This window comes from Thermobia domestica, chromosome 1 (genome assembly GCF_964235325.1).
Source record: "Thermobia domestica chromosome 1, izTheDome1.hap1.1, whole genome shotgun sequence".
In the NCBI taxonomy this organism is placed as follows: Eukaryota; Metazoa; Arthropoda; class Insecta; order Zygentoma; family Lepismatidae; genus Thermobia; species Thermobia domestica.
This window is the reverse complement of record NC_137454.1, coordinates 393,466,107-393,536,239: the sequence shown is the minus strand read 5'-3', so window position 1 is coordinate 393,536,239 and position 70,133 is coordinate 393,466,107. Positions and strand designations below refer to the sequence as shown.

The 70,133-nt window shown below is 36.3% G+C and overlaps 1 protein-coding gene across 1 annotated transcript; it reads left to right on the top strand.

Moving 5' to 3' along the window:
- The first annotated feature begins 10,924 nt into the window (after nt 1-10,924).
- Nucleotides 10,925-56,497, top strand: LOC145665288 (centrosomal protein 43-like). The gene is made up of 9 exons (XM_081732583.1): nt 10,925-11,124; nt 17,978-18,031; nt 22,445-22,655; nt 29,294-29,370; nt 34,001-34,332; nt 37,213-37,418; nt 39,807-39,991; nt 48,659-48,752; nt 56,384-56,497. Exons 1-8 carry the CDS (start codon nt 11,044-11,046, stop codon nt 48,731-48,733), a joined length of 1,221 nt encoding a protein of 406 aa, XP_081588709.1. The 5' UTR covers nt 10,925-11,043; the 3' UTR covers nt 48,734-48,752; nt 56,384-56,497.
- Nucleotides 56,498-70,133: the final 13,636 nt, after the last annotated feature.

Genomic DNA, 70,133 nt, shown 5'->3' with positions numbered 1-70,133 from the left:
TAGAAGGCTAAATCATCACAATAGGAAATAACCCGTACAGTGTTACTGGTTTGGCGAAGAATCGGGGCCAGAAAGAGACTGAACAAAAGAGGAGATAATACAGAACCTTCAGGAACACCTTGGGAAGTGGTGCGACCTTCAGAGAGTTGGGAACCGAGGCGAAGATACAAGATACTTTGGACTAGAAGGTTGTAAATGATGCGGAGATATTTCGAAGGGATGCCTTGTTGCCAAAGTATATCTATGAGATCATAAAGGGGAACAGAGTCATAAGCCTGAGAAAGGTCAATAAATACGGCAAAAACAAACTGGGTACGGGAAAAAGCAAGCCAAATATCAGAGATAAGAACAGACAGACAGTCAGAAACACTGGAACCAAGTCTACAACCGTATTGTTGTTTGTAAATAAAAGATGGTGTTCACAGAACCATTGGAGGCGTTGTTTCAGGAGATGTTCGAAGACCTTTAAAAGACATGAGGAGAGGGCAATAGGGCGATAATCTTCAGCGATACCTGGTTGTTTTGTGGGTTTGAGGATGGGAATAATAACATAATCTTTCCACGGAGGGGGAATGCGTTCAGAAAACCATACAGTGTTATATAACGTGAGTAGGAAGTTCTGGTACAGTGGAGGAAGATGTTGTAGGTGGCGGTAATGTATGCCGTCTTTGCCAGATGAAGAGTTGGGTAGACGGGATAAGATGGGAGAAAGTTCAGACATAGTGAAAGGAAGATGGATAGGGGTTGATGGTTCTGGAAAATATAGAGGAGAAAGCCAGAGAGGAGGGAAGAGACATGTGGATTGTGCTAACTGGGAATGGAATTGATGGAGCCAGGGAGAGGAAATAAATTCACCAGAGGGAGGACGACATGTCTTGTTACAAAGGGACCGGTAAAATTTCCAAATGGAGGATAAAGAGGAACCATAACGTAAGTTGGAACAAAATTGGAACCAGGCATTACGACGGGTTTGTTGAAGGGCTGACCTTTCGAGTGTTCGGGAAGACAAAAGCGACAGACGCAATCTTGACAGGAAATAGAAAACGGAAAGACTATGATAAATTTAGCAGATCGCATTCAATAAGAACTTCAGTCGGAAGACTATATATATATAAACAATAAAAATAAGTTATGAACAATATCTTATTCCGCATTTATTTTCCTTATCGCAACGCAAAATTTTAATTTTAGTTTTCGTAATCGACATAACAGTTATAATTGGTTTGTATTTTTTACGTTGCGATCAGCAAGTTTGGCGAGGACCGATATAGAATGTGTCCCGAGGTAAGGCATAGTTATTTTTTTTCAATATTTCCATCTAAAAAATAGCCACTTCCGTAGCACAAATTGATTGTGCTCTGCTATACTAGTGTTTTGTATCAAACGCTGATGTTGTGGGTGAAATAGTTAACTTTGTGTGTATGATTTGGGGAATTTATACTTAAATATAGGTCTATATTCGTTTTTACTTGTTTCTTTGAAGTAGTAATACAGCGTAGTTTGTCAATTTTGTGTAATATTCGTATATGTAGGTGTGTTAGTGAGGTGACATATGTAAATCTACAAATCTGGCCACGAGTCTAATTTCAACCGCATCATTTTAGTACTTCACGCTACGTTACTGGAAAGGAGTGATCTAGAGCCATCAGATTTTGTAGACGGGTAGATCTTCACCAGATCTAATTGCGTACGAAGACCTTTGTTTTCGATTTTCAGTATTTTCCAAGGTTGAAAATGTGTCTACATTTCTGGCGCTTTTCTAAGAACGCTTACTTGTAAGCAACCAGCAATAAGTTTTGATGTTGCGGGCTTACATAACAGAAGCTAAACACTCGGATAATGAAATTATTGTGGAAACATTCTTCTTTCATTCATTTTTACCGGTGTTCTGATGAAAGGACAGAGTAATAAATATCACTTGAGTAAATAGTGTGTTGATGTTTAGTTTTGTACAGTTGCTTAAGCCTAACTCAGAACTTACGAACGTAGTACTCTTATGAATGTGTAGGTACTCAGTTGTGAATAATAGTTAAGACTAATTTGTGGCACAGCTTCAGAATATGTTCCCTCTCTCATACTAAGATTGGTTTAAGCTTAGTTTAAGTTGGGGTTAAGTTTCAACACTAACCACGTCTACCAAACGGGGTTATCAGCAGAAACAACACAGTGATTTAAAGGGGACCAGTAAGGATTTTTACGTGTTATGGTTGCAAGGTAATTAAAGATAACTATTTATTCTATGGACGAAAGGCTATATGTAAACGAAACAAATAGACCATATATTATAAGAAAATAATGCGCAACAACTCTAGCTCTCTTCCATTTGTTATATAATAAATATGGATATTTTTGGTATTGTTATAAATAAGAAAGGTGATGTTCTAAATATTAATATTATTAGAGGAGCAATTAATACTATTACGTAATTTAAGCAATGTTGTTAAGAAACAAGAACGTGATAAATACAAAACAGAAAACTATTACATAAATCAAAATCTTATGATTCATCAGGGCTTTAAATCCAATTATATATCATGGATTGATTTTATAAAGAAAAGAATTGTTAATACGGCAAATGGGATTGATCGAGAGTATGCTGTAACATTAGTACAGCTTGAATCAATAAGTAGTAATATTAATAAATAATTAGAAAGTGATAGATACAAATTTTTAAGATGATTAAAATGAGTACAAAAGGATGAGATTGTCAATTTAAGTGTTGGTTTAAAATCTTTAAGGAATGAATATAGAGAAAAAATAATAAGATTAGAAATGACTGTATAGAAGAATCTAGAAGATTAATAATAATATAGTCCTATTTATCGCGAAAGCACATGTTTCAGAAATTTTAATAACTTTAAAGATAAGGTAAAGAAGCAAGACATACATTTAGTTGTACAGTTAGGAATTAAAAATATGACAGAACATATAAAATATCCAATATCTTAAATGAATTTACGTCTTTTAATAATGAGAAAGTCATTTATATCGAAACAAATCCTGAATGACATCATTTGCATATGTTTATAAATGATATAGAAATAGATGTTAATATAGAATTGTCTAATTCAATTTGAGCCAAAACAAAATGCCACATTTGACGAAGGTCAAAAATTGTTTTTCAATCTCAGTTTTGAGAAACAATAATGACGTATTAAGTTCAAAAAGCATATAGACACAAAGAAAGATACAATTAAAATAGAACAAACGAAAATGGAAGGTATATAAAGAAAGGTGTATGCGATATATGCAGTATCATTAAATACAATTTGTAAAGAAAGATCGATTATAAAAAGGTAAAGGTATGATAGAAGAAATTATCGAAGAAACATATAAAGCATCGAAAGAATTTTTGAAAGATTAGACGTTGTTACAAAAGGAACATACGATATGTGGCAAGCCGATCTTATGGTAATGGATAGTAGAGTATTAAAAAGAATTTCGAAAATAAATAAAGCATATAAATATTTACTAACGTTTATTGGTGTTTTCTAAATACGAATTTAGATAAAACATTTCCTGTTAAAGATTAAACAGGCGTTACTATTAGAAATGTGTATAAAATATATTCATAATTAGGAAACCTAATAATTTACAAACAAAGAGGCAAGATAGCTTTTACTGTACAACATTTTAACAGAACTTTTAACCAAAACATGTTAAAGAAATCTACTTCTCAAGGAAATTGCAAATGGTTAGAAATATTGGAAGAATTGATTAATGAGTATAATAATAAAGTTCATACAAGGATTGGTATGGAATCTTAGAAGTTAATAAGAAAAATGAGCTAATGACATTAGAAAGAGTGTACAAAAGGAATATAAGCGCGTTAAACTAAAGTATAAATTTGGTGATTATGTTTGTATAAGCAAATGTGAGGAATTGTTTGAGAAAGAATATACAACAAACTTGTCAATGGAAGTATTTGTTACCAATGAAGTATCCTTTGAATCCACCTACATATATAATTTAAGATTTAAACAACCAAGAAGATAAAGGAATTAGCAATAGTTACTGAGAATATTGTAGAAAAATATCAAAAAAGAAAGGTGATAAAATGTATCTTAAATGGTTAGGGATCGATGATTCGCATAATAGTTGGATAGAAAAAATAATGTTGTCTTGCAATTTAATGTGTTTGCCTTTTATGTATATGTACATAAAAAGCATTACTCAAAAAGATAAATTTCTCGGATTCGAGGAACTTCAAATGGAGTAAAACTAAATTATAAAAAATCTACAAAAAATGAAATAAAAAATAATCGTTCGAGCCAAAAACAAGAGTAGTTATGGTAATAATCACATACTGTAGTTGAATTCAAAAACGTACATAGAGAAAAGAATACGAAAGGCTATTTTCGACTAAGGAAAGTAAAGTGATTAACCTAACTAAACAAAAAGAAGACGAAATATCACCACCAATAAAATTACATCAAGAAACAACAGAAATACAGTTAAGAAAGAATATGGATAGGTATATACATAGTAGATGGATTTAAAAAGTTATGTAAAGAAAAGAAGCTTAAAGGATATTTTCGAGTAAGGAAAGTAGAACTGATCAACGTAACTAAATAACATGAAGACGAAATATTATCCCCAATAGAAGTACATCAAGAAATATATGCATCAAAACTAAAAATGCTCTTATTATTATGATTTTAGAAAAAAATATTTATATGATTTGGTTAAAAAATTAAATAATGAGTTAAGAGAAGAAAGATAAACAATAAACAAGAAAAAGAATAAATGTTAAAAAGTTTACCAGTAGATTAGTTGATAACAAATTTTGATTATAAAGAATTAACCGACTGTATAAACAACATTTTCAACACTAAGAAAATAAATTGGTCAAATTTATCTGTTTATCATAAACTACACAAAAACTTTATTAGACAGTTTAAAACCAAAGTTTATTAGACAGAAATTTCAATGAAAAAACATAATCTGAAGATTTCATAAAGGGATTTAAAGACAAAGTGAAATGGAGAGATATTTCAATAAATCAAACATTAGGAGATGATTTGATAAGAGAATTGTAAAACAAAGCGAAATGGAGAGAAATTTTATAAGATCAAAAAGTTTCAGAAAATTTCGGAAGGGAATTCAAAGACGAAATGAACTGATTACTCCGATTCATGGAATCGTTCTTAGGAACTGATATTTGAACTGTTCCGAGGAACTGGTTCAGGTGAATCGGTTCCTATGAATGCTCTGCTCAAAGTGCACTTATGCCTAATTTTTTTCAAACTTTGGCTGCTATATCATTCTACTGCACCATCGATTTTCTTGGTTACACATTATCACTACAATTTTTCCCTTCAGTAAAATTTTGTATACAATGTCCCTCTATATTGAAAAGCACTTGCTCATCTTGATTATAAATTTTAATTTTCGAAAATACATAACAAACAAACGCATCAAATAAATAATACATCAAATCACATTGTAGCAAAATTATTCTAAATTTTTATACACTTCGGCTTGTGTATACCCCGTTCCCTCCAGTTCTTGGTCACCGGAACTGGAAGTCACTACTACTACTAGTGCTACTAATACTAATACTACTACTACTGCCACAACAACAACAACAACAACTACTACTACTACTACTGGTACTAATACTACTACTGGGACTACTACTACTTCTACTACTACTGTTACTGATGCTTGTCTACGAGTTATAGGCATATCATAACAGAAAATATAAGTATAGTGAAATACGAAAATAAAAGTCTTGCCTTACAAGTTTGTGAAATGTACACAAGACAGTCTTAACAACGAGAGCTTAAATTCCTCGCGGGGAGCCATAACAAATACTTAAAAAAATAATATGATTGGTTGATTGAGTGAGATTGAGAGAGGTAGTATAGAGTTAGAAATTCTCTTTTATAGGCATTACATGTAGAAAACTAATTTATTACAATTATATATAACAAAGTGAATATAAACTAAACCGTCACCAAAAGAGCCAATAAAATGAACAATAGTAACATGATATTTTGAGGGGTTTACATTCTCGTTTTACACGTTAGGACTGTCTTGTGCGTTTTTCACTAAAGTCACTAACAGAGTACTTGAGAGCGTACTTACAGTGTTTTAACGTCCATTGTAATCAGAAACAGCACAACACTTTTCCAATGTCACTTCTCGTGGAAGCAAGAGTGGTAACTAGGAGGCGTGTGGTTGATAGATCCTTTTGCACTTTTGACTGATTTGTCTACGGTTTTTATAGTACTTTCATTTCCACCTTTCACGGAACTGAAATTGGAACTAGGATTGTTTTTGTTTTCACTTTTCTAAATCCATCCGTGTTACCCACAAAACATGTTGTCAGTTCTATTTTAAAATGTTTTCACTCTCCTATATTGTTCTAGAAACTTGGAGATGATCCGTTAACTGTATACTTCTATATTATTATTTTTAAATCTCAAAATGAGGAATGTCTTAATATATATATATATATATATATATATATATATATATATATATATATATATATATATATATATATATATATATATCTCGGGGCTATGGATAAGCGACTATTTTTCCTGGAAGAGGAAAGACTTTCCTCTACCCCCTGTGGCTTAGCAACCACAAACTGCACTGGAGGTCGCGAAGGACTCAATGATGCCATATTTCTAAACTGAATGAACTGGTTCCTCTCTGTTTTGAAGGTTTCTATTCCAGATTGTCATATGGGAACAGCAGAAGTAAAAACTTATTTTTTAGTTCAACCTAGACCCAACTTGCATTATGTTAGTATTCGAAAGTTTTCGATAAAGTGATATGTTTATTTATTGCCCATAAAAGATCTGTAGGGAAAATGAGCTAACGGAGAATCTCATTTTTTAAAACTGATTCTATTCTCTTCAGGGGACATTTTTTAAAAGTATGGTAAGGGAAAAAATTACGCACTTAAAAGGTAAATATTTATTCTCAATTTCTGCAAGAGCCTAACTTTTGGCGCTATAGTTTACAACTAAAGGCAGGTAGTATGGTGATTTTCCTTTCTTCCCTTGAGCTCCTCCGTGGCTAAGCGGTTAGCGTACGCACCTTCGGCGTGGGAGACCCAGGTTCGATTCCCGGCAGGAGCTCATGTGGTTCGGATTCCACGTTGATCAGTAGGTCCACGTCTCATATAGCCTCGCTGCTGAACGGAACGTTAAACTCAAAAATCAATCCATCCTTTCTTCCCTTTATATTTTTCCGATTTTTGCAAGCCACAATAAAATGAATCATATGTTTGTAAATTTAAGCATGATTTTTTGAAGTTTGTATAAAAAAAAGAAAGAAAAGAAAGACAATATGTCCTACGTCTTCATCCACGATTGAGTAACAACACAAAAAGAAGTTAAAAGTTTAAACTTTTTTGTATTGTTTTGAAAATTAAAGAAACGAAGAGAAGGAAATGAAAATCTTAGGTTGGAATGCTTTCTCAAAAAATTTCATTCCTTATAGAACGCTTCAATTTATTGTTTATGACCATCAATGTTTTTCAGTTGTCAGTTGGTAAGTCTTAGTTCTCTACTTTCCCTTGAGATTTTGTTCCAAGAGATTGTAGTATGCTGGTGGTGACTGACTACGTATTTTCTCGCTGATTGGAAGTGTCTAATTTCTTTCGGCGGTACCAGATGATAAGCAACCTGGTCCTTCTGGCCAGAAAAATCTAAGTAACAAATAAAAGAATCGTGTAATTGGAAGTGAAGGAAAGCAGGAGAAACAAAACATGAAAGTTTCAGGGGGCTGAAGGTGGTCGAAAGGGGCTCAAACCTTAGCTACCCTAGCTAGGGTCTGGTTTCGATATGAACATTGGTTAAGAAATCCGGGCGATAGTTATCTTTTTTAATTAATGCTAATTATTCAACACTTATCCCCATAAAGCATTTAATTTTCTTATTACTAAGTGTAAAATTGACGTACATTACTTTCAAAAGTCAAGGATATAAAATTACTTAAAAAACGAGAAAAATTTCGAAAAAGAGGATAAAGAATTATTTGAGAATCGAGACAAGACGAAACTTCTTCAAACTTAACAAGACGTCTCGTCTCGTGGACAACACTAGTCAAGGCTGAGTTAAATCGTTTTTGCGCGTCCCAAAACCAGTGATCTTACTTTAATCAAAGGAGATCACATATCGGAATAATATAAAATAATTCTAAACATTTATTTAATATCACCAGTTTATTGGCTTCAATGATGAAGTCATATACCCAGCCCGTGTCACTAACCTTAGGATACGTTTTCATGTAAGATATTTGCACTCAATTGAAATACAATTGATTTCAAAACAAAAGTAAAGTATTTACAGATATCATTCTCAACAGCTTGTTTTAATTTTATTTTAAGTTTCGGTACTGACAGATTTATCAACCGAGTGCTAATCAAATTTGCAATTTTTCCTGACATTTTGCACTAATCTTTGTTTCTAATTACCGAGGATATTTCTTTAATAAAACTAAAATTATAATATTATAGAAATTGATCCCATTTCCCCTTCTCAGGAACGGAATTAAAAAAAAATCCCAAGGTCGCCGCCTGTAATTTTTTAAAATGAGAAGTGTATGTGCTGAATTTTACGCCTTCTTAAGCGAATCCTCGCATTCGGCATTTTCTAAACAAATAATCGGAAATTTGAATATTAATACAAACGAAGATTCCTCTCTTTTTTTCCTCCTCTATAAACGAAGATTTCGCAATCGTTGAAGCGTGTTTTCGGTTAATTTTAATGAAGAATTTATCCCTTAGTTTCATCTTCTTAACTTCAAGAATTTATGATATATTCTATTTTTAGTAAAAAAAGAAGAAGAAGAAGAAGAAGAACTCTCTTTTACTCTCCTATAGGACATATTTTTAAAATTCTTTTATTAGCCCTTGCTTTTTAACAAAGGAATATTCTGTACAAATCCATGTTTCTATCTATAATAGTTTGAGTAAGGTATTGATGAGTAAGTCACTTTCGATATATATATTTTTTTAATTTTAAATATAATAGTGTATATAAGTATATCTTTTTAAAAACATAAATAATTCGTGTTCAGTTTTGTTATTTTCGCCCTATTTGAATTATATTGTTGACACTAGATCATTTAACATTTTTCTTAGATTATTTTTTATTACACAATTCACGAGTCACTACGTTTCTACTACGGTTTTCTCAATGGCTTTCTCTAGAAAAAAAAAAACATATGGTGTCCAGACATTTTCAAGAAAAAATGTGACAACCTTGTCCCTCAGCACGCGCAGAAAACACTTTTGTGGTCACTTGTGGTCATGCTTGCGGAAGGGGCTGTTTCTTACGAAGGGTATGGGTAAGGGTCGCTTATCGGTGGCCGCGACTATATATATCGGTGGCCGGAGAGAGAGAGAGAGAGAGAGAGAGAGAGAGGAAAACGAAATTCCACTAATAACCTTTTAGCGACTTTTCACCCAAAATTGGAGTCATTTCATCTCCTATTTAGCAAGTTTCTGTATCAACTTGTTGGCAACTACGTCACATATAACAAAAAGCTAGTCAAATCAAGACATGATATAAAAAATGAAAAGACAAATATATTATTAATATCGAAATTTGTAAATATGACAATATTGTAAAAAATAACACAGTAGGAAAATTTAAAAAATAGGATTTCAAGAATTAATGAGTTATTTATGAGCTAATCCGTGGTTAGCAGATAGGCTTTCATTACTGTATTTCTACGTAGATACACATGTTACAGGTAAGAACACAATATTTACGTACTTGTCTATTATTTATTTATTTATTTTGCCTGTTTTGACTTACAATATGGAGAGTATCTCCTATAAGTTCTACAATTGTCATATGTATATAAATGCAAATTGTAATTACAACTTATTACACCATTTATAGTAAAAGATTATAAACAAACGTCACATGTTAAACTTGTTACATCATTACATCATATTCATACATCGTTATCATTTATCCCTGAACTGAATAATATGCTTTAGAAAGAAACAGAGTACACATTTTTGGGGGTATTAAAATTTACTTCTTTATAATGTGGTGGTAACGTATAAAGTCTCGTACAATTTAAATATACATGTTTTTTTTGGTATTTGGAGTAATTTTGTTGTACTACGTAAATGTCGTTTAATTGCCGCGTGTTGTATGCATGAATATATCTTGTTTGTATAAACATCTGTTTGTTTTGTTTCACGAAGTGTATAGATTTATATATGTATAAGCTTGGAAGTGTTAAAATTTTTTGTGATCTAAATATTTGTTTACAGGATGTTCTTTTATTTAGTCTGAATATTATTCGTAGTATTTTCTTTTGTATCCGAAATGTTTCCTGACTGCATGCGGCTGATCCCCAAAAAATAATTCCAAAACTGAGGAGTGATTGAACTTGTGCATAGTATATTGATAATAAACTATTTCGTGAAACTGTATCACATAACCCAAAGAACACAAAACATAAAGTAGTCAATTTTTTTAAATGTTTTAACATGGGTTTGCCAAGACAAATCATCATCGATGTAAACACCAAGTGATTTTGTTGCATTAGAATACTCAATTTGTTTTCCATTAATGTTTAGCGAAGGGAAGGATGGATTATTTCCTGGAAAACGAAAGTTTATTGCGACTGTTTTATCTGTATTTAGGATAAGGTCATTTGCAAAAATTTATTCTGTGAATTTTAAAAATATGTGAATTCCTACAGTAGATCTGCACCCTCGAAATATCGAAAAGTTTTAAGGAATATTTTAAGTGACATTTTATATCAATGTTTCACAATTATTTCTGAATTTAAATATTAAATCTGTATTTTCGTGGAAATCCTGGTTCCAGTGCACCAAAATATCACTTATCCTAAGACATAAAATTATTTCGTTTCAAATCAGAACGAATGGTAAAAAAAGAAAAAGAAGTACGCGAACTTATTTCGGAGGAAGTAGAAGAAAAAGAAGAAGAATAGTGCAGCAGGAAAACAGATGATTACTTCTTGTTTATTTGACAATTTGCTTTAGTATTTTATTTGGCAGTGTAGCAATTTTAACTATTACAGTTGACGACGATGTCTGTGGAAGAAGATACGGAGTTACGTGATTTGGTAGCTCAAACCTTAGAAAATAATGGAGTTCTGGGAAAAATAAGAGTAAGTTTATTTCAGGTTAGCTCTTTCAGTACAGCTGAATTAGTTCGAAATGTATAACAAACATTTAGAATAATTTTGCTACAATGTTATTGATGTATAATTTATTTGATGCGTTTGTTTGTTATATTTTCGAAAATTAAAATTTATAATCATGATGAACAAATGCTTTTCAACATAGAGGGACATTGTACACAAAATTTTACTGAAGGCAAAAAATGAAATGATAATGTTTAACCAAGAAAATTGATGGTGCAGTAGAATAAGGCCTATGTTTAGCAGAATGGGTCCAGCTCTTTTCTCTAAAAAATGTTACAATCTTCGTAATTTCTGTTCACATTCGGTTAGTTTAGGTTAATTAAGTTTGTTATATTAGTGTAGGGGTCCCTCATAATTTTCAAAAAAAATGATAGAATTTCGCTTATTTCTACTAATATTAGGTTAGTTCAGGTTAGCTTAGGTTAGGTTAAATTTGGTTACGTTATGTTACGTCTAAGTACGTGCTTCATTCATTTCTCCTGTAATTTTTTTTTTTTTTTTTTTTTTTTTTTACGTACTTCTGGACCCCTTGTAATAAACATACTCCTAGAATAATATGGCAGCCAAAGTTTGAAAAAGAAGATAGGCAAAAGTGCACTTTGAGCAGAACATTCGTAGGAACCGATTCACCTGAACAATTCCTCGGAACAGTTCAAAGATCAGTTCCCAAGAACTATTCTATGAATCGAAGTAATCAAAAAGTAAATTCTTGACGAGTTTGGGAGAACACCTAATGAGCAATTGTAATTCAAGTTCGCCCCAGTAATTCACCCACAGAATGTAAAATTAATATACCCAGGTACATTACATCAGCGAAAATTGGGTTACGATTGCTAACCAAATGATATCCCACACTCACCAAGAATCTGTTCTTTAATTACTACGAATAATGGAAGCGTTCTTGGGAACTGATACCTAAACTATTCCGGGAAATCAATTCAGATGAAACGGTGAATATCAATTTTCAGATTTTTAAATTGAAGGATCTACTGCTATAACCCCATTCAAAAGGCAATAAAATGAGTAATCATCCAAGCCAAAAGTAAATAATGAAACAACTACAGCAAATCGGCATTAGTGCCGTATCGCCAGACCACTTCGAAAACTGAAAGGAAGCACCAAAATGTACTGAATTCGGTTATATTTTGTTGGACTACATTAAGATACGGTAGATGACGTTACTTCACAGTACAAAAACAAGCCGACCTGTACTAAGTGGCCACCAAAAAGCACGAATGCTATATAACCGAGTAAGGGAGGAGGAGAGTAAGGGGATGCGCCCTAAGGGAGAATGCGCGTCAGCGACGGTGGATATACGCGTAAGCAAGGGTATTCCCTATTACCCAACGCCATGCTTTTCGCGCTACCATATCATAAATAATGTACCTCTGCGCGAAATAGTCCTTCCGCCTCCACATACAGTGCCGCTTACAACATCAAAAACCACCAACAAAAGCAACAACTTTCTTCACTTTTACTATTTCACTTACCTCACTTTCACTCATTCCCCCTCACAAACTTAAATAAATTCTCCAATTGACCCGGTAAATTTCCTAAAATTGGTCCGGCGATACGGCACTTAACCCCTGTAAATCTAACGTATAAAAAGTAGCTGCAAGAAAATAACACTGACGGGTAATTATGAATCAACGTTATTACGCACATGTTTGAACAAACAAATAAATAAATTTTGTAGCAGAAATCTCGAAAAATCATCTGTTTAACTTCTGCACACCATCAGAGGAACAAACCGAAATCGAAACCAATAACAGCACACTTGACCAATACAACACCACCTCACCCACGTTCAACTTCTAACATACAAACATAGAGCATGATCAGTCAGGAATACACAATACCCAATGAGCGTCATCAACACAGCACACTACACAATATTAGTGTGACCTACCACTACAAAACAATATTATCAACAGCAGAAGCAAAAACAGCGATCTCTATTACCTTCAAATAACAGTGATTCTATTCCTCCAATGCCACATCCTGTAACAAAGTCACTTGTTCTGCTCGTAGTGCACTTTTATCTAAAAATCTTGGCAAGTTTTTACTTTGGTCATTTCAGTCAATGAATCATTCAGTGAATCGATTCGTAAGGAACTGCTTCCTCGGTACAGTTTGTTAAATATCACTAAGAACAAGTTCCTTAAGAATCAAATCGAATAGAAATCATGGTGGTTCAGAGTGTAATATATCTACAATTATCTTAAACATTGATAGATTTAGAACCAAGCTAAATCAACCACAGTTCTAAATCAATCAAAACCTGAACTATGCAATGAATAAAATAAAAATTGAAAAAAAGTACAGAAAGAACCATCATATTTCTTGTCTGCTATAAAGGGTACACAATAGATAATAAGCAAATTATTAAGGTCCGGAAGCCAAAGTAGAAAAACACATAGAAGAGAATGAACGAAAAATATGAACCGCATAATAGACTATATACATGAAGGGGAGGGGGGGGGGAAAGAGCAAGCCTGCCATACCCTCTAAACAACAATTAAAATTTAGTTTACAAAATTATGTACTTCAAAGGGAACAATTCCCTGAACCCTCCGACCGGAACTAACTATGTATCATAAAATAATAAATAAAAAAATACATGGAATTTTAGTGTGATAGATATAGTTCGGCAACTTGATTCATGAATATTTTTTTTTTCCAAAATATTGAAACTAGAACAAAATTTCCTGCTCCATAATAATAGTTGAGCTTCATCGATATTCCTTGTGAAATATGTGTACAGCTCAAACTCCTCGAATGGCACCAAACGTTATCAAAATTTTTTGTGTACGCTCCATTAATAGGACTGAATATAATTAAAGGAGCGGTTCACAGTTAAATATCCCACTAACCATTAAAGATGAGTAACCAGTGAAAAAGAGTGTTAACTTCATTTACACATATTACTGTTGACAGCCGATATGAAGTCAAATTTCTGATTTGTTATTTGTGAAAAGAAACATTCCCTACGTTAGAGATGTGCCGTCAGGGAAACACCTTAACGCACAGTAGACAGGAACACGCGCAAAATTCACCTGCAACAACGTAGCACAGCACATGAGATCAAATCGTAAGTAAGACTAAGCCTACATGAAGAAGAACACTAGAGCATGACGTTAAATCATATCCACACTTCCGCACTCATATAGAAAAGCAACAGTAAGTCACCGTGTGACTCGATCCGGTAACGAACCTAAAAGAACAGTTACGTTCTCAAAACCGGAACCAAAAGATTCAAATCACTGAATTGAGGAATCGAATAAAATGAATGAAATGGCCAACTTGCCAGATTCTTTTCAAATCACTCTTCTGTGTAACCATTTTTTCCCGCCTGCTAGCGTTCCTGCAGTAGGTATTGAAATCTACACTGCCTTCCTCAGTGGTTTAAATTTTAAAGGTGTATAAAATTAGGTAAACTAAACTAATCTATTCATAAGTAATTAATGTCATGTTGGAAAGCTGGCAGGGCTTAACGGAATAAATGCCTTACTAACAACTAATCTGTTTTTATATAAAATTCAAACGTGATATTTACATGTCAAACTACTGCACTTTTTCTGCAGTTAACTGTTAAGTAATAGGATACATTCTGGACTGTTGTTTTCTTGGCACATGTCAAATAATTGATCAATAATATGCCTGAAATTTTATTATTCATGCGAAAAGCACTCACAAACCTGTGCTAGGTAATCACTGCAAGTTTGAATTGCATCGATTTCCGTGTATGGTAGTTCGAAGCAACTGACCGGAGCGGGAACAGACGATGCAACGGTGGAAAATTTTCCTGTAAATTAGTAACTACTTATATTGTTTTAAATACGATTGTTCACTCGTGTACATCAACCTGTGCTAGGTGAACACTGCAAGCAAGAATTGTGTCTTTCTACTTGATTTAGTAGGATGAATGTTCAATATTTACAAGAATTCAATATTTATTGAATATTCATGTCACTTGAAATGCACTCAGAATCAACTGTGTACCTTTCGGCAGTTTAATTAGTGTGCAATACCAATTTGCATAAAATTTGTGGTTGATTTATCTATAATTGGGGTGTAATGGTTTAAGGAAAGAAAAAAAAATCAATTCTAAATGAGAAAACGCGTTTAATTAACGCTCTTAAATCTTAATCATCACATTTCAAATCTCAGTCGCAAAGTTTAAATAACATACATCTTACAAAAACTTGTGTCTTGCTTTGTTTCTCGAAAAGCACAAATCAAACTGTTGTAGACAACTTTTGATATAATTTCATTTCCAATGCACATTGCTAAGTCGTTCAAATGGCCTTCTGTAAATAATAATCTTAAATAATTGTTCACTATTTCTGAAATTGACACTTTTGAAGCAGCCATGTACAGCAATATCCGAAGAGCGATGCCAGCATTTGGCTACATGGATTAAAGTTCCTTCTCGTTCATGAGTTTTGATGGTTCGAGAGCTGTTCTCTTAATTTTTTTTTTTTTTTTTTTTCATGAAACTCCACTTTTAGTTGTTTATCCAGATAAAGTACTGTTTTTGTATTAGATTTTCTTACTTTTTTTCTTGGCGAGAGTACTTGCAATGCCCGTCTGATTTACTTTCAGGGATTTCAGATGAGCTTGGAAATGCACACCCACAAAGGATTCTTTTAAGTTTTTTGGGTAGTGTTTTAAGAGCGTCTTTGGCTGAATCTTACTGCAGTTGCATCTAATTTAATAATATTCGTAAACAGTACAAACTTTCTAAAATAATTTATATGACCTGCGCAAGTTCCGTGTCCAACTTTTCATTTATAACGAGAAATACTGTTTTCTTCTTTCTTTCTTTTCCTTTGAATGCCATTTATTAAATTTTTTTAAATGAGATATTTTCATTGCTTTTGCTTCAAATGTAACGCAATCAGATTAGTGATGCTAACCAATTCAATCAGAGATTCATAGCTTTACTAACTAACTAACTAACTCTATGGCCTATGGAACCCGGAGGTTCAATGCCGCGTTCACAAAAGCTCTCCACTGACTTCTATCCTTAACTAATTGCATCCAGTTTCTACTTTGTATTCCAATCTCTGCGAGATCCATCTTAATATTGTCCTCTCATCTGCGCCTAGGTCTTCCTACTGGTCGTTTTCCGATTGGTCTTCCAGTCAAGACTTTGAAAGCGTTTCTACTTGCTTCCATTCTGGCTACATGACCTGCCCACCTAAGCCTCGTAGACTAGACGACCGTAACAATGTTGGGTAAACCATATAAATTATGTAGTTCCTCGTTATGAAGTTTCCGCCATTCCCCATTCCCGTTCCTCTTGGGTCCGAATATTCGTCTTAGGATCTTGTTCTCAAATGCTTTCAGTCTATGTTCTTCTCTCAGAGTAAGCGACCATGTTTCGCAACAATACAGAACAACAGGCATGATTATCGTTACTACTATGAATAAGTCTTCATTAGCTGACAAGCTTTTTATCTACAGCATCCATTCTTTCCGATAAAAAAAAAAAAGCAAAACACTGCCATAAATCCTGTTTCGAACTATGTAAATTCTTCCAACAGTCTAACAGCCTTGCATAAAACCTATTTCTTTTCACGAGGGTGGAGCGTGGTGGCTCAGTAGCAGAGCAGTTACCTCTGGTGTGTGGGGTTCCTGGTTCGATCACCAGCCAATAAATTTGTGTTGGACAGCATCGTGTCCGTGGATTTTTTCGAGGTACTCCCGTTTCCTCCCACATTCTCATTCCATCAACTTTTCCATCGTCGTTCACTTGTCTTAATCATCCGTCTCCCTTAGTCTAAAGGGTATAATTGTGGGACGTTGAACGGATTTTTTTCTTTCATAAGAGTCATGTGAAATAGAAACGACAGTCTTGTGGATTGTATTCCAAGATACAACCAGAGTCCTACAAATTTGAGCCATCTTGTTTCGGAGAGAATTTTTAGGGCAGTTTCCTACGGACCACGATTTCAGTCTTTTACATCTTTCTGGAGTTATCGAAATAGTACACTTATAATTTTCTGGAAAAAAATTTCGAGAGAGAAAAAAAAAAAGAAAAAAAGAAACTGTCCCTCTTCAAAATTGATTTTTGCAGCACAGCTTTCCATAAGGTTTTTACAGTCTTTGTTGTGATCCAGTGTAGATTCTCGCCGTGTTGGAAGCATTGTCAGACAATGACTTCAAGAAACTTCATCAGTAGTGTTCAAATGTACTAACGGATTACTACCTTAGTGAATAAATATATATATATATATATATATATATATATATATATATATATATATCAAAATCTTTAACCACATAAAACTTTGTTCAATTAATTGTTAGAAACTTAAAGGGCTATAAATATTAAGAGGAATGAAACTTCCGTACCAATTATTATCGCCTTTTGTAGCTTAAGAACAACTCTCAGTGGTTCATCTCAGAGGAGACAGTTTCGAGTTGGTTCTGTTGCGTTATTTATAACTTTCAGGTAATTCAACAAGTGCGATATTTGTTATACTTTCTCTCCTATTGACTTATTTCTTACGTTTTCATTCGGGTAAGAGGTAACTATGTATTACTGGTGAACATACTGGTGAAATTTCTAGAAGTAATTGATGAGATCAGAAGATGTGAGTTAAAATTAGCAGTTGATGTTCTGAGTAATAGCACTCAGAATCGCAGGGGAGCCTGTCGAAAATGTTCCGATAAATAAGCATCACGACGTATTGTAAGGTAGGTTGTAGTTAATACTTCCGAGTTCGGCTTGTTTGTATTGATGTAAAGTTTTAGACTGGGTATTGGAGAACTATAATAAATCATTATAGGTGTTATTTTTTTTCTTCAGGCCCAATTGAGAGCGAGTGTTTTTTTGGCCTTAGAAGAACAGGAATCGATACAGGTAAGTTTAATTATTGGAAATGTGTAGCTAGCCATTCAGGGTAATTGTAGTCGTTTGTCCTCTAAGTTACTCCTAGTACTTGGGTTGGGTAACATTAATGGTACCGTAAGCTGGTTTTGAGTTTGAGCCTCTTGACAATTAAGGCTACATTTGCACCGTTTCTTATCTGTGTTTTGGAATGCTGAAAATTTATACTGCGACATAATACAGGGTGTCCCACATAAAACCGGTACGGCTCACGCACGAGAATCAAGTAACACTTTAACAGCAACAATGAATAGATAATAATAACGTTAAACAGTTACTGTTTATAAGTGGCCATGGGCATCCAGGCATCGGTGACCTCGTTTCATGACGTTACCAGCAACACGCTGTAATTCTGCAGGCGTGATGTTGTTGTTAATTTCTCTAATAATGTTTCGTTTAATATCGTCTATTGTGTGAGGATTGTCATTCATTCCTTGATGGAGCCTGTAGAATTCGACAATATCAGTTCACTGTTCTAATGCAAACTGCCCCATTCGTGTCACAAATGTTTCTTGTTACCATAAGCACTGATTCAACACGTAACACATTGCAACAACTCAACAATACCAGCTTCTCACAACAAGTGACGCATGAACACAGTGCTGCACTCAACTTTCCGATAAAATGCAGTGTAGCCAACTGTCGAGACAGTGTTGTCACCCCACAAGCGATTTAACTAGAGATGATTAACCGGTACGTGAGGCTTACCGGTTTTATGTGGGACACCCTGTGTAACTACATAACACCTCTGATTATATAAATAAAAAAGTGCATTACATGGATAACGAATATTTATTAGCAATTGAATTTGTTAAAGAAAATCATAAAACTTATAGGTTGAAACCTCAAAATAATGATTTAAAAAAATATTTAACAACTTTCTACGAAATGCCTTTGAAGGTAATTCACTTATAAACTTTCACGTTCTTACTGTTCAGACTTTTCCATACTATATTCCAAGGGATCCTGACGGGGAGATATAGCCTCGATGCTGACCCAACACCATACATTCCAAGAGGGAAAAGGGGGGGATAGCAGCCCCAAGGGATTATCTCCTGGCGAAGATGTTGTTCTAGATGGGAATAATTCTACAATCCATGATATTCTTGAGATGCTATTTTCTTCTAAATTTGCCATGATTGATGGTCAAACAAGTTAAACAGTCATTATGTTATAATCCGATCTTAGTGTGAAGTTTTCGGCATATATAATGTTCCACAGAAGACATAATTTCTCGATGTTCCTTCTTCTTAATGTAAATGCATAACTGTTAGTTAAGAGTGTGTTTCTCAGGGTGGCTCATGTACTGTTCTTTCAACGGGGAAAATCCCGAAGGGTTGAGAGTAGTTTGTTTAAATACCCAAGGTGAAGAAATGTAATTATATATATAGATATAGATAGATAGATAGATAGATAGATAAAACATATCAAAACATTGCTCTAAGTAAAATATTCAGTTCCATCAACATTGATTTTCTAGCGGAGAACTACGTTTCGTGAGAGAATTGCTGATTGTAGTTTCTCAGTCATGTAAATGTTGCTAACTAATTAAATGAAAAACCATGTACAATTCGTAAACACCATACGTATAAAAATGTTGTAGTTTTAATATATTTTAAGAGAAGATCTGTTGTTCAAAACGAAAAGACCGTATCTGCTGAGAAACTGTTTTTTTAGAAAATCATAATTTACTGTTTAGTCGAAAGCTGCAAGCTTACTGGTACAGTAAGGCTTATACTTGAGATAACGTCATCAATATTAGATACGGTTTTCTGCTTTTGTCAGTTAATACCCTGTGGTCATATGATCAGCCTGCAATTAGTATCTCCATTGCACCTTAACCTCTGCCTTTGGAGAGCAGAACTTCGTTGATTCTTCCGTTTGTTATATAATATCGAATTCAATCGTTATAGAGTGGGCCGTGGTGGCTCAGTGGCACAGCGTTCATCTCTAATATATGGGGTCCCTGGTTCGATCCTAGCCCACGCCAAGTGAACCTTGTGGTGGACAAACACCGTGTGCGTCGGTTTCCTCGGGGTTCTCTTGTCTTTTCCCATTTTCTTCATTCCACCATTTCATTCATTTCTCAGCATCTCCGTGGGACGTAAAACTCAAAGATTCCATTTTTTTGAACCATGACAATTCATAGATAAGACATTTGTATAAACAGTAGGTTTTGCAAGTACAACAAGAGTCGTAGCCTATGGCTATCTGAATGACTAACACCGAACTCAGGGATGAAATGATATGTATGGCTGCAGGTATTGCTGTGGTCCTAAAATTTTCATGGGGTGCGTTGTTTTGTGAACATTATGATTGACATAAAAATATATGACAGTAGAAATCACAAAGAAATAGATAATTAACAATGCAAAACGCACGTGTTAATAATTCTATTAAAATATAAAGGCTGCGACACTGTTCGATAGTCTAGAAGCATTTTATGTTATTTTCTCGATGATATTCCTTGAATAAATCATTCCGTTAGTAACATAAATGGGTGTGGATACTCAGAATGAACGAGTCTTACTGCGAGGAAAAACAGAAAATTGCTCCCGACGTACCAGAATGAATTAAGGAAATCATGATGAGCAGGGTGAAAATACGATTATCATAGTTACGTAAACACGATTTTCTCAGTAATATTTATTAATCAAAACAACATGAACTTGGACAGGGACATTTTGAATCTGAGTTTAGCGTCTCTTTCAGCAGCGAGGCTGTATGAAACGTGAACCTACAGCTTAACGTGGAATCCGAACCACATGAGCTCCTGCCGGGAATCGAATCCGGGTTACCTATGCCAAAAATGTGTATGCTAACTGCTTAGCCACAAGGGAGCTCTCTGAATGGGGACAGCTCACGTAATCTTTCCATTTTTCTTTCTCTTCCCCCTTTCTATTTTGTGATCCTCCCTCGTGGCTATATAGTTAAGAGTATGCGTCTTCTGCACGGGAGACACGGGTTCGATTTCCTGCGGCAGCTCGTGGCTCGGATTTCACGTTAAGTTGTAGGTTCACTTCTCATGTATCCTTAATGCTGAAGGAGACACTGAACTCTGATTCTATCTGCCTAATCTCTTTTGAGATCCTAGAGTAGCGGGGAAATCTTTTTTTTATATATATAATCATATGATCAATATACTTGAACAGCAAAGAAAGTAATAATTATTTTGATACTGGAGTCATGACGCCATTAAATAAATGTAAACGAAACAAAAGTAGAAAGTACTGTTCGCCTTGAAGTAGAAGACACAATTCAATGACTAAGATTAAAGGGAGGGTGTACGGCGTATACCACAATATATCCTCGACTTCTGCCCTGGCTGTTCAGGAAGCAGCATGGTCAGGGTAATGGTTAGCACTGGCGCAAATCCCGGGCGGATGAGGGGAACATGTTCCCCCAATCTTGGAACTGGGGACTGCCCGTCCCCAATAATCCAATTTGAAATGTGTGATGATTTGCGTCCGACTGCCACAAAGGAAAGTGAGATGAAATTGGTGTCCCTTGCTTGTTTTATTTTTAATTCAACTATTTGTTTAATTTCTGTAACGATTCCTAAATGCTATTGAGATCATCATCATTTGGCTCAAATAAAAATATTACACCATACATAATTGATTTTCTTTCTTCATAGTTTTGGGGAAGTCATTATTTATATTGTTATGAAACGAGTGTCCTAAAATTTTAATGTGGATCATTGTGCTTGCCTAAGTAGAAACATAACAATTATAAATATGCATTTATTTAGATTTCAGAATGTGTTCGCGACACTGATTTGTAATACCGATATATACCACTACGTCATCTTCATCGCCTGATATATAATATACAACAGATTCACCTCAGAAATCAGATTTATCTACCGTAATATGAGTGTCATCCCCCTCCTCCCCAAGAATAAGCCTCAAATCTACCCTCCTCCCAATGTTTAAGATAACTCTGCTACCCTGATCCTCCACAGCATTGTTTTTCAACTTCATAAATATTTTGAATATCGCTTTAAAATATATATATATATATATATATATATATATATATATATATATGGAATCGGTCTTACCCGTCCCCTTCTCCGCAATTTTGAAGATAGATTTGCGCTACTGGTGGTTAACATACTGGCATGGCAAGCAGGAGACGGGTTCGATTCTCGGCCTCGACACGCCTTTTCCACTCTATGAGTTTTCATGTACTTGATTTCTTTGTATTTGTGTTGGCATATTTTACTCAAAGGAAGTGCGGAAACGTAAGTAGGTAAATGATGTTCTCTAATTTGAACACTGCGAAAGGACAACGAAAATTGCTAGATTATGTAATAGCTTTAAAAATATTATTTCATGATGTATAGCATTGAGTATACTGATATTTTTGTGTTGTATTTTGCAGAACAAGACTCCGTTTCTAAACAAGCCTTTGAAGGAATTCTTGAAGACTCCAGAAGGACCTCTAGTGATGTGTTTAGTGAGAGAATTTTTAGAATACTTTAGTTTAGACTTTTCGCTGTCAGTATTTGATTCAGAGACTTACAAGGGAAGTGATTATAATTACGACACAAGAGAAAAGCTAATCAAGGATTTAAAAATCCCTTCTCTTAATGGTAGGTACCCAAGAGTTACTTATTTTCATGTATTGTAGTTGGAGTTATTTGGCTGCGTTTGTATTTGTGTAGAAAGCACGGTAGATTAGAGATAGTAGAGTGTGTATCCTGCTAGAGTCTTTCTATTTGATCTGTGCCCCTTCTAGCGCTGCAGTCAATGTGTGCTTTCCCGTACCTCCCGAAAAAGATGAGAAGAAGTTGTTGCGGCCGAGATCTTTCAATTGTTAGATGCGGAAGCGTTGCCAAAATGAATTATTTCACAGACTTCGCTGTCCTCTGTCTTGTTAGCCATTGTAAGTAGCCTACGGTCTTCACTCAAGACCAAACGATTCAATGACAAACTGGCGACACAGCTGAGGTCATTCACTTCTTTTCCGTAAGCAAAGGGAAAATTTCCTCTCAGAGGGTGCTGCTGATGAGAGTATAGTTCGCATACTTTCCGAGGGCATAGATGAGATAGACAGGCTCTACATGGGGATCCTGGTCCAGCTTTCAAGGCCATTTGAGTTTGTGATAGAAGCATTATGTATTCTAGTTACATCACTTCGGAATAGCATTGTGGTTCAGTAATAGTGCGTTCACGTCTCACGTGAAGAATCGTAGGATTTGTGAAATTGTGGTGACTACTGTGTTCGTGAGTTTTTTCTGGATTTTTCTGTTTCCTTGCACGAATTCCCTACAAAATGAAGACGGAATTTCAGTAGGAGGTAGAATGTTTAGATGTATACGGTTTGCAGATGATGTGGTGCTTGTTAATCTGAAGAGAAAACCAGTAAGATGTTAGAAAACGTGAGGAAGGACTATAAAGAATATGGGATAAAAATAAATGTTAGAAAGATAAAAGCCATAGTAATGGGAATGAAGTGCATGATGTCAAATATAGAAGTAAAAGAAGAAAAATAGAACACGTGACTAGTTTTCGATATCTGGGTAGTAATGATATGAAATGTGAAAGTGAAATAAAAGCAAGGATAGGAATGGTGAAAGAAACCTTTAGGAGGAAGAAAATACTATTTTGTGGGACCTTGAATAGAGAGTTGAGAAAAAGACTCATAAAATGCTTTCTGAGGCATACTGTACTGTATGGGTTACAAACATGGACATTACACAAAAATGGTGAAAAACAACTGGAAACTTCCGAAATGTGGGTGTGGAGAAGAATGGAGAGAATTAGCTGGGTCGAGTGGAAAACGAATGAGTGTGTGTTAGAAATGGTGGGGGAGAAAAGAACAATTTTAGATATTATTAAGAAGAAGAAGAGAAACTGGTTGCAACATAGGATAAGAAAGAAGTGTATCATAAGGAAAGTGCTAGAGGGTATGGTGGCAGGAAAGAGGGAGAGGGGATGAAGGAGGCTAATGGACGGGGACGGAGGTAACAGAACAGAGAAATCATACGAGAAAACGAAGGAGTAAGCGGAAGACCTTGGACCATGGAAGCTTCTCAATTGCTGCAAGTGACCTACCAATAATGGCAGAGTACGTATGACAGTGATACATGAATTCTATAATCAATGTCCCGTTTTGCCTTAAATACACAAGGCATACACAATCTAGGGACATTAAATTAGAAATTTGTTTTAGCTTCGGTTCAACTCAAAATTAGTACGAGATATAGTTTCTAAACTGTCCTCTTGGGTACATAGTTCAGAACTCATACCCCTAACTTGTCTTACCTTGTAGCCCAAACTTCCGTTCGTGTTTAAATCATTATTTTCACCATATTTCGATCATCTGTGGAATCATTCTCAAGCACAGACGCGATTACACGTGGGTTCAACAGGGAGATTGCTTAGATACAGGAACAAAGCAGTTGTAACCGACCGTTTAACGGCTATTTACATTCTGTTTAGGTTGGCTCCCGTATTGTAATGTTTACCGGTTGTTATGTTGCGTTAAAGTTGGTTCTTGTATTGTAATACTTCACCCTAGTGTTTTTAAAGATTTGTTCTAATGTTAATTTATTTCCGTTGCCAATAAAATAAATGGCACAAATGTGATTAATTTTATATGAGATACGCAAACACACCAATAATTTACCCCGAAAATTTCGAACTGTTTCTTTCTATAATTGTTTCGCGTTACTGTAATAATTCCACTCATGTTATAGCTTAATATAGTGAAATTTAATTTACACTTTTACTCTACCTCAATTTACTTTACCTCATAGAAATATCGATCCAGAACTACATTTGTAAGAAAATTTAACTTCTCATGCTATTTCGCTCTGTTGCTTTACGTCGTTCTTTTGTTAAGAACATAGCGATCATTTCGGTTACGACCGCAAGAGGGCATTTGAATCGCTATACGTGAAACTAACATCGTCAAAATGGCGATTCTCTCACATAGCGGGAACGATGGTTACTATAGCGATAGTAAATAATTGCAAGAACTAACTAGGTGAGTTTTAAAAACTTCATTACATGATTACTTCCAATACTCAGGAGATGTTATTTAATAGGTAAAACGACTGCTTACTTATCTAGGGTTTTGTATAATAACAGAAGGAATATAAATTTGTTTTTGTTCGTAGTCGACTATGCAATATTAAAACCGCTATTATTAAGGTCTGGTGACGCGAGTATGATGGCGCAGTGCAACGCCGTTTTACATTGTAAAAAGACGATGGCTTAGGTCGGCTCCTCAAAACTTAGAAATTTCGTAATCAAAAGTGTAGAATTTTGGAAGTTAACCTAGTATAAATTGTTAATTGGAATAACCTGACTTATTTTGGAAGAAAGGAAACACTGAGGAGTCTGACCGAATTAAAAATTCATCAAAACAAGTCTTGGCCAAAAGCCATCGAGTGTTACTTCCGCCATTACGAGTGATATGAAGTAATGGGCAGGAAGTATAGTTGTTGAAGTTCATCTCGTCGGTTAATAGAACCAAGGCCCCATATTTAATAGGACGTGGGACTAATACCCGAGGAGATCAGTTTCGACGTGTAAATAAATAGGTTTGCTAACCTATTCTGTCCTGTGAAGCCAAAGATCCAGGTGACAAGGACCGAGAGGACTATTTGTAGGAACCTCCATTAATTTGGTAATCTCCATCCATTTTATTTTATTTTCTTCTTGTTTCGATTATAAACAGAATCACGAATTCACCAAATGGAGTGCTTCGAAATAAATATGTATAGTTAAAACGAAAGGCGTTACGCGTTTAAACAGCTCATCTCGTTTCCACTCAATAAAAAGATATCATAAGCATATGTGATCAACATTGAAAATTGTTGGTGAACTTTACTTTGAGCGCACCATTTGATATTAATGTGCCTCTAATATTTTCCATGTGAGAATTGATACATTTTTTTTATTATTGTTAGATTAAGTAATATTTTCACTCTAAGATGTCATTTTGAACGTGTGTCCCATTAAATAATTTGTTTAGGTTGTTTAGGTTAGGTAAGATTTAAATTGAACGTGTCCCATAATATACATCTACCTCGATTGTTAGGTTAGAAAATCTGATTGTGTGCTTACGGTTAAATAATGTACTTTATTTTTGTCTCGTGATATATTTTGGAAAATGTATATTTCAATTGCTTGCTTAGGTTAGGTAAATTGAATTTGTGTACTTACGGTTAAATAATGTCCTTTATTTTGTTTCGCGATATATTTTGTGAAAATATGTATTTCAATTGCGTAGGTTAGGGCTTTATATAGGTTAGGAAATTCAATTCTGAATGTGATTTCGTCTATGTAACTTGTATTTTTTTTTTAATGTTAAAGGATAGTAAATGTGCCGCTTTCCATTGATGTGGTCTCATGCTATGCGAGTGCATACTCGGTCTGCCGCTTTCCATTGATGTGGTCTCATGCTATGCGAGTGCATACTCGGTCTGTGCAGATTTCAGCTAACCTTAAGTTGTAGTTTTTTTTTTTAAATATATTATTCGAATATGCTTTCGTGCAAGACTCTGTTTTGGGCACATATTTAGTTTAAGGGTGCCATTAACGCGTTATGAGTACATATTTGCCTCATCGGGAGTTAATATAGCTGATCGATGTTCAACTTTATTTATAAACATATACGTACTTACGGTTATTCAATTTGTCGTTCTTAAACACAATCTGAAATTTATCATGTGTCCATTGCTCTTGAAAATTAATGACATTATATTGTGAAGTTAAAAGTGATAATAATGTTGATAATGACGTTCTAATCTCTCATAAGATATGTAAACCCTGGCGTAGAGAAGTAGAAGTAGAGCATTTTTTTTCATTTGTAAATATCTCATCTCATTAATAGTAGAGTTTTTTTTTTTTTTTTTTTTTTCGTAGATGTATTATGTACGGTTGATATATGCTACTTACTTGTCCTAAAGTACAATGAGAATGTAGTAGCAGTCATGTACGGCTTATGTTGTCGCTTCATTCAAACGAATGACAGGGTTATAAATAGTGAACGTCTATTTAGTAATAATCTTAGTAATAATAATGTCATTTTGTTAAATGAGTAACTAGAGCGTATGGACCATTAGTTCTTGAGTGATCACGAACTGAATATGTATCATAAAGATATCAAAATTTGAGAATTGATACAATGTTTATATTAAGTTAATGTAATAACATAATATCGTAAGTGATTTGAACATACTGCGATGTAGGCAAATATTTGACAAACATTATTCTGTTACTCCTGATAATTTTTACAATGTAACTGTTGACTGATTGGCACAAATAAACAATCACGACAAAATTTCAATTCTATAATTTCGAATACTGCTCATAGAGTTAAGCATATGTAAGTTTGATATTTTTTTTTCTTTTCATTCAATTTAAGTTAACGACGTTGAGTCTTCTTTCATTTCGACCAGCCACTAAACAAGAATTTGAGATCTTTTTGATAAATTCGTTCCGCATGCTTGAACTGATTTTTTTTTCTTTCTTCAACTACCGTAATATTCGGGCTGTTATAATTGGCGAAAGCTAACATAACCTAAACATTAAGTTTAAATAATTGTGAAATAAAACGGTTTGTTTTACAGTAAGCGAGCAAGTGTGAGTATTGTACACAAGTAATTACAAACATAAAAGATAACCGCTCAGCGCTCTGAGTGCACAAAGGGTATATGACATTTGTGCCGTTCTTTTGGAACCCCATAAACAGGTGTAAGGAATAACAGCGGTGAACACTTAAGCGATAGAAGTTAAAGCAACGGCGTGTTTGCACAAAAACTCAGAAGTGGGGAACAGAATTTACAGAAAAGTACCGCGGAACACGTAACTTCGATGCAGGTTTCGAATGATACAATAAGATAATTAAAAAATAGCTTCCGACTAGCATTACATTTGTGCTTGAGAATGATTCCAGTGAGGATCGAACTATTATAAGGGTTATGGCTCAAACGTGAATGAAAATTAGAGGTAAAAGATAAGATTTTGAGTTTATTACAAGATATTTACGGAAGTTATGCAATTTTATCGTTTCCTGAATATAATAAAGGAGGGTGAGATATGATGAATGACGATAATCGCTAGCGATGTGCCTTCTAGAGTCTTTCTGTTTCAAGTATGTTCTTTCTGTCGATGTGTGCTTTCTCGTACTTCCTTCGAAAGAGAAGGGAAATTGTGTTACCGAGTTTCTTCAATAGTTGGATGCGAACAGGGCTGCCGCTTTGAATTATTTCACGGGCTTCGCTGTACATTGTCTTGTTAGCCATTCTGAAGAGCGTACGATGTTGACTCGCCAAAACGAAACAACTAAATGATAAATTAGCAACAGTCAAGGTCATTCACTTCTTTCCCCAAAGCAAAAGGAAGGTGTTCTGTGTAAAACGTTGGCGGAGGTGGGGCTGAAATATGTTTCACATATTTTCCGAGGACACACTTGAAATAGAAAGGGTCTACTGTGAGTCGACTGTTTTCACCGGTACGAGTCTGTTTTATGTGATACACCCTGTATTATACTGATAAATCCGAAAGATGTATTGTATATCATTGCTCTTTGTGTTCTGGACAACTTGACCGTTCCATGTGTTCGTATGGTTTAGCCTACATTTTCAGAGAAATATAGGTTAAGAAAATGAATGCTCAGCTTGATGCATCATATTCCTAGCTTAGACCCGAAGAAATAACAGAATTTCCTCCTAAACTTTGGCTACGTTACCTTAATTTTCTAGATTATTGCCTTTAGGGCTATTTGAAAACTTTAGACTACAGTACTACACCAGAAGCGACCGACGAACTGGAACACGGGATTCGGCGGTCATTAAAAAGCTGGAGACATGACCTATTGGCCGATATTATATCACATATATAATTATGACGAATAACCTGTTTCGTTAAAAACGTTCTCTTTTGTTGACTGTGAATATATTTTGTTTATAAGTCTCCAGTGTCTCATGTTGAAAATCTTCTACTTGTGAGAATATTGGTTTTAGCTTAAAAGTAAATAAATTAAAATACATATATTACATTTCAGATTCTTTATAAAATAAGTACAGTATATTAATAACATAACCAAACGTAACTAGTATTTAATAGAAATAAATATTACACAATAACATAAATGATGAATGCAACGTTATAAATAACAATAGATCATTAATTAAATATTGAGAGCTGTTGTGTACTTGTTTATGATTAAAAAAACGAAACTAATTAATATATGTATATTTTTTATATTTTTAAGGAAAGAAAGGGCCTTTATTGACTGAAGTCTTTCATCTTGCTCAAACACATACGAATTGCGTCCGAGTAGCTCAAAAGGTAAGTATCTAACCAACAGTGGTATTATTATTTCACCTTCTCTCCCCAAGAACTCGTGTCGAACTTATTCCGTCCCCCGTATTAATCTTGGTCGGACCATTTGTAAGGGACTTTTGCCCATTCGTTCTTTGTTAAGATGCAGTAGATCCAGAAACTAATATAAGTAACGGAGAATTAACACGATCGTTTGATAAAGGATGTTGTCATTATAGGTATATTCTACAGTCAGCAACAAAAGTTCTTTCAATCTAGCGATTTTTTTTTTTTTTTTTTTTTAAAGAAATAACGGTGGTATGTCTGGAACGTACAGAAAATTATTCTTTTTAATTTACTGAAAACTATACTCAAATTATCCTTCCATTCTGAAGTTAAGAAACTAATTTCATTAAAAAAAAAAAAAATCGCTGACTGTACATAGTCGTTATGAAAAAATAAAGTGTGATATTGATGAGTATAATTTATTAATTATTATATTGTTATTCTTTTTGGTCTGTCACATCATTTCGAAAGCACAACTCTAGTGTTTTCAGCTATCGTAGTAATGAGAACGCAATCATCAAAATAAAATATTCCTTAACTGTTATTTTAGATTATGGATTAATATCGAGAGTTCTTGGAATACTGAACAGCACAGAAAACCTCATATATTATTATTATTACGAGGGGTGAGTCCGAAAATAAGCTTCTGCAGGCGACTGTGGACAGAGATGGACATACAAGACCCAAAATAGCAAGTGACATTCAAGATCAGACGTACCTTTATTTTTCCACATAAGTGTACTACGTACATTTAGAAATTTTTTCATACCAGTCTGTAAGCTTCAAAAACGCTTTCAGGAAAAATTTAGGGCTCTTGCATACGAAAGAATCATCGAACAGCTTCTGTTACTTCAGCATTGCTTCCAAAGCGCCTGCCGCCGAGAGTCTTTTCAAAGTCGGGAACAGATGGAAATCACTGGGTACGGGATCAGGACTGTATGGCGTATGGGCAAGGCGCTCCCACCCAAAAGTTGCAATAAAGGGGAAACTTATTTTCGGACTCCCCCTCGTATTATTATTATTATTATTATTATTATTATTATTATTATTATTATTATTATTATTATTATTATTATTATTATTTGTTTTTTTTATTAAAGTTAGGCGTCCCTTTTCAGCACCGAGGTTATATGAGACGTGAACTTCCAATTTATTCTCAAATATGGACGCCCGTAATGTGTTTAATGCTCTCCCATCGGTAATGAAACCAGGAACCCATACGTCAAAGGTCCGCGTGCTAGCCACTGGACCAACGGGGAGTTTTATGTGTATCCACCTCTTGCTAATTATATCACGTGGAACAACACTCACAAACAAGATTCATTCACGTAAAAATGCTTCTATAAAATGTCATTATGCTTAACTCAGTCCACTTGAAAGCATAAATGAGAGTCTCTGCTTCATTTATTTCTGTTGGAATTCACCCTAAGTTAAATTTAAATCCACTACTCACAAAACATAAACCAAAGTTATTGCATGAATTTTTTTTTCTGCATATTTTGCTCTTTCTCTCCATATCTATAGAAAGCATAGAAAACCTCTATAGATCTATATACCTATATACAGGGTGTTTCAAAAAGAATGACCTGATTTTAAAAGTCCATTGATAAAAACATACTACAAAAATGGGATAAATTGCAAAATACTCACAAAATCTTCAAGGTTTAGCAATGCTATTACAAATATTCCGTGTCCATCACCAGCAGCACGAACAGCAAACGTTTGCCGAATTGTTTCCTCCATTTCATCGGAAGTCCGAGGCCAACCTGGACTCTTACCTTTACACAAGCATCCTGTCTCTTCAAATTGGCGATACCAACGACGAATGTTTTTTGGATGCAGGCAGATCAATGCCAAAACGCCCACGAAAAGCACGCTGGGCCGAAATCACGGACTTAATCTTTGCAAACTGCAGCACACAAAACGCCTTCTGTTGAGCGGACACCACCTTACTTCTGACTGACTGCAAATTGAGAAAACGCATTGACTGACATCTAACGGCGATTTTCTGAAGCTCTAGGTCACGCTCATTCAAACAACACTCATTTCCTTGCCGGCACGTTCCATGTTCCGTAATTATTCCCGTCCAAAATCAGGTTATTGTTTTTGAAACGGTGTATATAAACTTATTGTGCACTAATGTGTATTCACAACACAGTTATTTTACACAAATTTACCATTAAAAGTCAACCACCTTTGTTTATGTAAAAAAAAGTTATTGCTTAATCTTCATTGCCCCAAATTCTGTATCTATAAACAATATGCTCCTTCACGCAGCCTCTAAGTGATTAACTATTGAGATTGGTGATGTTGAGACTCATATTCCTGAATGAAACTGTTTATTCCAATTCTTGTCTAGGTTTAATGTTGGATATATAGTTCTAATATAGACGATTCGAAAAATATTATTTCGATATGTGATGATGATTTTCGAAAAATTTAGATTTCTGTAATGCTGTGTTTAGATGTAGATTTCATTTCTTTAAACTGAAAGATTTCATTTTACTTTGAATTTTCACTCATATTGACAGGGACATGGCCGAAGGGGTTGCTCTTTGTTATTTATTTACAAGGTAACCAAAAAGGTTCTTGCCGTTCTAGAGCAGTGATGAACAGAGCAGCACAAGAGCCTCGTCATCCAACACATGTGGTTGTCTACTGTGAGGTTCATCCGAAAGACTCACATCTCCCGAACGGAATTTCTGGAACCAATGATTGGCGGTGCGTTCGTTCACGGCATTTTCCCCAAATGCCTGGCATATGCGGCGATTTGATGCAGTAGCTGACAGGCCCACTTTAACTCTTTCGCTGCCACCTTGATTTCAGTACGCCATCCCAATGTGCCACCCACATTTTTGTAGCATTTAGCCCAGTGGTCGAAGTGAGACGGTATGTGGTGCTATACCATACCGTCTCTTGATTTTTCAGTAATGCAGACATACCGTCTATATTTTTTCAATGACTAAAACTGGAAAGTAGGTGCTAAATATCTGTAATAAATCCATTTTTATACATCGAAATTGACGAATGGCTTTGCACATATAAAAAGATTTTATTTCTTATGTAGAAATTATTTCGAAGTTGACAACATCGACATTTTTCTTATCTTTTTCTTTTCTTTTGTTTTTAAAAAGAGATATTTTGATGTGCCATATTGAATTGTTTCTTTGTTATGTATGTGTATGTCTGTCTTCTTGCTTTAATGCATATAAATGTCGTGTTTTGAGGGTTGTCTGCTGTAGGGGCGAACCTTCCGGGTGTTTGGAATACCCCATAGTCGAGTGGGGGACCGGGAGTTTTCACGCATTAAATTGTTAATATCCTCATTCGGTTTTTCAGCATTTTCGTGTATAATTCTCTATAAAACAAAATCAGGGGATACTTAATTTGTTTTACAAAGTTGTTGGCTGGGGATCAAAGTATCTCGTCGTCTTCCCCCTCCTCCCCCCCCCCCCCCAAAGTTATAGAGAAGTTCTAAAATGCGATCTTTTAGGCAGCATACCCTCATTGCATTTCAACATTTAGATAACCGTTATGTCGAGTCAAAATCGTAATAACATATACCGCCTCTGCTTTTTTTTTCCACTTCGAACACTGATTTAGCCTTTTGCAACAAACTAGCTACATCTAGCAGAAACCAAACACACTACAGAAAATGACCAGGTCAACACTGTGTGCCACCAGAGTATAAAAGCTCTATACCTGCGTGCCACTTTACAGAGAATATCTACAATGAGAACTACCTCTTGACGCCAAATGGCGTCAATGGCACACAGCAATATGTATGAATGATGTCATATGGCATTAAGTGGCAGCGTACGAGTTAAAGGCATACAACAAACACACAAGAACAAACTGCTTCGATACCTCCATTTCTCTTCGACACTGGACAAGCTATGACTGCTGTATGTGTACAATCTGCCTGTATTACTGAAATTCCATGGCTAGACTAACTTCCGATCGCTTGACAGGCAGGTGTATCATTTCGTTTCCATTGGGGCCGCGGTGGCTCAGTGGTAGAGCGTTCACCTCTGGTGCTTGAGGTCCCTTCGATCCCAGCCCTCGCTAAGTGAACTTTGTGGTGGACAAACACTGTGTGCGTGGGTTTTCTCGGGGTTCTCCCGTTTCCTTTCACTTTCTTCATTCCACAATTTCACTCATCATCACCGTCTTCTTTAGCCTAACCGGCATAATCGTGGAATGTAAAACTCAAAGATTTCATTTCATTTTTTCATTTCGTTTCCTGTCTGTGAGCAAATGAATAACGAGACGTCAAAAATGGCAAGAACTGTTTTTGGTTACCTTGTATTTTATTTCACTTATTTCTTTGCTTCCACATATTTTGCATAAACCGTATTCTTCCCCTGCAAAGAACGAGCATTTCACCTAATATATATATGCTACATTATTTTGTGAATTGGCGGCACATGTAAGTTGATTTCATTGTCTAAATACAACTCAAAATATATGGTAATCCTATGTCTAAAATTCTCATATGTTTAGTGTCGATTAGTGAAGTACCTTTTGAAAAGCATTTGATATGATTTCGTAATAATTACGTTTATTTATTTATTTATTTTCTCTTTCCCAGCAACAACCTCGCGAAGTGTATGGTTATGGTGAACCATTGCATCACCCAATAGAAAGTGATCACAATGGGTTGGTGGGTGAAGTAGTGAAACGACGTTCGAATGACAACAGTGGTAGTCGTGATACAATGTATCAATGTGATTGGACTTCTGCTACAGTCAGTGAACACAAAGCGGGAGGGGGGAGTGTGAGTAAAGGGTGGTCGGACACCAAAAAACTGAAAGAGAAGACAGAGGAGAAGGAAGGACTTAGTGAGAGTAATTTAGTGAGTGACTCCACGAAACAACCCATTGGCAGCAATAGCGGTATAAAACACCCGCCCTCATCATCAGGGTGAGTACTTGTATTCAGGGTAATTACATTGTTTTTTTTTTTTTTTTTTTCTCCCATTATTACCTAGTCTTACCATAATTATTATCCCAGCTTTTGAGGATGGCTGTACTTCCGCCCGTACAAGCGGGCGACGTCAAAAGCGGTATCGTGAAGCGTGAGTTATTGCTGATGAGCTGAAGAAGTGTAAAGGTGTCAGTTGTAAGTGCTCAAAATGGAATGGAGCGAGTATGACTGGAACTGTAAAAGGTCGCCCGCGGCAAAGAAGATCACGCACAGTATAAACACCGGAACTTGTTAAAGCAGTGGCGGCGCGCGTCCAACGAAATTCAGTTAGGAAAAAGTCAGTTATGGCTCGTGAACTAAAGATATCGAAAATGTTTATGTCTCGCACGTTAAGCAATGACCTGGGACTCCATGCTTAAAAATAACGCAAAGAACATCTCCTGACAAATGAACTAGAGCGCCAGAGATTTCTAAAAGCAAAGCGCTTATTCAAGCGTTACGCTGCAAATAGGCACTATCGAATCGTTTTCACTGCTGAAAAGATTTTCAATGTTGAGGAGACATATGCCACATTCTCTAGAGAAACTGGTGAAAAGGCTCCAAGGATCCAGAGGGGTCAGCATCCTCTGGTGGGTAGGGTGTGAGCTACGAAGGCACAACGGAGCTCCGTTTCTGTGAAAAGGGGGACAAAGCGTCAGCTAAAGTCTACCAGGAGACAGTGCTTGAGATACTACACAAACACCCTCTTCCATGGACAGAACTGGAGCTTCCAGCAGGACTCAGCCTCAGCACACAAGGCATGGATAACCCAGCAATGACTGGAGGAAAATGTTTCGGAACTCATTTCAACTTCAGATTGCCTTCTGCAAGTCCAGACGTAAATCCTTTGGACTACAAATCGTGGTCCATGCTTCAGGAGATGGCTTGCAAGAAGAGACATCCCAATATTGGAAGTTTAAAGCAGTCTCTCTGTAAATCAGCTGCAGATTTTTCCAGTTGATTTGTTGTGTAATGCAATTGATGAATAGCCACAAAGACTTAAGGATTGTGTGCATGCTGATTGTGGCTATTTTGAATAATTATTTGTGATTTTGGTTCATAATGGATCCATGTAACTCATGCTATTAGGATATTAAAATATCTCTAACCATTTTCTGTCAATGTACTTAAAACTTTGAGATAGTATTTATGGTAAGACTAGGTGGATGCAAACTCAGAAGTTTCCATAAACTATTCCTCTAAAAATTTCGTTATCACGAAGACTTTTTCTATTAACCTACTCAAAGTTTTTTTTTTTTTTTCTAATGTACTACCCTCATATTAGAATATTCGAATCTAAAGCCTCAGCGAACTTCAACATCGTGAAAACAGAATATACACAGGAAACATTTTATGTTATACAACAAGTGCATCGTAAACGATGATAAGCAGTGAATTTGTCTTGATTTACAACCGAAAACTTATTTCTTTTAATTAATTATGTCCTTTTTTTGCTGATGTTATCGTTGTTTGACAATGCATAAGTATTGCAGAGCAACATCAGCTTTCTGGCATATAACAGTTTTTGTATTTTTGTAGTCGAACTAATGCACGCTCTAATTTTGGAGACAAAATTTATTCGGAAAGGGTTCTCATTACGTTCGGGCAAATGTAATACTGACCTAAGCGGAATCAGTTATACTTGAAAGTACTGTAATATTATTACGAGCTATTGTCGTCTGTTTTCGAAGCAGGTGGATGTTTAATGCATCTGTGCTGTGTTTAGAGAAATCGCAACACAGGGACGCCCGGAAGAGGAATGCCCTAAAGACGGTTTCCTCCACGCCAGTTTCTGTCGAGTAATTTTCATGATGCGAATAAGTTTCGAGGAACGAATTGATTTCGAGATTGCCACTATACATGTAAAAGGTTTTAATTTGTAAGTGCGTAAGCATGAACTACAGTGGGACCTCGATAACTCGCAGATGAAGGGAATAGATAAAAATTTTCCAATAATCAAGGTTCGAGTTACCAACGTGGCTACAACAAAAATTTGAGAAACCGCTTTTCCGCGGTCCTTATGAAAAGTGACTATATAACCTCTATAACTAGAAGGTTTATTCATTCAGTCACTCTAACTCGAAGTTGTGAAAGTTCCTTAGGGGCCGCGGTGGCTCAGTGGTAGAGAGTTCACCTCTGGTGCTTGGAGTCCCGGGTTCGATCCCAGCACCCGCCATGTGAACTTTGTGGTGGACAAACACCGTGTGCGTGGGGTTTCCTCGGGGTTCTCCCGTTTCCTCCCACTTTCTTCATTCCACCATTTCATTCATTACTCATCATCACTGTCTCTTTTAGCCACGTAAAACTCAAAAGATTTCATTAAGTTAAATAAGATAATTAGTAAAATTAAAATAATAGACATGAGTAAATCACAATTACAGTACACACTAGCAATAATGACAATTACATAAAAGCATAGAGCTATAGCTTCGAGTTATCGAAGTCACATCAAGAGAAATTCGACTTGTAGTTGTTCACAGAGACGGAAGTTCAAGCTACCGAGGTTTTTAAATATTATGAAACCCTTAAAATTCAAATTATCGAAGTTATGATTTTCAAACATTCAATTTACAGAGGTAAGTGTTATGGAAAGTTCAAGGGAATGGGAAAAAAATCGAGTTATCGAGGTGAAACTGTATAACCAAATAAAAAGTGTACTGAAATTTTATCTTTCGATTTTGGTTGCAAGACTTTTCGATTATTCTGCATTTAAATCAGAAAATTAATTGGGAATACTCAAATTTCAGTAACTAATTTTCCAAAACGCCTTGAGAAAACTCGATAAACATTTTAAAGTTTGTGGAGAATTTCTGTTGTTACTCTTGTAATTTCTTTCAGGTCGAAGGAGACCGATTTGGGAGGGAAATTGCTTTTCGAAGAAAAGGATAAACCGTCGAAAGTGGGCGGCAGTCTCTTATCCTCGCTTGGGGGTCTACCTCCATTGACTGGAACGTCCAGTAAAAAAGGTTTCGGGTCAAACAGTCAAAAAGCAGGAGCTGATATGAACCAACTGAAGGCGATTATTGATTTGGGATTAGGGACAGGTAAGTGCACGAGAAGCATCATCTAAAAAAATACATGAAACCGTTAAGCTTACAAAAAAAAAAAAAAAAAAAAAAAAAAAAAAAAAAAAAAAAAAAGTGATAATGTATTTTAGTTGATAAAATTCTTGAATTGATAAAGAGTGCTTTCATATTGTGCACTAGCTGGCGAGAACTAAAAGATAGTGTGTTTCTATGTAAACATTTTAGCATTGATGTAGCAATTAATTATCAAGGAATGAATTCTTACTAGTGTGTTGATTATACAGGGTGATTCAAAAAACGGGAAATTTTGAACATTAAATAATTTCATGAAAATAGATTTATTTTTAAAAAAATATTTATCTCACTTAATAGTAAAAACAATGTCATTTTAGAATACATACAGTACAATCCATTTTCAACAAACTTAAAAAGCTCGTTACTGAATTCTCTATGTCTGTGTGTGACTCCGTTATTTGCGAGTTTTTTATTCGATAGAACATCAAAAGCTATCTGAGAAAGTTAACGGAATTTTTCGCGTCACTCTTACCGTTCCCGAGATATTGGCCAAAAAATTTCCGATTTCGGAAGATTTAAGAAGCCATATCTCGGGAATCGTAAGTCATAGAGAGATGATATTGGTGTAGATCAATACCTAAGAGGATGACAAATATTTTGGTACCAATCGTAACCGGTAACCACTGGCCAAACCATGGAAAAATACCACCATCAAACTCCACCAGATGATTCCTTCTATCAAATGAAAGAAAAAGTTCTAATAAACATGGGACAAAAAACGCCTTCTTTCAGTTACAAACCGACGAAAATGCGAAGTATCTCTTTTTAAAACACCCTGTTTTACAATCCTCCGGTACCGGAGTTTGTGGTGGTGCTTTTCCACAAACTCTGAAATATTTTATGTACACTGCTCATCATTAAAATTGCGACACGCAAAAGGAGATGAGGTAGAAATGCGCAACTTGGCAAACAGAAAGGTAATAATCAGAGAAGAAAATGATTACACTTACAGGTCGGTGATGTGACATGTGACATGCGTAGAAGTGTTGCAGAACCTCCAGGAGCTAGTAGCGTGTAGAGCCTCCACTTATGACCAGAACTGCTGGAACACGACGGGGCATGGGGAGAATGAGTCCATCTATGTCTGCTTGTAGTATGGCGTCCAGAACAGCTTCCACTCAGCGCCAAAACTCCTCAACATTAGGTGGAGAAAACCTGTGTTCAGCCAGCCGGTGATCCATCATGTACCAGACATGCTCAATCGGCGAGAGATCATTCAAACGTGCAGCCCATGTAAGCAGAGGCGTGTGGTTAGCTTCCAGGAATCCGAGGACATTTTTTCCAACATGGGGTCGCGCGTTATCCTGTTGGAAAGTGACGTTGTGCAGCCCATGAATTAATGGGAGCAACAGGGGTGAGCACCTCTGTGATGTACCGTTGGTTGTTCAGTGTCCCTGGAATGCGTACGAGACGCGAACGAACACCTAAGGGGACGATACTCCATACCATAATGTTCAGTGAAAGGCCTGTGTGACGATGCATGATGCAGGTGTCATGAAGCTTAGTGCCACGGTGCCGCCAGAGACGGAAGCGGATACATTGGAGAAGAGTCCAGCTTTCCATTGCTCAATCCATGCACAATGGTATTCGCAGCACGCACACGCCTTTGTTGTACCTGCAGTTGAATCCGCAGCAGTAGGCGGCGAGAGAAAAATTGTGCTCCGCCAAACGAAGAAGCACGGTTCGTGGAAACACTAGACGTCGTAAAATCGCCTCTAGTTCCTGCACCAGCAGTCTTGACGTGGTCATATGGTCTGTTAGGTCCATGCGTACCGGGCCTCTGTCCTCGCAGCCGTCCTCCGATGCGGACGTAAGGAACCTCTACGTCGCTCTCCTGTGCCTTCCTGTACCCTTTGGTCCCACACACGTGCCGCGGTAGATGCAGTCCGCCCTACCCTGGCACTGATCTCTCGGTACATAAACCACAATCATGCTATACAACAATTCGGCCCCGATCGAACTGCAAACCTGCTGGAAGCATTGTCGTATCCAATGACGACGCATTGCTGACCCCTTTTGACACACTACACTCACGATTACACATATTCACCGCTTTTCTGCGCCTCTGTGACCTGCTCGAGGTACCTCTTCCCAGATGGCGTGGCAGGCGTACGTGATGCATGACGGTCTTGGACACCTAATCATTTACTTGTACAATCATCTCCTACACTGTGCCCTTTTGGGTGTTGCAGTTTTAATGGCGAGCAGTTTATATATATTACCTATTGAATTATTTGTTATTTCGTTTTACATTGTTATACATTGAGAAACATCTAAAAATTAATTGTAGAAAATTTCGTTCTAGTGCTGAATGTATTTTATTGTTTGTAGATTCGTGTGAGAATTACGAGGAGGACTTTCATTCGTCAGCCAGCGGAGGAGGGAAAACTCCGAGGGAAGATAAAGAGGAGGAGGATGATGATGGGAGAGAAAGTTCACAGCAAAGCGTATCGGAAGAAATCGAGGAAGAACTTGCGTCCGAAGTGGAAGATCTGTTAAATAGCAATGCATCTGGTGTAAGTAGGAAGTTTTTTCTTCTACTCTTCTTTACATTCGGAGACACGGTGACTTAATGGTAGAGCGTTCACCTCTGGTTTATGGGGTCCTTGGTTCGATCCTAGCTCGTGCCGTGTGCATTGTGGTGGACAAACATCGTGTGCGTGAGTTTTCTCGGGGTTCTCCTGTTTTCTCCCACTTTCTTCATTGCACCATTTCATTAATTTCACATCATCACCGTCTCCTTTAGCCTAACCGGCGTAAGTGTGGGACGTAAAACTTAAGTATTTCATTTAATTTTTCTTCTTTACATTATCTCTTCCTGTAATGTACATCGTCCACTTCATTAATGTACCATTGTTCTGGATTTTGTTTATGTGAAATTTATCTCCAGTTTCACTGTCTCTTGAATAAGAAATTGCTGTTAGGTACTATTGCGTTCAGAGTAACTATGCATGGAATGACTAAGATTCTTAAGTACAGCTTAGAAAGAATCGTGATTACTTACAATGGAACCAAATGATGAAGTTTGTTCCTTTACTTATACTTTATTTACTCCTCTAATACACTTCACAGTTCTTCATTAATGAACACAAATTATTATTATTATTTTTTTTCTTTCTTCCTTCGTGACAGCCCTGTTTTGTCTCAACTCCACACAGGATGTTATAATTACCAAATCTCTAACTTTGAATAAATTATCTGATTTTAACTACAAAACAAATTATCTGATTTTAACTACAAAACAAACATTTTTTCTCGTTTACACACGCACACACCTTCACAACTCGTAAAGAACTGAGTATGTGCCCAAGTAATAGACTATTTTCTGCCCCGTGAATTACTTTCACTAAACCTATATGATGAATTTCTACTACATCTGGTAACACTGGGGTTGAATGGGAGACAAACGTACGCACTGGGCCTGTGGTTACACACAAGTCCATCCTTTTCGAGGAAAAGTGGTCGGTAACAGCAAGATTTAGTGCCAAGGAATATATGAATAATGTGACAAATTTGTTTGAAGACGGAGCTGCTTAAGAGGTAACGAACTTCGGTTTAGAAAGCCAGGAATAATAGCATGGAAGACGATCCGTGTACGCTATCTGGTCGACCATAGCTCTACCTGCTATAGCATCAATGAGTTTAGGAAAGCTTCTGTTTCCTCTTACCACAAGATGTTAATGGGTATATATGTAGGTAGGGCCGACGTGTACACGATACATTTTGGAAAATTGTTTTACTCTTGAATTTGTTTCTCCAATTTGTACTTAACCATGATCAGTCCGCATTATAAAAGCAAGAGGCATCAGTCTGTCAGTAACGCAAATTGTAATACTTGTCGCCAGCTGCGTTGCCTCCTATCTGACGCCAAGAGACTCACATGTCAGGCAGTTCGCAAATGAGCCAAAGGCTCTAGTAATAATAACTCCTCCTCCTCCTATTATTATTATTAAAAAAAAACGCAAAACATCTCCTAAAAAAACTATGAAAACCAATAATACTAGACACCTGTTATATGGTCAGGAAGTTCTTTGAAGAACCAGAACTCTTTAACTCTTTTAAATTCTGGCCTTCTTTGGCGTTTTTCTTGAGTCTCAGATAAGCAGCGACAGTATCATCCCTATTTACCCTAGGACAGTGGTTCATAGCTCGTTTTTTTTTTTTTTTTTTTTTTTTTTCAAAATGGAACAGACTTTCAAACAGTACCACTTACATGTCCCTTTGATGTACCGGAGGGGAGATATTTGAGGGAAAATCGGTATTTTTGGGATTTTTTTTAAAAAAAAAGATGTTTGGGCCCCTCATGGGTCTACGCACAACTCATTTTTTTTTAAAAAAAATACTACTTAGTGTACTAAACAACTATACCAAATTTTGTTCTCATAGGTTGAATAGTAAGGGAGTTTTTTTTTTTTTTTTTTTTTTTTACCTCTGTGGGAAAGCATCAAAAATGCACCTAAAATAGGCCTAAAAACACAAAATGTAACTTTAAAATTTCTTAACACGCACTTGTTTACCCTAGGATCATGGTTTATAGCTCGTTTTCTCCAGAATAGAGCTGCCTTTTCGAAAGTACTATTCAAATGTCCCTATGATGCACCTGAGGGAAAAAAATGCAGAAATCCCTGTTTTTCTTTAAGAAATCCCACTTTTCAAATTTTGGGGCCCTCTGGAGCCGCCCCTGTATTAACGTAGACATCAGAAAAAAATCACGAAATAACAACTGGTGTACTGAGTCCATGTACAAAATTCCAGGCTCCTTATCTTGAAAAATAAGGGAGGGATTTTTTTTTTTAATTCCCCACAATGCCCCATTTCACCTTAAATGACCCGCATTTCTGAGACGTCCCTAATTAACCTAAGACCATGGCTTATAGCTCGTTCTCTTCAGAATAGATCTGCCTTTCTAAAAGTACTACTCAAATGTTCCTATGATGAACCTGAGGAAAAAAATTGCAGAAATCCCTGTTTTTCTTTAAGAAATCCCTCTTTTTAAATTTTGGGGTCCTCTGGAGCCGCCCCTATGTTAACGTAGACATCAGAAAAAAATCAGGAGACATTGCATTGAGACTTTTGTTTTAGCAACGGGTACAAAATTTCAGACTCCTATCTTGAAAAGTAAGGAAGGGAAATTTTTTTTTAAAATTTTCCAAGACGTGCCCAATTAACCTAGGATCATGGTTCATAGCTCGTTCTTTTCAGAATAGAACAACCTTTCAGATGGTACTACTCGCATCTCTCCATCGTGTATATACAGCGAGAAAATCAGGAAGAAAGGGAATTTTTAACAAGAAAAATCCTTTTCCCCCCGTTTTCTCCCTCTGGAGCTGCCCCTGTGTTAACGCAGACAGCAGAAAAAATTCAGGAAATATCAACTGGTATTCTGACTGCGTGTACAAAATTCCAGGCTCCTATCTTAAGAAATAAGGGCGGGAAAAAATATTTACTGATGTCCTATGCATATTCCCAGAATGTAATGCAAGAACGTAATCTACTTCGCAAATATATTGATATCATAAGCTATATTATGGTTACAATTGTTATGTAAAATGTGTTGTGCGAATTAAAGGGGGATGAGGTGGAAATCCCCTTTGGAAATACTGGATGTATGCTATAGCCACAGGGGATGTCTCTCTCATTCCCCTTGTAATTCGCACTCTGTCCACAGATATACACACGAAGCGTCAAGAACGTTTTTTACATAACTACTGTGGTAACAATATTACAACTTGTAATATCAATATATTTACGAAGTAGGTTACATTCTGTTGCTAGTTGACATGAAACATTGCAAGGTTTTACAACTGATTTGAACATTTCTATTGTTTTATGCATTATAAACATAAGATGAATTTATATTTTACTTGTATTTACAAATGGCTATTTTATTGATAAAAAAAAAAAAAAAAAAAAAAAACCGGAAATACGAGAACCCGGGACCCTTTTCACGTGAGGTGTAGGTGCTCCTCACTCTGCCACGCTGTATCATATATGCAACGAGTTGGAAACTGTTAAGATGAAATGCAATAAATAGATGGTTCATCAAAATGTTTCGTAAGTAAATGTATTATCTATGCTGGTGAAGATTAGAAGAAAAAGTGTAACAACACGCTGTGGTAATATCTATGGCTACAATGAGAAGATCTTATTTGTGAAGTAATTGTCATAATTTATATATGTACTCGTTTATATTTCTATATGTTTTTTACTTATAAAATATAATTATAATGTAACAAGAATACGTAAGTTTTTATGTATATTATGCTGCGACTTTACATTATATTTTATAAGTAAAAAACATAGAAATATAAACGAGTACATATATAAATTATGACAATTACTTCACAAATAAGATCTTCTCATTGTAGCCATAGATATTACCACAGCGTGTTGTTACACTTTTTCTTCTAATCTTCACCAGCATAGATAATACATTTACTTACGAAACATTTTGATGAACCATCTATTTATTGCATTTCATCTTAACAGAAACTTTAAGACGATTTTTGTCTGCTATTACTGGCTATTGCACTCTCCCAGTTTGTAATATTAACACTTTCAATGTGTACTAATACCTCGCGAAAGGTGGCCTCGAAGTTCATTTACTAAAGTCTGCTTTCCCCTTGTTAGTGATGATGTATTCGATGAGTTTGGTGATATTTCCACTATAAACTTCGTCCGTTTCTCTTACTTGTTTCTCTTTTATTCCGTTTTATTTACAGTTTTCATTTCCTGTTTTGAGTCTTACGAAAAGAGAGCTTTATTTCTCTGACAGCAATACGTGCACACCATGGCTTATTTACTAGATTTTTTTTCTGGTTAGCGAAACGTATGCTTAGCTTACAGCACTGATTTATGATAAAATTTAAAATTAAATAATTTTACAATTCACTTAAAACAAAATGTGCGGAAAATATTAATCCGTGACTGATTTACCATGTTTTATTTCTTACGCATTTTAATAGCACTACTACAACTATACTGTAACATGATTTAAAAAATAAAAGTCAAGGGAAACAATTATTAATTTGGTATATTTTAAGACAATTTGTAAAATATTCATATTTTAAATATGAAAATAAATTACGATCATTCATTGGCGCTCCAGGTTAGTCTCATAACATTTTAATAAATGAAGAAGCTCAAGCATATACATATGACATTCTTTTAACTAGGGAATAAAGACTCCATACGTAAGATTTTTGCCGAGTTGCAGAATAAAGCTGTCTTCCTGTAAATAACGGAACTAGGAAACAAACAATTCTATATTTAAGTGGAAGGCTATCACGCCATTGATACAGGAAGAGACCGGCAAGTGTGAAAATTTGACAGTCTTGTTTAAACCATGATAGAAAAAGAAACGTCGTTATCATCGCCAATAGACTTATCAAATAGCAGTGGCGAGTGCGATTTTTCTATTGGCTAGTTTTCACTATGTATTGTTTTAGAATATTAAGAGACCTCAGCACCAGGTTGGAGTTCCCAGCATCAGCAGCGGTGTTAGCCGAATCTAATAATCTTTTTTTTCCTTATAATTGGAGTTCAACATATATATCCGGTGTTATTGATGCTAGTAATTCATCTAAATCTAACAAGATGTTTACTATTTCGGATAAATAAAATTCCCTGACTTTTCCAGGTTTCCCACACCAACTGAGAAACTTCTCGACATTGTATTTTAGTGAAATGTAGCACACTAATTAGCACTTAAAATAGCATTTTTCTGTTAGGGAACGTTTGAAACAATAAATGACTCCGGAAGCGCTCTAATTAGCGAATTTACTAAATAGTTTTGTATGTCTGTGAATATTATAATTATATTTTTAGTATTCTAGCTATAAAATGTAATGATTAAATAATTTCCCATATTAAGCTACCAAAACTTCAGAAAATTTTGAAAATTCCCTGGCTTTTCCAGACATTAACTAATTCTCTGAATTTCCAAGTTTTCCAAACTAGTAGACACCCTGTCTAAGTATGCATTACCTCCATATATTGAGGAATTAAATATCAAAAGTTTTGAGCTGCGCCGAGTCACACTGTCTTTTCACTCTCAGTTAGTACAAATTGTCGTTCAGAGCGCTCGTTAAAAGACTCTGCTCTAATTGGTTGACCCAGAAAAGAAGAAATGTAGAGAACTGTTTACATGTAAACACACAATACTATATATAGCGTGTCCATAAATATACAATCATATTTTAAAGTGATATTACTTCGCTTTGGATAGTCGTATTTCATTGGAATTCGTCATATTTGAAGGGTAAGGGGAAAAAAGAAGGAATGTCTCAAAACTGTATTTTCGAGAAAACGGCGTTTTAATATTGAAAGCCGCGTAAAAAGGAATAGAATCATTCAAAACTTTTGCCCCTTTATACATGGATATTTTTACACCTACGGATGCTTACATATACATTCAAATAGTACCAAAAGTCACCAACAGATAGGACAAAGTACCCAATAAAGCACACACATGGACATTCCTTGTTTTTTCCTTTTTTTTTTTTTTTTTTTTTTTTTACTACTACTACTACACTTTATAGACATATAATGTGAGTCACACGAGACGCGATGCAGAAATCAAGACGATAGACCCTATTCCCATTCACGCCACACACATCAACATTTCTGATGAAATGGACTGGATGGCAGCAATGATACGAATTTGCACTTCTTGCAGGTTTTGAGGCAATAGGGGTACATAGACACAGTCCTTTACGTAATCCTATAAAAAAAAAAAAAAAAAAAAAAAAAAAAAAAAAAAAAAAAAAAAAAAGGGTCTCACCTCTCGAGTCAGGCGACCTCGGCGGCCACTTGTAAAAGACATTATCATCATTTCCGGCACGTCCAATCCATCTTCCTGGAAGCCGCTCATTCAGATGTTCCCAAACATGTAAATGCCAGTGAGGAGGTGCTCCATTTGTTGGAAAATAGTCATTTCCTTCTTCTTCTTCCAGTTGTGGAAATAACCAATTAGTGAGCCTGTCAAGGTAAGTTGGACCTGTGACAGTGGCCCATGTCGACTAATCACAAAGTAAACATGAGTCAATTTTCTTTTACTGTGTTCGATCCCGTCCATTATTGACATTGTTTCCATTGTTGACATGCACAAAAATGTTTGAGTTTTCTTTCAAATATGACCAAATTCATTTAAATACGATTATCCAAAGCGACGTAATACCACTTTAAAATATGATACTATTTTTGTGGACACACTGGGCGGTATTCAGAGAGAATTCGTTAATCGAGTTATAGTCACAGACTAGTTAGTAGCATACTAACTCTTTACTAAGGAAGGTGCACTTTTTGGTATTCAGAGTCTACTTTGAGTACAACTAAAAAGATGATTTGAGTATGATTAACTTACACAACGTCAATGCATCGGGTGAGAAAAATAAATGTGGCAACTACGGAAAAGTAGATAAGCGCATGCGTAGTCTGTAAAAATAAAAACACATGAAATACGAAGTACGAAATGTTGTGTCGCACGCTAAACCGTGGGTAAAAGATTAGACTCTGCTCTAGATTAATTAGTCACATTTGATTAACTTTGTCAAATACTTCTTCCTAATCAAAGACTCTGAATACACTTTTGATAACCATCCGTTAGTCAACCCCGTAGTATGGCGTTAATCAGACGTCAAAACGACTCTGCGTAAGACCCACTATATCAAAAGTATCAAAGCGAGAATTCTGCAGTTCAATCGTTTAATTCCTCATGGCGTGTTGTTAGTCTGCCAGAGTGAAATCGCACATAAAATCTTTTCTTTTTCTCTGTCTCGTACGAATCTTTGTAGCCTATGTGTAAAGTGGTACACAGGACTATCTCCTGAATATGATATCAATGTTATGGGCAGTTTCTCCACCAACACGTACATATCCTCCTGTTACCGATGACTGAGAACTGTACATTACTTACTAACAGGGTTGGCAAAAACCATGGTTTTTATTTAAAAAAAAAAGTTTTTTTTTTTGGTTTAAACCATGTTTTTTTTTGGTTTAAATAATTTACTCTATGTATTTATATTAGATATGGACAGAAATTAGTTTGTTTCGCCTTGGTGTTATTATGCAACAACAAGATTATGCTGGAAGGGGTCACATAACCTTAAAGCGGAATCCAAACCGCTTCTCGACTTACATCCATTTGGACACGAAACCGGGACTACTTGGTCACAAATGCGATTGCCGACTCACACACGAAGGATTCCTGATAAAAATACGTTGTACTGATCTTTACATAGACCTACTTGTTAATATAATTGTCAACAGTCATTTCAGGACAAAAAGATAAACAGTTACACAAGTAGAATTATATATAAATCGGGAAACTCCCGTCTTAGCCATTGGGAAAATCCTGTTATTACTTTAAATGTATTTGTATGTAAAATTTTAAAGTCAACATATCATAAACACTACACTAAAACTGAGGTATTAAATTACACATTTGGTATATAGATATCATTCAATAAAATTAAAACAAAGTCAAATCCAAGTTGATGTTGGAAGCTGCGTAGGCTGTTGATAAATTTTGCCAATTTCTATCAATATATTTAAGCAGTATCTTTATAAAACAACAGGCATTCATTCAAGAGAAATATATATAAAATTTGGTTTCGTTTCGTATGTTTTGGCTTAACATCCTTATGAAATACCAAGGTTATCACGGAGAAGACTTTCGCTTAAAGGGACTCCTCGAATCGCTACTTGGTTTACACTTGAAAGATGGGTTATGCTTCGACCAAGAATTGAACACGGGACCCCTTGATTAAAAGGTGAAAAGTAGATAAACGTAATGCAGATGGTATGGTTTGATATGTGGAAATGTCACCATGAAGTTCACACGTTTTAAAGCATTTTTCGTTTTTTTTTTTTGTTTGTTTGTTTGTTTAAACCATTTTTTTTGTATGTGTGTGTGTGTGTGGAAGAAAACAGCTGGTTTAAACTAGCCAACCCTGCCTACTAATGATATAATGAAGACCAATTGTTTTCTGTTTTCTTCTTTTTCGTATTTATAGTATCTGTGCATGTGTGGAAAGTGTATCTTTACGTTGAATATATGATATTTGACTCTAGTAAAACGCAAAAATTACTATTAAATTTGTAGTATATAGCTTTTTAATTTACAAAATATTTATAACTATATAGAAAACTTATTATTGTGATTTTCTTTATTTCTTTTAAAGCAATTGGATGACCTAACACTTGATGTTACCATTTCGAATCCAAGCGGTGTAGCAGACTATATTGAAGATGTATAGTGAAACCGTCTGTGATGAGGTAAGTGTTAGTTACTGGAGGTTGATCATAATATATATATATTTTTTTTCCTGTAGTCAGTTAACCTTTAGAGGACGGCTGTTTAAACCTCTATAGCTCAGCTCCGTATTAACCTAGAGAGATGATTTAGGTGCCAATCTCTTCAGAAAGGATGAAAGTTTCCAGTGATGTGCATTTCATCGATATGGGGGGAGGGGAAGGAGCAGTGGGGGAAAATTGAGTATTTTTAGTTTCACGTCCCATACTCTGCATTTGAGAGGGCCACTTCCCTCTCCCAAAGGAGCTACAAGCACAAAAAATTGATATCAATAGAGATAAAGGAACATACTAACCAGTATATGGCTCTTGGGCTTGCAAGGGTTTAAATGAGAGAGTATTGAATTTACCCTTTTTTTCAGTGTATTTTTTCTAAACAAAGGAAACTCACATATTTGACCTTGTTGGGCCTCTAGCAACTCGGTTCTTTGTCGCACGCAGGAAAAGAAATCTGACATGTACGCCAGACATTGGGTGAAATCATATATGTATATATATTCATTCATTCCTTGGAGGGACTGTGGTCTAGTCTTATGCTGGTAGCCCTAGCGACGCTCGTAATTGCCCAAGGGACATGAACGATACCTCGTTGGAAAGCTTATGAAACAACGATTCCAACGAGGTAACTTTTGTGCTTCCGTGTTCCAAACGTACGGCTCATAACAGTGTTGCTGGGGTACCAAGAAAGTCAAAAAACGTTTTTTTTTTTTCATTTCTTGATTTTCTTCTTTGTCGTCTTCTACGGGTTTGCCTCGGGGGAGCACAAATGTTACCTCGTTGAAATCTGTGTTCCATTCGCTTTCCAATAAGGTATCGTTCATGTCCTTGGGACAAATAGGGGCGTCGCTAGGGTTGTCAACAAGGCTAGACCACAAGCCATTAGCAAAAAATATGCAGGGCGACCTGTAGGTACGAGGTTCCCAATTTTTCCCCTTGGTATTAAATTTAGGCCGTTCATTTCTTTATTATGTTTGCACCCAATGTCTGACCTACATGCCAGAATCTTTGTTTCCTGGGTACGACCCATATCAGTATTGCCAAGGTCCCAGGAAAGTCAAAAAACGTTTTATTTTTATTTTTCATTTTTTGATTTTCTTCGTCTTCTGCGGGTTTGCCACGGAGGGAGCACAAAAGTTACCTCGTTAAAATCTGTGTTCCATATGTTTTCCAACAAGGTATAGTTCATGTCCCAGAGACAAATAGGGGCGTCGCTAGGGTTGCCAACGTGAGGCTAGACCATAGGCCAATAGCAAAGGGTGACTATCGGAGGTATGAGGTTCCGAATTTTTATCTTCCTTGCTATTGGACCTATGCCCTTTCTTTTCTTTTATATGATTGCACCCAATGTCTGGCCTACACGTCTGATTTTTTTTTTCAGCGTACGACGGCGAACAGGGCTGCTAGTCCTAGAAAAAAAAAAAACATTTTTCTCATTTTCTTCTTCTATGGGTTTGAAACGAGGGGGGACAAAAGTTACCTCGTTGGACTTTGCTCCATCAGCTTTTGAATGATGTATAATTCATGTCCCTGTGACAATTAGCAGAGCTACTAGGGCCGCCAACGTGAAGGTTTACGATTTATTTTTAAATCCCTGGCTGTCCTCTAAAGGTTAAAAATAAAGTACCAAATTTACGTTTTCCAAATTGTCTTCTCAAGTTTCGATAAACAACGAGCTTCTTGGCAGCTGACACGAATAAAATTAAACAGTATAGTAAAACCTGCATAACTTGACCTCATTTTTGTAGAGCAGGCAAATTCTCATAAGCTATCTATAACTTATTGCTCTGTAAATTAGCCTCCAGCATATTCTGGAACTTGGCTTCATTGTAACATCTTTATTCCGATTGTCCCAATATTAAAATTACCTATGTATTTTGACAATGAATATAGGTATATTGTTCTTACGTACATATTTCATAATACATTCCTATTGGCGATACAGATATGATAAGACGTTCAATGAGAAAAGAATCCATTTCCACAATATGCTACGAGGGAGTGTTGAAAAGTCCCTGGTTTTACTAAGAAAAACAAGTGTTGAGTTCCGAGTTTGCATATTTATTCAACGTATTCCCTATTGAAATAAATGCACTTTTGACAGCGTTGTTGAAGCTTAAACTAGCTTTCAGCAGCTTGTGTGACATCAGAAATGTCCTCAAAACGGTGATCCTTCAGGTGTTTTTCCAGGTTGGGAAATATAAAATAGAAGGATCCAGGTCTGGAGAGTAAGATGAGTGGTGGGCCAATTAGAATCCCAGAGTGGCCAATTTGGCAGCAACAATGTTGGACTTGGGTACGGGTGCATTATCGTGCAATATCGTGATCTCTGTTGTGATTTTCCACGGCCCGGCCTTTTCCCTTAATTGCCTCTTTTAGTTGGTCTAGAAGATTAGCATAACACTCTCCGGTGATAGAGGCGGCATTCGGTTGATAGTTCATCATTATAATGTCATCTTTGTCCTAGAAAACCGACGCCGTGACTTTTTTTTTTGGCCGATTTCTGGGTACGGAACTTATTGGGAGGGGGAAAAAATATGGCGCCATTCCTTTGTCTGTTCCTTCGTTTCGGGATCATAAATATGGAGACAGGTTTCATCCTCTGTCACAAGTCTACCCAAAAAGTCATTTGTCTTTTCAAAATGAGCCAAGGTGGCTTTGGATGCTTCGACCCGTTCCTTTTGATCTATACTCAAAAAAGTTTCACTACCCGTCGTTGAAAGTTTACACATGTTTAAGACTGCAGTAATAATATAACTAACTTGCTTCGTGGAGATGTTCAGTATTTGGGCAATCTTTTTGGCGGATATTCAACGCTCCTCAAGAATCAGTGCATGTTCACTGGTCTGTTGAGGTTGACGGGCATCCGCTGCGGGGCTCATCCTCCATCGTGAAATGGCCAGTCTTAAAACATGATATCCGGGTTTTTACACAGCTGTATGAAGGACATTTTTCCCCAGTGTTTGGCACATCTCAGTATGAATTTCCTTTGCAGACTTTCCCTGGAACCATAAGAATTTCATGACGGTCCTCTGCTCCGACGACGTGAAACTTTCTCTTACCTCTTCCATCTCACCTTCTAAATCAGCGTTTCCCAACCTTTTCCAACTTGCGGCACACTACTGGTGTAACTTAAATTCTCGCGGCACACTTATAGATATTATTATTATTATTATTATTATTATTTGTAAATATAAAATACCGTGGTATTTTTTGTGATTACTGGTCTCCTTCTCTCAGAGAAGAAAGCTCGATCACTGTTTCTCCCGTGGTAAATCATTATTTTTCATTCTAATTTAAAAATAGAAAACAATTGCAATGAAATATAGGACTCAAGTTTTTAAAAATTCACTTTGCTTCCGAAAACTCTATTCAACCTTTCACCGAGAAGGAAGATTACTAAATAACGAACGAACAAATTTCTAATACTTCTAAGACACAAATGGAGGTAATTTGTATGCATGTTTGCTTTGTCGAAAGGGCTGAATGATATTTTAAAATTTCAAGTTACGAAATAGTCTGCAACAATAAAGAAGCAATAATGGTCCTAACAATGATAACAAATACTTTTTTAAAACATAAAAATGTACAGAAAGGCAACACATAAAACTTACAATTTATTAACATAGTTAATATACGTTACAACTTTTAAAATAATATATGAAGGTTAGAATTGTTCAATAATATTAGTAATGTAACAACTTTTCAATAATATCTATTGAAAGTTACAATTGTTTAATAATAATATATGAAAGTTACAAATTTACAAAAATAAGTAAAACAAATTGGTTCACGAAGCAAAAATAATGTGCAACTATCCGTCAATTGTGGACGAATAGTTGATAAACACACTCTCATATCGTGTGCCGGAGTTAACAGTTGTGACCTGTTCTTACACTTGTCTTCATTGCAGAATATCCTGCTTTACTTAAGCACGATATTGAAAAGAGAATGAGAACTTTTCACAGCCTTTGTAGTATTCTCACCGGAGAGAAATCCAGATGATGCCTTGTCTTGCTGTGAGTGCTGGAGGTTCAAACATCAGTCATCCTTCACATCAACCAATTCACTTTCCTCCTAGACATTTAATTCTGTTGACTGTAGGACAGAATGCGTAAAGGGGTTCCTCACAGTAATGTATGTACAATAATATATTACAATTATTTTTTTCCATAGTAATGTGAAATTCAAATTCACATTTATTCTTATGTCTTCCAATTTGGTTGACACAAAATTAATAATTTTATTTTGATTTCCTCGCGGCACACCGGTTGGGAAACGCTGTTCTAAATGTAATGATAAATGTTGTACAATTAGGATTCAATTGATTTTAACAGAGTTTCGTATTAAGATATGAGGCTTTCATATGCCAAGAGCTCCTTCGTGGTTAAGCGGTTAGCGTACGCACCTTTGGCGTGGGAGACCCGGGTTCGATTCCCGGCGGGAGCTCATGTGGTTCGGATTCCACGTTAATCAATAGGTCCACATCTCATATAGGCTCGCTGCTGAAAGGGACGTTAAACTTAAAATCAGCTCAACTCAACTTTCATATGCCAACAATTTTGTCTACTTCAATTTAAAGGGAACAAAGCCAGTAACTTTTCAGTCCTCCTCCCCCGTATGATTTAAAGATAGGGCTGGAGCGAGGTGGCTAGAATTGTTTTGATTCATACGTGTTAAGATCAAATGACTTTTTTTTTTTTTTTTTTTTTTTTTTTTTTTAAATATGTTTAACTTTTAACTATCTTGAAAACTTGCATCGGTCCAGTACTAATTTTTGACATGTTTCAAGTTATTGCAAAAATCCAGGATACTTAGAAAATTCTGCTTAGTAAAATAGTCTATGTTGTCAATACTTTCGCAATGTCAAGCATGTTTTCAAACAAATAATAAGATCGTGGGCTTTAGATGACGAGATCATCTAAAGAAGAATGAAGACTGCCAAACATATGAACTAGTTCACTTGGTAATTTTCAAACGAAACATAATAACACACTGAGCAAAGCTAACTGATTATTTAAAAAGAAAGATTGCGTTTTTATATATTTTTATCACATAGCTTTTCTGAGTGTGTTGTTGTTGTGTAGTTTGAAAATATGGAAACAGAGCCTTGTAGAATAGTTTTAGTAATATTTGTATTTCTTGGGAAAATAACGCAGAAAAATTTCGTATACTTTTCGAGAAAACTGAAGGAGTTAGAACAGGACTAAAGAGTGCCTTTTGTACCTGTAATACAAAAAAGTGTGCGCACATATTTGTTGAAATAAACGGTTCACTATTTTTTTTTTATGTGCCAATGAAACTTACATCTTGGATATATTTTAACAGTCTATCTACAGATGGTGATCAGAAAAATGGAAACACCTGTAGTTGGCAACATGTCAGATGTATGGGTTGGCAGTGGTGTCGTGGCGCCCGCAGCGCCGGACCGCTGGTGGTGGTGTGTTAGGTCGGTCTCCATACTACGTCAGGCGCGGTGGAACAGCAGTGTCCAGTGGCTGCAGCAGACGGGGGTAGTGTAAAATGGGAGACCTCTCAGATTTTCAGAGGGCAAATTGTTGGTGCGCGGTTATGTGGAGTGAGTGTGACTGCAGTGGCTACTGTGTTAGGTGTTTCGCGTGGGACAGTGTCGAAGGTGATGACGGCCTACACAACACACGGGAAAACCACATCGGGGAAGCGGAACAGTGGGCGGAAGAAAATCATGAGTGACAGGTCACGCCGGGTATAAAATCGCATTGTCACGCAGAACCGTCGTGCCACTGCGGAGCAAGTGACGGAGGAACTCAATCAGCACCTCCCCCACCCTGTTTCGACAATCACAGTCCGCCGCGAATTACATGACATGAACTTACGGGGTCGTGTTGCACGGGCCAAACAGCTCATCAGGTACCATAACGCTTTCGCACGCCGCAAATGGTGCTGCGACCATGCAACTTGGACCGTTGAGGACTGGAAACGTGTGATATGGTCGGATGAGTCATCCTTTACCCTATTCCCAACCACGGGCAATATTTATGTGTGGAGAACGCCCAAAGAAGCTTATGATCTGTAGTGTCTCCGCCCAACTGTGAAACATGGCGGCGGCTCGGTGATCCTGTGGGCCGCCATATCATGGTTTTCATTGGGTCCTGTGGTCACACTTAGCAGACGAATCACTGCCAACGATTATGTCGCAATTTTAGGAGACCACTTGCATCCTATAGCCCGGATGTTGTTCCCGGACAATGACGCCATCTTCCAGGATGATAATGCACCCATTCACGCTGGCGTTGTTGCAGCGTGGTTTGAGGAACATCGGGATGAAGTTCAACACCTCCCCTGGCCCGTCCAATCCCCAGATCTCAACATAATTGAACATCTGTGGTCCGTCTTGGAAACACGACTCCGGCGACGATTTCAACCTGCATCCTCTCTCACAGAACTGGCCGATGCCCTGCACGAGGAATGGTGTAAAATTCCACTTGCTACCATTCACGACCTCTATGCCTCCATCCCACGTCGCATCAATGCTGTTCTGAAGGCAAAAGGTTGCCCGACACCATATTAATCTGGTACGTTGCAATTTCGTTCAGGTGTTTCCATTTTTCTGATCACCATCTGTACTTCTTTTTTCGTCCAAGTTTAAAATAAGGGAGCTAATAGCATTCACATAAAGTTCACTTTAGTTCTCTAATAATGGATTGGAAACTTGCCACTGTTTTTACTTCTTGGTAGTCTCAGTCAGTACTTGGCATGATAGCTTAAAAAAATAAAAAAAATCTATGAATAAATTATAAACACTAGCTATGTACAAAAGAGGGGACCCCGTAGTAAAGTGGTTACAGCGTTGGACTCATGTCCGCGTGGTCTCAGTCTGTGCTTCCCAATTTTCGGCATCCACCCAGCATCATGAGGCAAACTGGGGGAGTCGCGTGAAAACAAGACACTTATATTTCTGAACTAAACAATTAATAACACCATCGCAATTATTGTCGCGATTGCCTTCATCCCGGCTTAACGCTGGATGTTTTGTCGAATACATTCCTTTCAGTGTGTTGTGATGACGTTTTGAATTTGGAAACTGTGAAGACTTGGGAACGTTCACTTTAGTATCATCAGAGGTCTGCTGTTTTCTGCTGAAGTGTTTTTTTTTTTTTTTTTTTTTTTTTTTTTGTTAAAAGTTTATGATTATTAATGCATTTATTTGAAGCACGACATTATATTGAGACCACTGAAGATGTGAAAGCAATGACAGGGTTTCATTTCGTTGAAAGAAAAGAACTGACTAAATTCTAGAAAAACATTTTTTTTAAGCCGAGGAAATCAGCAAATGGCTGCTGAAATACATGAAGATTAAGCTGCATTGGCATGTTAAAAGAAGGCTAGTGAAGTGTCCTTTGAGAATGCTTCACTAGACGGACAGTCATATCCTGTAGTTTAAGCAGAATTTCATTAAAAATATTTATACAACTTATAAAAATATTTATACGATTTGGAACTTTGCCACAAAGTGACTTTGGTGTCATAATTTTTATGAACGTTTGTATTGTATCTATATTATATTATGTGGATAATATATTCGAAGATATTAACAATCATATTTTTTTCTGTTTCAGATTAGTGCCCATCAACGATCTGAAGAATATTCGGTGCAAGAGTTCTTTTTATTTATATTTGTAGATAAATTTTATTAAAGCACAATAAAAAAAATGGAAATATCTTTTCTTAAACTTTGCTGTCTGTTGCATATAACCTTTATCATAGCAGACCTGGCGCATGGAAGAAAATATAATTGTCTTCAAACCGTTTGGATGTCACTCACTTGTTGAGGTGAAAAAACAGGTCACTGGGTGCAGGGTTGGTATTGTATGGAGAGTGATCAAAAAATTCCCACTACGATTATTTAGTTTTGTCTGAATGGTACATACAGATAGCTGTGTAGGGGCGCATGCTATCATTAATCAGAATTTCAGACCTTCACATGTCACTTCGATGGTTCTGAGTGGCACGTAGTTTATCCCATGTTTGATAGTACACTTTCTGATCGATCTCTCTAGTTCTGACGGATGAATTCCACAAGGATTTTTTTTTTTTTTTTTTTTTTAATATGGGCCGATTGTGTTTGCTTGAATTCTTCAGTTTCTAGAGACTTAGATAACACCACCACATGGTTTGTTATTGGAAAATCCTGATTTCGTGACCAGTCACAATGTACGTGAACCAGTAGCGTAACGTTAAGTTTCGCAATGGGTAGACAGAGAGTGTGTGTTCAATGCCCCACGATTATTCTCCGAGACTAAGGCAAATGATGGTGAGCTGGGTGATAGTAGTGGAGTGACGAAAGTGGAAGGGAAAAGGAGAGAACCTCGAGAAAATCTACAAACAGGGTTTGTTCCGTATAAAACCAACTTGTTGGGATTTGGAATCTAACCTGGGACCCTACGCGTCTGAGGTGACTGCTCTGCCACCGAGCTATCGGGGCTTCTCTTTAAATACTTATTACAAAAAATATCCATTAACATTATCCCATAATAGTAGTAGCTTTAGACTTTTCTATATAACACGGCCATTATTTATTTCTTGTGGAATTATTTGTAGTTTAAAATCTCTCATCAATATTGAGATAGTTTGGCGTCTCTTGTAACCTGAAATCCGCATGTTTATACTCCACATATATCCAAATATATGAAAATCATCAATTATATAATTTATTATTCGGGGCCGCGGTAGCTCAGTGATACAGCGTTCACCTCTGGTACATGGGGTCCCAGTTCGCACCAAGTGAACTTTGTGATGGACAAACACCGTGCGTGTGGATTTTCTTGGGGGTTCTACCGTTTTTCTTACTTTCTTCATTCCACCATTTTATTCATTCTCACTATCACCATCCCCTTTAGGCTAGTCGTAATAACCGTGGGACGTAAAACTCAAAACTTTTATTTCATTTTTAATCTATTATTAGAAAGAGCAGGTACATGGTACAAAATATCACATCGATATCCAGAATCTAATAAAATTCTGAGCTTGCTTGAGGTTTTTAATTCCTGATGAAAACCTCTGAGTGAATAAAATTATAGGAACTCTGTATTAATCATTCCCGAAAGGAACATTTTTAATGTAATAATTTTTACATTTTCATATATTGTAAGGACGTATCTTCGCCCTTACTGGTTTGCTGTAATAAGGTAAAAAAAGATTAAATATATTTTATGCATATTTATATGTTTAATTAGTAAGACTATATATTTATAATCTATTAGGTCTGGCCAGACACACACATATATATATACATATATAATTGTAGAGGATAACTTGTGTATAGAATTGTGTTCATAGTTTGTGCTTATTTTTTTTCTTTCTAACGTACTTTTTATCCCTTTAGCTTTTAAATATTTGGTGGCTGAAAATTTTAGAATGGAATTACTAGAATCTCGGAAGTTTTGCCTACCCAAGCTGTTCTTTTTCGTTAGCGAAAATATAAACCTAATAAAAAAAGAGAAAGTAACGCGTCCACCGACCATATAAAAGAAGACCCTCAGTCGTAATTTTTTAGAAGATGGTCAGGAGGGCTAAGTGATGTCCTTTTGAAATTCTCTGTCTTCTGGTAGGGAACTATCTAAATGATGATAGTTGCAGAGAGAAAGAATTTTCTCTGGGCCTAAGTGATGGCCGTAGAAATATTATGTTGAAATAAATTTATGTAGGGAACTATCTAAGTGATGATAGTTGCAGAGAGAAGTAATTTTCTCTGGGCCTAAGTGATGGCCGTAGAATATGTTGAAATAAATTCATGTAGGGAAGGCCTGAGTGATGGTCTATACAGAAGCGTTGATTTAACTGAGTTCTGAGATTCAAATGGCTAATATATTGAAGTATTAGATTTTTTATTATTTAGGCCAGAGGAGACCAAAGTGATGGTGTTCTCTTTAAGGAAGTTAACCTTCTATGTTCACAAGTGGGTGTCATAGATGAAAGGTTAATCTATTTTTTTTTTTTTTTTTTTTTTTTTTTTTTACTGACGGAAAATTGTAGTCAGACTTTCTTGATAGAAGTAGGCAAATCGGTCGAAGCTTGTTCGAAGTGACGGACAGCGGGTTTCCGAGTAGAGTAAATTTGGGAATCTGTGGGCATCGATTAAGATATTTTCTAATCAAAAAGATACAAAGGTTAATAATTAGAAGGCTGAAAGAACTTCGATGACAGAATTTTGATTATTTGTACATATGTATATTTGCACTTTTATTCTAAAAATAAATTAATATCAATTCTACAAGTGTTATATATTATATATATATGTCTCAGAGCAAAAACCTACCACCTTAGTTTGATAGATAAAAATTAGATTTCAGCTAAAACCTTCGGTTGTAGGAGAAGAAGAGGATTAAGACAATTTATTTTATTATTAAAGGTAAGATAAGAGTAAATGCTTTATGAGAGAAGCATTATACTTAATTATGTAGTGGCCTGTTACATGCTATGCATTTGAGGTTATGGAGAAGAACAGGTTAAACCGCTAACATAAATGGGGGCTCGTAGCCGGAATTGAACAGCAGACATAGAATTGTATAGATATTTGAAAAGCTCTTATCGTAACCTTTATGCTACTGAGATCTGGTAGGTTTAAAAGAGGAAAGATGGAAAATTCAATAAGTTTAGACGAACTCAAGAGTGCTTTGGGTTTAGCACCGGAAGCTGAAACTAGCCTTGACAGTCTATTAGAAGAAATAAGAAAATTAAAAACTAGAAATCATGAAAGTAGAAGTGAAGAACAGTGTAATTGCGGGAAAGTAGAAAATCTTATAGATATTAAGTTATCTACTCCGACATTTTCTGGTTCAAAAAATGAATGCCCGTTTGAGTTTTTGGATGCGGTAGATGAGTTTGTAAAACAGAAGAAAATAAGTGAAAAGGACGTTCTGGATCAGGTTCTTCCGAAAATATTGTTAGAGGAAACGGGACGCTGGTACAAATTCCGTAGACCTTTCGATAACTACGCGAGTTTTAAACACAGTTTTCTGCAGGAACATTTTTCTTTTGAGTACAATCAGGAAATAGAAACACAGATTGTTAAGAAAATACAAAATCCTGATGAATCTTTGGCAAAATTCATCAGAGATATGGCAACACTGTTCTCACGCCTAAGAAATCCGCCGACAGAGAAAGAGCAAATAACTAAGATAATATCAAAATCGCATCCTAAATTCAGACAATTTCTTCATGGAAAGGAATTTGAGTCCTTGAAGAAATTAGAGATGGAATCTTTACAGATTCAGTCTTATTTATTAGGAGAGTACAATTATTTGCAGCAGGCTAAAACAGTGAATATCACGGCTTCTCATTCAGTGGCGGCAATTACAGAAAGAGAGGAAACAGACTCTTTGAATACGTCCCAAGTTGCTGTTTCAGCGTTGGATCCGGCAAAATTTAATAGAAACAAAAAAGAGCACGTTCAAGATAATAGCGTACGGGAAGAGAAAAAGAGAATTCAATGTTACTTTTGCCGTAAATTTAATAACAAAAGTTTTGAATGTTCTGAAAAGAAAAAGCAGGAAAGATCGAAAAACACAGTATCAGCTTCTGTGTTGGACGGGAGGAATCCTGTTAAGAAAGAAATCCAACCCTATTTGTATGGATATTTCTATCGGGCTAAGAAATTTTTATATCTGGACAGTGGTAGTTTTATCTCATTAGTTAGCAAGTCTGTTGCTAACCAATGGAGGAGGAGAGGGGCTACTTTTGAGAAAAAAGAGCTAGAAATTTCTCTAGCGAGCGGCCACACGAAGAGTATAGGCATAATAACACCTTCTTTCTGCGTGAAAAAGGGTAGATTTAGACATAGCTTCTACGTTCTTCAGGACATAAATATTCCGATCATATGTGGGGCAGATCTGATAAAGAAAATGGGGATTTCATTACATTTGAGAGAGGGTGGTTGGAGGTTCCAAAATGAGCATAAGATCACTCCGTTTGCCCAACCCAATGAAGCTGACGACCTCGACAATACAAACACTTGTAGGTCAACAACTAGAAATAGAAGAATGAAGGCAAGCAACGCCAGGGGGTCTGTTTTCCCCAGTAACCTCACCCGGGAAGAAGAAAAGGAGAGGTCATTCACACAAGGCTATACAAAAAAGGTCCGAACTATCTAAGTGATGATAGTTGCAGAGAGAAGTAATTTTCTCTGGGCCTAAGTGATGGCCGTAGAATATGTTGAAATAAATTCATGTAGGGAAGGCCTGAGTGATGGTCTATACAGAAGCGTTGATTTAACTGAGTTCTGAGATTCAAATGGCTAATATATTGAAGTATTAGATATTTTTTTATTTAGGCCAGAGGAGACCAAAGTGATGGTGTTCTCTTTAAGGAAGTTAACCTTCTATGTTCACAAGTGGGTGTCATAGATGAAAGGTTAATCTATTTTTTTTTTTTTTTTTACTGACGGAAAATTGTAGTCAGACTTTCTTGATAGAAGTAGGCAAATCGGTCGAAGCTTGTTCGAAGTGACGGACAGCGGGTTTCCGAGTAGAGTAAATTTGGGAATCTGTGGGCATCGATTAAGATATTTTCTAATCAAAAAGATACAAAGGTTAATAATTAGAAGGCTGAAAGAACTTCGATGACAGAATTTTGATTATTTGTACATATGTATATTTGCACTTTTATTCTAAAAATAAATTAATATCAATTCTACAAGTGTTATATATTATATATATATGTCTCAGAGCAAAAACCTACCACCTTAGTTTGATAGATAAAAATTAGATTTCAGCTAAAACCTTCGGTTGTAGGAGAAGAAGAGGATTAAGACAATTTATTTTATTATTAAAGGTAAGATAAGAGTAAATGCTTTATGAGAGAAGCATTATACTTAATTATGTAGTGGCCTGTTACATGCTATGCATTTGAGGTTATGGAGAAGAACAGGTTAAACCGCTAACAATATATATATATATATATATATATATATATATATATATATATATATATATATATATATATATATATATATATATATATATATATGAAACTCCTAACAAAATTTCGTTAGAAACTTATTTTCGCAAAGTCACGCTACTATATATAATATACGGAAAACTAATTACGATAGACACATTCCTTAACGATTAAATTAAAGCAGTATATTGATATAAATTTATTCTGACAAATCTCGGTATACACACTAAAGACATTAAAATGAATTAATAATTTACCTTTATGTATAATCTTCCTATTAGCTTTGCATGATTTCTGATTCAAAAAGTAAACTCATAAATTGGCTATTTTTAAAGTTAATACTAATTTTTTTTATGAGAACTTAGACATGCTATTTAATAACAACTGGTGCAGTAAATCTATTTCCAATCATTTGATTTGCACATAATAAATAACTCACTCAGGCAGACCCAAATATAAATTTACCTAACGATTTTAAAAGCAACAACAAAATAGCAGACTATAAAACTCCCGCCCTTGCTTTTCCCTTTCCCAGTGTCCATACACTAGTATTGCGATTAAACAGAAGCTGAACCTAGATCGTGAAAGATTTATATGAATTACTGTATCAATAAAACTTTCTTAACTTCAGTTTCTGTTTCCTTCTATTTCTTGATTATTTTCCTTGAAATATGATTGAATATCTCAAAGGAAGAATGAAAAATATACTGGATTTAAAATGGTATCATTGCGCTAAGTATGGTATCACTGCTGCTGAGACTTTCTCCGATGTCTCTTCGCCTGGTTGTTTCAGCGAGTGAGAAGCCCACAGCCACATGCGCGCATCGCTATCTAGTGGATTTATTTCAGCCGCGTTAGAGACATATTTCTTGTTGTCTCTGTGCAGCCTGTTTGACGGAGATAGAAATTTTCTTCCCGAGTTTTGAAAAATAAAATTATATAGAAATTTGACTCTACCACTATTATTATTAACCAAGCTATCACTGACTCTGTATTTTTCTTCAACACAAATACACGGTATATTAGTTCTTATTAATAAGGAAATTCTAAAGCTATGTTTTCTTTTAATTTGAAAGGGTAGACAGTGTCTCAATGTCTCATAGCACTCTATGCTACTGACGTGAACAACTCCTTTCTTTCTTTCTCTCACATGCAGCTGCGATCCTCTGTTCTTTGTGAACATTACTCGATATTTCTGCGACATCTGGCTCCCGAGTTTTTGTAACCTACGGTGTTCGTCACAATGCGGTGTACTGTTTTCGCGGACACTTCTGGAAACTCCATGGCTAGCACAATAATTGTGAAGCGACCCGGATTGGATTACAGTTTCATTCACATGTTCAAGGTCGTCCGTCCAAACACTACGCCGACCGATTCTTTCACCACCATACACAATTCAACGACATTCTCGAAAATATCGGAACCATTGCCGTACTTTTGCTTCAGTTTTGCTGGCTCATGGAGGTACACAATTCCCTCAAGATGTATGGTGCATTCTGCCTTTTTGAGTAAAGAAAGAGGAACCTTGACTGAACTTCGCATTTGGCGAGATGCTGTATTTTGGTAGTCATTGCCTCTTGTACACTGATGATTACACGCGTGTTTCCTGCACTGAAGATCAGCGCATACTACGCGCGCGGACGATCTCGTTAATGTTACCACTTCCATCTTATATATACAGTGTGTTTCAAAACAACACCGACAACGTTTGAGAGGTGATTCCTGACACCAAGTTAAGACAAAGGTATAGACCAAACCTGGGTGCACAAATGCTTCCTTTCAGAGTTATAGGCTGTCGAAAACATGAGCTCCAAAACTGAGATCTACCATAGTCGGGTCAAGACTACGGTAGATCCCATAGTTTTCGAGCTCTGGACTTTTAAAGCTCATTTTTCATGTTTTCGACAGCATAACGACAGCAACTCCAAAAGGAAGCATTTGTTGAATTGATTTTGAGTTGAACGTCCTTTTCAGCAGCGAGGCTATATGAGACGTGGACCTACTGATTAACGTGGAATCCGAACCACATGAGCTCCCGCCGGGAATCGAACCCGGGTCTCCCATGCCAAAGGCGCGCACAGGTGCTCTAGGAAGCATTTGTGCACCCACATTTGGTCTATACTTTTTGTCTTATCTTGGTGTAAGGAATCACTTCCCAAACGTTGTCGGTGTTGTTTTGAAATATACAGGATGGCTCAAAAGTAGGTATACAGTACCGTACTGATCAGCTTATTGCATTTTATATCATTTCGTATTATCCATCAGGTAGACTTAATTTCTTTATTATTTGTTCTTAATGTGTTTTTACTTACATTTTAAGCTCGGAAGAGCCGAAGCAAATAAACCCATAAAGTAGAATGTTATACTTGATCAATGCAGAGCTGTATACCTACTTTTGGGCCACACTCTCTCTATATATTGCAAAATCCGTAGCAAAAAACTTGCAACATGAGCATGTAAGTTCATTGTGAAACTATGCCTAACAGCGAAGGGAATCAACATAATGTCTAAGTGGCATGAATCATGTCAGGAGAAACCTCGTCGTCCTCCCCATCACACTTATTTTGGAGCAAAAGACTTCGTTGTTTCACAATAAACTTACATGCTCATGTTGCAGGTTTTTTTGTTGCTTACTGTACATGCGCCTCGTAGTTGATGAAAGATAAGCAATACTCTGAATATTGTGAAAGGACGCCATAGAGAATTTACTTTCAACATTAACGGAACTTTTCCTTCATGATTAAAAAAATCTATTATAATTGGTGGAAACAACCGATTTTTCCCTCTTTTACATCCTCTGTAGTTGCTAATTCAATGAGATTCAAATTTAAAAAAAAAATTACATGACTGGATCGAGAATTATGCTTGGGTATCCGACTTACCGTACTGGTGGTTAGTTATTGCGCTGTCCAGTCGTGTTTTTCTTTCTTTCTTTTTTCTTTGCTCTTTGAATTTCATAGAGAATCGTATTTCATACAAACACTAGAAGCTTCCGGTAACTAGTTTTCATTCTTAAACGAGTAAGCTATTCATTTTCACACATTGCCTATAGTTAGAACAATGTTGTAAGCACAAAATTTGATCAGTTAAACTGGAGGGAACATGGAAGTCCAATCTTCTCCTTGCTATGATAGATCCTTAAGATTACCTAATTGTGGATTGATTGCCTTTCGTAAACTGGCTGATGAAATTTAATTACGTGGAGCCCAATATATCAGGTAGTCTAAAAAAGTAGTGAGCCTTTCGCACATTAGATGGCGTTAGTGTTTCAAATTGCAGGGTATATGAGTTGCAGCAAGTCAGGCCTAACGTCATGAGACAATTGACACTAATAGATGTATAAAACATGTTGCAATTCGTCCAACTGTCCTACATTTTACAATTTTATTTCGATAAAGGCGTAAATGTTACATATATATTTAATGAGCAAAATATGTTATGAAAAGCAAGAGAGAAAAGATACTTTCGTTCTGCAAATTTCCATGTCGAAGATGCTCCTCACATTGAGTAACCAATCACAGAAAAACTGGATGATATTCTATCAGAAGTCGAGCATGGTCTAAACATTCATCTTCAGTATTAAACCATTTGCAAAAAGTTTGATACAAAAAGCTCGACATTTGGGTGCTACACGATCTGACAAGAACACTTATTCGATCGAATTTCTATCTGAGAATTTCTTTCCGAAACGTAACGAAATCGATCCGTTTCTAAAGCGGTTTATTACGAGTGATGAAAAGTGGATAACCTACAGCAACAATATGTGAAAAGGATTGCGGTCGAAGCGAGGAGAGCCCACATTGACGCCCAGGAAGATTTTGCTGTCCGTTTGGCGGATTGGAAGTGCATCGTGTATCAAAAATTGCTGCTGATGTCGCCACGCAGAACGAGACTCAAATTTGCACTGTCGACAATTACCGCGATTGCACCTAGGAATTTAACCCCTTCCCTGTGTTTGGCGTATTATTACGCCCACGGTCAACCTAGAATTACAGCATATTTTTCTGAGCGAAACTCTTTCCGTAGTGTTTTTTTTTTTTGAGAACTGCGCAAAGCTTACATCATCATTTTATTGTATCACGAAACACGTATTAATTCGCTCAACACAGGCAAATTAACTATACTGTGTATGGGAGCGTATTATTACGCCCAACACAAAATAAGCTACAACGACCACGAGCGTATTATTACGCCGAACACACTAAACAGAAGACTCCAGTCAGAAAATTACACAGGGAAAGGGTTAAAAGAAATGGTCGAAGCTGTTCAACAGAAAGGGCGTCGTATACCACGCTGACAACGCCAGATCGCATAGATTTTTGACTCGTCAGAAACTGCGAGAACTTGGCTAAGAAGTTTTAATGCCTGAAAGCGGCACCATCTGACTATCATTTGTTTCAATCTGTGCAAAACTTCCTCAATGGTCTTAAGTTAGTTTCAAAAGAGGCCTGTGAAAACCATGTCACAATTTGTTGACCAGAAACCACGGAAGTTCCACGGGATCATCACGTTGCTGGTTTTGACTGATTTTTGGTTTTGCGTATTTTCAGCCGGCAAGTCTATATGAGACGTGGACCTACAGCTTAACATGGGATCCGAACAATATGAACTGCCGGGAATGGAACCCAGGTCTCTGACGTGGTGTTGCTGGAAACATGGCAGGTCATCGAACAAAATACGAGGGAGGATCAAAAACTAAGGTTACAATTTCTGGACTTTCGTCTGTTACAGAGGAATGAGGAGTGTGCGGTAATTTTAATACACAGTTGGCAACTGTGCCTTTCTGCCACCCGCTACGTACGGTACTAGTTATAGCTTAACACGAATGGCGACTCGTTTGGAAAACTGGTCTCGCGAAGAGACCCGCTCAGTCATTCAATTTCTGTAGGCGAAACATGTAACCGCGGTTGAAATTCACCGGCAGCTGGTAGCCAGGACTTCTCACCGAGAGCATCCTCCTCCTCCACGACAACGCGGGCCACATACAGCGCAGAAGAGCACCATGCTGCTGGAGCAGTTTCTCTGAGACATCATTGACCACCCTCTCTGCATCCCGGACCTCGCTCCAAGTGACTTTCATCTGTTCCCGCACTTGAAGGAACACCTAGGAGGCCGTCGCTTCGCTTCAGACTACAAACACTTCGTCACAACGTGCCTAAACACGCAAGACATTATTTTTACCAAGAGGGGATCTTAAAACTCATCCCACGATGAGACAATTGCCTCAACTGATATGGGGACTATGTCGAAAAATAACCTAATGTATGTACACTCATGTCCAAAATTATTGTCGCATATCTATAACTGTCTTCTTGTAAGAATATAATTTGATAATGATTTTTGCAGGGTACTTTTAATACTGATACTATGTGTATAAGCGGAAAATGTATATTTGTGGTAAATTTCATAGGAAAAGAATTATAAATACGAAAATTAGAATGAGTAAAACAAAATATTGCTAAATGTACAAGAAAATTTTATTTTCGTTTTATTGTTCTTATCTACTGCTCTTTTGACATGATATTTGCCACATACATATCTTTGCCGCCTATACGTATACTAACATTATAAGAAATACCAGGCGAATTCGTTATCAAATTATACTCCTAGAACATATTTATAGACATGCGACAATAATTTTGGACATGAGTGTACTATCTGTTGGCTGTATTGTTTGTACGAAATAATATATACACGTTTCACTGCAAGCTTTGTAACCTCACTTTCTGATCACTCCTCGCACTACTATGTGGTTTCATATTTTCAAATCACAATAAATGACTCAGTTCTGACCTTCAAAGACTCAACACTTTTTCGACAACCTGATGTAACAAACACAGGAAGGTGAGCGTGTTGCTCGTGACTCAATTAGTAAAACTGTCTAGCAGACTGAAGATCAAGGTTCAAGTCCCAGCTCGGCCAGTAATAAGGCTTTTCTACAATATTTCAATTTTAATGAAAAATACTACTTTCTTTTCTGATTACACTTAAAAAAAAAAAAAAAATAAAATAAAATAAAATAAAATTGTGAATGCATTGGATTCTTTAATTCCAACTAATTCGTAATTTCCTAATTTGTTGAACTGTTAATGTTCTAACGACAAAAGCTTTTAATCAGATCGTGTGTGTCAGTAATTAGCTCGATTAGAAATAAATAGAATTTGTTCCACAGAACTACACTTACATCAATAAACTAGAATTTCAGTCATATTTGATGTGGGGGAATATGTCGGTCGTCTTTATCAAGGTATATAAAATAACAAGTAGCCTCAGTTCGCTGAGTTGAGTTGATTTTGGGTATAACGTCGCGTTCTGCAGCGAGGCTATATGAGACGTGGACCTACTGATTAACGTGGAATCCGAACCACATGAGCTCCCGCCGGGAAGCCTCAGTTCACGTTTAGCGTTCTGATTGGCTCCCTGTCCAGGACGTCATATAGAGGAACTTTGGCCCATTTTAAAACAATATGCAGGGTGTCTACTCAAATTCCAAAGTGAAATTTCGTAACTTTTTCTTTACCAAATCATAAAATTTCCTAACATTTTCAATAGCGAATTAGGCCGAATTTTCATCCATGCGATAGAAACGTACTTTGCTTGCGATTTGGTAGCGTCTAAAGCCGACCGTAGACATTTTTGGTGGTGAATTTTGATGTTTTATAGAACAAAATTTTCCAATCTGTACTTACATTTGAAAAAAAAAAAAAAAAAAAAAAAAAAATCGTGACCCAAACGCTAAATTTCGTGACTTTCATGACCGTTTTCTGATTTCGTGACCGATAGATACCCTGGTATACCTACTATAGATATACCACATTGACTTGACACCTAGTCTTCCGTTCCAAGCGCTGCTATCGGCTGAACAAATTCCACCCCTTTCCTCTCGCTTAGTAACAGCTGAATCATTATTGGCTCAACGCATGAGTGTGAGCTTTAGTTTGCATTTTTGCCAGGAAACAAGACGTCTTGGTAACACTACAGCGTAAATGCGTATGCAGTATTTCACTTGTTTTCTAAAACGATACCTTGTGATACCCAAGGATGTTATATTAACTGAATGAAGCCAAAAAACAAACTACCATTGGCACGTCTGATTGGCTATTCTCGTTTCCGCCATATATGTTGACTCAAAACATTGTGATCTTCATATGTAGACATGTAGACACGTGTGTTTGTCGTTTATTTTTATTTAATTCGTTGTTTCAGATTTATATTATAAAATGGTTACATGTTGCACGTATGGGTATTCAAATAGAAGTGAGAAAAATAACTTTTCACAGGTAAGAAAATCACCAACCATAGGAAACGTATGGCTGTGACGGGCAGATCCTCTATTTTATAACATCCTTGGCGATGCCTCCACGTGACGTCACCGACCGCAAAGTATCCTGGGAAAAATTAGAGTAGAAAGGCAGAATCAAGAGTCCCCTGGTCTTTATATTGAATTTCAAAAAGGTCTTTAAAATTCGTGAAGGAACAATTTATTTTTATGCTGTTCCCACGTACTGACACGATATATATATAAAAAAGAAAGAATCAAATACTTTTTACTGCTAGCATACCCAAAATGGCAGTTAATTTTACAAACCCAATTCACACTTAGGGCCTTCAAATAGAATATTTGAAGTTCTTACAAAGTGCGCTAGAATTGGAAGCGTGACACCGTATACGTGCTTTTATCCTCAACAAAAGAATGAAACTTTTAGTACATTTCTTTTTTGAAAGTAGATTTTATACAAGGGTTGGAATTTTAGTAATGGTAACAACGGTATATCTTGAGAAGTAGAGTACTTACAAGGTTCGAAGCTTTACAGGTCCTCGATGTAATCACCAGCATTGTGAATCACGTTTTCCTAGCGATCTGGAAGCCGCTGGATGCTGTTGGCAGTGCCTAATCTCTGGATACTGCGGATGCAGCGATCGGTCTCCCGGAGATCAACTGTACGGAAGCATGTCCCACGAAGTGGTTCCTTCATCTTCGGGAAGAGATTGTAGTCGCAGGGACTTAAATGTGAAGAATACTGGGGGTGATACAGCACTTCCCAGCCGCAACAATGCAACAAATTAGTGACCACACCTGCTGAATGTGCCCTTGCATTGTCATGCAGAGTGATGGGTGGGTTCGTCAGGAAGTGGTGTCGTTTTCGTCTTACAGCTGATCGCAGATTGTTTTGCAAAAAATAGCAGTAGTACTCTGCACTAACGGTGTGTCCTTGGGGGACGGTATTGTTTATGATTACACTGATTACACCATCCCAGTCGTATGGAATGATGAGCATAGCTTTTACATTGGTTGGGGTATTCCAAACTGTTGTTTTTTCTCGGTGACCCAGGATGACGCCACTCGTTTGATTGCAGTTTCAGCTGTGGTTCATACGCTCTGGCCCAGGTCTCACCTATAGCAATGATTCG

Excerpts from the sequence above, each read along its gene's own strand:
- LOC145665288 (XM_081732583.1), top strand. The coding sequence starts at position 11,044 with ATGTCTGTGGAAGAAGATACGGAGTTACGTGATTTGGTAGCTCAAACC. Across the intron at positions 34,333-37,212 it reads CACCCGCCCTCATCATCAGG|GTCGAAGGAGACCGATTTGG; the intron begins GTGAGTACTTGT and ends AATTTCTTTCAG. Across the intron at positions 39,992-48,658 it reads TAAATAGCAATGCATCTGGT|CAATTGGATGACCTAACACT; the intron begins GTAAGTAGGAAG and ends TTTCTTTTAAAG.